This window comes from Tamandua tetradactyla, chromosome 16 (genome assembly GCF_023851605.1).
Source record: "Tamandua tetradactyla isolate mTamTet1 chromosome 16, mTamTet1.pri, whole genome shotgun sequence".
NCBI classification, from domain to species: Eukaryota; Metazoa; Chordata; class Mammalia; order Pilosa; family Myrmecophagidae; genus Tamandua; species Tamandua tetradactyla.
The window spans coordinates 44,911,143-44,983,078 of NC_135342.1; the positions used below are offsets into that span (position 1 = coordinate 44,911,143).

The following is a 71,936-nucleotide window of genomic DNA, read 5'->3' on the forward strand; positions in this document are numbered from 1 at the left end:
TAGCTGCAAGTATCCCCTTTGTTCTGAAATGGAACAATTGGTATTTGGATCACCCGTGGGGATGTATCATAACAAATTGTCCCTACACCGATTGTCTCTGTTCAAAGGTCGGGTAAAGTCCCAAAGATCTAAATCTGTGATAAAAGGGATGTGCACATTTCTCAACAGAAGGAAAGGGGGATGGTTTCAATGACTTACTAAACGCTTACTAAATGTGCGAGCCCCCAACTAGTTCACATATTGCAGAAGTTGTAAATAAGTAAAACCTCCACTCAAAGAAAGGTTCAGGGAATAGGATCCCAAATACCTGAATTTATCTAAGTGCTTGCCCACCCCCTTTTTGAAATCGGAAACTCTATTTCTTTAATGCAAATTACTTCTCTGCCTTAGAAACTGTTCTCTCATGAGCCCAACTGACAGCCTAGATTTGAGTGCGCAGGCCATTTCTGGGACTGTCTTTATGTGAAAGTTTAGGCTCAAATGTGGACTAAGTCCCAAACCCCTCCTGTTACTTAATTGTTAAGTTATAATCTCTAGTTTCACTTTGTATTCTTGTTTACAAATTTCCAATAAAATAAAAATTATGAAAGTAAAATATCAGTTATTCCAGAGTCTAGTGACCAGAGTTCTAATTAACGGAGGTGGTATTCTAATGCAGAATTCTAGGGCAAAGTCCTATGCTTTAAGGATAGATTGCTAATTTGAATTTTAAGTGGATGTTGAATATTAACCCTGACACTGTCCTGGCTAGGAAGAAACCTCTAGAACAGATTTCCCAACTTCAGCATTATTGACATTTGGGCTGAATAATTCCTTGTCATGAGGGGTGCCCTGGGCACTGGAGGATTTTTAGCAGCATCCTTGGCTCTGCCTGCTGGATGCCAGTCCCACCTCCACAGAGTGTAACAACCACAAAAAAAAAAAACTCTAGACATTTCCAAATGCCTCCTGGGGACAAAATTGCCCTCGGTTGAGAACGACTACTTTCATCAAAGGGAAAACTTATTTATTAGACACCCCTATTATGCTTAAAAGAGAAATAGCATAAAGTTAGTGTGTTTTTCTGAACAATAGAATACAAGAAGCAAAGAAAATAAAACATGTATTTCCATCCATATAATGGAGTATTAAACAACCATTATAAACCATGTCCTGAAAGACACTTAATGGTAAGATGTGGTCTAATGGAAATAGGCTGGATCTGAATCCTATAAACTGGAATCCTTTATAAGCAGAGTGAAATTCAGAGAATGAGAGTAAGTCACAGAGGAAGCAGCCAGAAGCTGAAATCAATAGAACAAGAAGAGAAGAGAGAAGCCGGGAGAGGTCACCATGTGCCCTGCCATGTGACAAGCTAAGGACCAAGGGTCATCAGCCCCAGGAGGCCACAGTCTTTGGGAAGAAAGCATCACCTTGATGATGCCTTGATTTGGACTTTTCCTAGCCTCCAAGCTATCGGCCAATAAATTCACACTGGTAAGCCAAACGCATTGGGGGGTATTTGCTTTAGCAGCCAAGGAAGCTAAAAACAAGTTGTATATATATTACTAGAATAAAAATGTTAAAAATAACATAGGACTGCACAACATAAACAATGAACCTTGATATGTATTATGGACTATAGTGAATAGTACAATTATAATTACATTCTTTCATCAATTGCAATAAATGTACCATACAGATGCATAGTACTAATAATGGGGCTAGAGATATGGGAACTCTGTATTCTCACCTAATTTTTCTCTACCTACAACTCCTCTAATAAAAAATTTTTTAAAAAAGGCACTTAATAGGCATGAGAATATGTTCATCCTATAATGTTAAATGTAAAAAGAGCAAGATATGAAAGTATGTATATATATATATGTGTGTGTGTGTGTCATATATTTCTCCTGTAAGATATATGCATTTTTAAATATAAAAGGAAAAACACAACAATGAAAACCATAGTTATCTCTGAATGGTAGGATAATGCAGAATATATGTTTTTTTCTATTTTTCTGTTTTCCTAAATTATGCTATGTATCATTTTATTAGTCAACAAGCAGATATAGAAAAAGGACTAGGGATCTTGTATTATGTGGCACATGAACAGAAAAGCTACAAATGTACTGCCATCCTCTATTTCCAATTTGATTTTCTTCTGAACTTTGAAGGAAGCATAGTGATCCCTTTCCTACGCAACTTATCTTCTTGGTCACTAAACCTCACATCTGCTTCACTCTGGTCTTAAGTTTCTGAGGCCAGAATCCACAGGCATTGGTTACTTTATTTTATACCTTGCTTCTCAACCTGGGCATGTTCATATGTTCATTTGTTCATTCATTCATTTGTTCCATATCCTGGTACTGTGCTAGACACAGGGAGCAAGACAGGTGGAGTCTCTGCTCGCATGGAAGACAGAGGATAATATGAAGACAATACAATGCAGTGATGTCTAAAGGAGAATAGGGGAGAATATGCCACTTTAGCCAGGGTGGTGTTGGAAGGCCTCTCAGAGGAGGTGACATTTGAGCAGGGGAGGTGACATCTGAGCTGAGACCTAAAGGACAAAAGAGTCATTGGGGAAATTGGGAAGATCTGGAGGCAGAGTTTTCCAGGCATGAATTTGTTTTCCGGGGGGTGCATAGTCCAGGAATCAAACCCAGGTCTCCTGCAGGGAAGGCAAGCATTCTACCACTGAACCACCTGTGCACCAGAATTTTTAAGTCCAAATATACAGAGCAAGCTTGACACATCCCAAGAACAGAAAAAGGGCTGATGAAGGTGGAGCTTTGTGGACAAGGGGGCAGTAGCGAGAGGCCAGGTTGGAAAGCTGATAGAGCCCTGATTACAGGGGCCTGATAGCCCCACACTTAGGAATAGGTATGCAGCAGGTGGTGGAAACTTTAAGGCCAGGGCCCTGGAATCTGCATTTTAAAGCACACTTTCACGGTGATTCTGATGCAATGGAAATTTTGAGATCCATGGTTCCAAAGTAATCATTTTACTCAAACTTGTAAGTGTATCAGGCAGCGAGGTGAATCAACTACCCAGAGCCTGCTCCTCAGAGTGTCATATCTGCAGACCACCTGGGGCTTGTTAAATGCAGAATCTCAGGCCTGTCCCAGACCTAATGAATCAGAGTCTACATTTCTACAACATTCTCAATGAGTAAATACACATGAAAGTTTGAAAAGCACCGACTTCGACTTGTATATCAGATACCCTGAAAAGGCTAATACAGAGAAGAAAATGGGAACTGTGTGTTTTTAGAGATAAAAGATGAGCTAGTAATGAAATATCTGATTATACTGTCATTTATCTCTGGTATTAGGGAGCCAAGTAAAAAAAGCTCAGAATAACCCCATTCTTGGTTATACCTCTGTCAAGCCTTCTCCGGACGTATTGTAATGTCTGGACTGAAACCTTGACACTTGAACTTGGCTTTACAAAGGTCCACTTAATTGTGCAACAAACTCCAAAACTTACTTTACTATTTAGAACTTTTTAAAGAGGAAGAGAAGGAACATTCTTTATTAAAGCAACTAAGTGTAAACATTCACTGTGTTATGAAAGTGTTTCATATTTTTACAAAATGCATGGAGTACGATTCAAAGAAATGCAAACCCTAGTGAATCAACTTCTACATTAACCCTTAATGATTCTGACTCAACCACGTTCCCTCTTTTGCCTCATAATGCTTTATAAAGCTTTACACACCTTACTCACCTCAGTGTTCACATCTGTGCACTCTTCATTTACTCTGTAAAAACACTACAAAAACAAAACAAAACATGGGTTTAAAAATTCTGTACAGTAGCTTTGCTAATTCTAGGACAGCCCTTGCTTCTTTTCCTTCAAGTGGTCAGGAAAAGAACATGTTTATATGAATTTATATATATATATATATATATATATATATATGTTTGCTCAGTTGCTCTCTCTAATTAAGAAATACTTCTTTCAATCCCCCAGGGTCTCCTAGCTTTATCTCTTTGCCCTTTGAAGCCCGTAGCTATTATTTCTAGCAACCCTAATTCAAGAATAAATACTTTGTTTCCTCCAAAAGTGCTACATTTCCTGAAAGGGAGCTAGAATTAGAAAAAGCCCAGTTTTCTATCAACACTCTCTTTTATTAAGAGGATGTTTGCAGCAGATAAAACACAACCTGAGAACAGAAACAAGGAGAGGCTTCTCCAGGTTCTCCCACTGGCTCCTTTTCCCAAGACGGCAGCCTTGCGTCCCACCCCGTGGGCTGTTCCTGTCGCCTGCTTCAGCACATTGGTGTCCTCATATGTTTTCCATACTATGCCTGGGATTCATAGGTAAGAAGCCCAATTGCTCTTTTTCACTCTTCTTTATTTATTTTGGCAGCAGGGGCTGCTGCTGGTCCCTTTCTGCCTGCATCAGTCAGAAACAGTCTCTTGTGGATAAGACCTGATCTTTGCCCCTTTTCCTGATTGGGTACATCTGGAAGGAGACAAAGACACTTCTGGGTGAAGAGCACCGCTCACCTGGAACGATGGCGGGGGGGGGGCTGATTTCCTCGGGTTTCTGGGTGCAGCTCAGGTGCAGAGGATTGCTTTGGCATCTAGGACTTCTCCAGCAGGAGGGCTCTCCAGTTCTCTGAATTTCCAGAGGCAGAAGTGCTGGAAGTGGAATCCCCTGGCTCTGGACCTGGATGTGGCGGTTTGGTCTACTTCTCAGCTCTTGGCTGCTGCTTTGCTCTGTGCCCTAATCACATAGACTGGAAATACCTCCACAGCAGCCTGTATTGTTGTAAGGGCCTATTATTATCCCTGTAGAGTTGTGCAACAGCTTTTAGAGAATTATCCTCCCCAAGCCACAGGAGCCACTCTTTCTGTCATCTCACAAGAGTGCAAGGAACATGAGGGCAGATTTTGATTCTGCTTTGGCCACTGATGTGTCCCAACGCCTAGAACAGTGCCTGGTCCAGAGCAGGTGCTTACACAGTATTTGCTAAATGAATGCACAAACTCTAACCCACAAGCTGGACACATTCTCAATGATCTCTTTCTCCGAGGAGAAACAACTCCCTTTGTGGCTACATTTTACTATACCATGCATAGAATTCTAGAACATTTCATGGCATGCTGGTTCATATGCTGTTTTTTCTCCACCATTCTGCAAGCTCCATAGGCAAGTCTGTCTTCCTTGTCTTTGCAGCATTGATGTGTATCACTCTGGCAGGCACTGAGTTGGTGCTTAATAATTTCATAATTTTTCACGGCTGTTTTATGAAGGAAGGAAAGAGGTGAGGGCAGAGGGAGGTAGGAGGAAGAAGAGGAAGGGAAACTCTGGGTAAGTGGCTAATTAGAAATTGCTCTGTCTAGATAACTGGGTCTCCTTCTGGGGGAAGCTAACTTTCTTTTTAACAATCTTTACGGTAGCTGGAACTGAACTTCCAAATTTAGAAGTGGCAGAACTTTTTTTTGCCAGAGTGCAACTACAACTTCTAAAATAGTGAGGGGTTTGTTGGAAAGGGCCCTGGGCCAGAATAGAGAAATCTGTGTTTAAATCATGCCCTGCCTCTTACTTTAAAATCCTGGAAAATGTACATGAAATGGCCTAACCCTCACTTCCCCCATCTGGGAGATAGGAATGGTGTTCATATCTGTCCTGCCTTATAGGGTTAAAGAAAAATAGTGAACGTGAAAGCGTAAAGCCTCAGGCGTACAAAGAATGACCAGCCAAACTTGCTTTGCCTGTGTTCTTTCTCTCCCATTCTCTAACCAGCATTTTTAGCAAGGACTTCTAAAGGAAATCCAGGGTCCCCTCTAACCCCAAACATTGGTTTCCTGATGGAGCCCTTCTCCTGAAATGTCCGTGCTGTGAACGACCTTCTTTATCATCTTCTTTTTACCCCAGAGTGTCTGATGTCATTCCACCCCCAACCTTGCCTTGCCTGATTAATCTGTAGTTAAGTTCATCACTAAGGTGAGGTTCCTCTGTCTTGTGGCCTTCATTTCCTCTCTTGCAAAATTAACTGATTGGACTTGGTCTGGGGCTAAAAATCACACAGTTACTGGTGACTGCTGCAGCAGTTGATGACCCTGGTTTGGTGGGAACTGAGGAAAAGTGGAGAGTGGGTCTGTTGCAAAGAAAGGGCACAGTCATGCCTTCATGTGAGCCAATTGCTGAAATTTGGGAAGGTGAGAAGACTAGGTCATCTCACATTTGAAGAAAATCTGGAAAGTTGAAATTTTACACAAGATCTCCTGACTTTTAAATGTTGGTGACACTTTCAAATTTGTTAAATATGTCTCTGAGCCTAAAAAAAAAAAAAAAAATCACATAGGTAGGCTGAACTCTGCCTGTGAGTCTCCAAGTTGTGACCTCAGGGCTCGAGGCACCCTTTTAGTTCTGAACGCCCTGATTTTTTTGGCTGTGAAATCTGCTCAAAAAAATACTTCCAGACTCCTTCTACCCCTCCTTTTCTCATAGGTCCTCATTGTGTCTCACCTGAGCCACTGCGACAGGCCCTTAGCTGTTCTCCCACTTCACTTTGAGTGACACTGACCTCCTGTTAAACAGCAGAAATCTCCAGAGTGACCTTGTCATTCCTTTAATCAAAACAAAGCACAACTGAGCTTAAAGAACTCCTACAAATCAACAACAAAAAGACAAATACCCCAATTAAAAAAATGAGCAAAGGACTTGAACAGACATTTCTCCAAAGAAGATACAAGAATAAGTAAATGCATGAAAAGATGCCGACATCGCTAGCGCTTAGGGAAATGCAAATCAAAACGCAGTGAGATACCACTTCACAACCACTCGGGATGGTTATTATTTAAAAAAAATGGAAAAATAACAAGTGTTGATGAGACTATGAAGAAATCGGAGCCCTCAAACCTCATTGGTAAGAATGTAAAATGGCGCAGCTACTATGGAAAACAGTTTGGTGGTTCCTGAAAGAAGTTAAAAAAAGAATTACTATATGATCAACAATTCCCCTCCTAGATATATACCACCCCAAAATTGAAAACAGGTGCTCAGATATTTGTACACAAATGTTCATAGCATTATTCATAATAGCCAAAGGGTAGAAACTACTCAACTGTTCATTAACAAATGAATGGATAAACAAAATGTGGTTTACACAAACAAGGGAATATTATTTAGCCATAAAAAGGAATGAAGTTGTGATAGGTACTTTAATGGAGATGAAACTTGAATGCATTATGTTACGTGAAATAAGCCAGACTCAGAAAGACAAATATTGTGTAATTCCACTTATACGAAATAGCAAGAATATACAAATTTTTGAGACAGATATTAGAGCACAGGTAGTTTACCAGGGCCTAGAGGGAGGGAGAGCGGTAGGACGTTATTTCTTAATGGGTATAATGTTTCTGTTCGGGGTGATGGAAAATTTTGGTAATGGATGGTGGTGATGATAGCACAGTATTATAACTGATGCCCTTGAGCTGAACCCTTAAAAATGGTTACAATGGCAAATTGTACATTATGTGTATGTTGCCACAATAAAAACAAAATGAAATGAAATCCAACCATAACCGAACTGTCCAATACCAACTCTCACCAATTGCAGAGTGATTTCCAGTGCCAGCTTTGTCTCTGACCTCACACTACCTACTCCTAAAAGGCAGGCAGTGCTTTGCAATGCAGTACCTGGCAGAATAAATGTTTGGTGATTAGTGGAGTGACCAAGGTCACACTTGATCAAATTGGGGATGGACACATAAAGAAGAAAGGAAAAACCATTCCTCAGCCTTCCCAACTCTGCTTACCTCTTCCATATGGATTGGTGGCACTGCACCTTTCGGGACCTATTAGGACTTAACCCTCCTCAGCTTTCCTAAATGTTAGCCACTTCTCTAAACATTTCCTTGATGTTCCAGGAATTTTCAGATCTAGGTTTACGCAAGTAAGAAAATGTGAATTTCATTGATCCTCTTCACAGGGAGATAAAGATATACCACCAGCTGCTCTTGCCTGCAAACTACTTCTTCACTGTGAGAATTCAGATACAACTTTTTCCCTTCAGTGAAAAATGGCACCATTAGCAGTATGAGAAAAAGCAAAAGGAATCCTAGTTGATTTGTTTTCCCATGAGAGAGGGCCAGAGGAGAGGGGGAAAGAAAGTCTGTCCATTGCTAGGTGAACATCACAGGACACTGCTTTTCTTCTATGGAGAAGATACAAAAGTAATTTGACCTCTGAGCAATTGGCACGGCTTTTGTAGGGTAGATAAGTGATTGTCACCTGCAGTAGGCACCGGAGGCTCACTGAAGCGAGATGCTAGAATGATCCACAGACAATGTGGATCCTGCTATTTCTAGCTGCCATGTCTCAGAGCATGAAGGAGTCTCCTGGTAGAAGGTGTTTAAGAAAGCAGAAGTCTTGCCTGTGGATCCCCAAGCATGCTTCTTCTCTGGCGACCTTTAGAAAGAGTAGGGAAACAGGGAAAGAGAAAACATCAGAATGGGGAAGCTGCATCATTCTGGGACCTGGGCTTTAGTTAGGGAGGGAGAGGTAGGTGGTGGTTAAGTTCATGAGTCAACTTGGCCAAATTATGGTGTACTGTAGTTTAGTCAAGCAAGCACTGACCTGGTTATTACTGTGAGGTTATATTTTGTGCATTTAAATGATCAGGAAGTTGATTGAATCAGTGGTGATTACATCTATGATCAACTAAGGAGATTGTCTTCAACAATGAGAGAAATCTCATCCAACCAGTTGGAGGTCTTAAAGAAAGAATGATGATTTCAATGGTCAGAAGGAAAAATTTTCATCTCTCCTTCAGTCAGCCAGTTTCTCCTGGTGAGTTCATGGAAAACCTTCATCAGAGTTGCCAGCTGCAAACAGAATTTAGACTTGCCCGTCCCCACAGTTGCATGAACCAATTGCTATAATAAACCTCATAATATTGATATATATCTCCTATTGGTGTTACTTCCCTGGAGAACCCTGACTAATACAGATTTAGTACTGGGAGTGGTTAGTGAGAAATAGAACCTTAAGGATGAGATTTCTGAGTTGGTTCTAGAATTTTGGGAATTAGTTCTCTAATCTGATTAGATTAAAAGGCACTAATGACTCTCTTTCCAATGATCAAGCCCATGGCATTAAGTGTCAATAGACATACACTCAATATTACCATGGGGTACTGCTACTCAAATGCTTATAACAGGCTTAACAGAATTTTGTGGTGTTAAAAAGTATAATGATGTTGGCTGCCTATTCCTCAATACATTGGATACAGTTGTCAAAGAAAAGGCTAATCATAGGCTTCAATTTCCTAGCATAAGTGCTGCAATGAAAGTTTCTATGTGTGTCCTGAAGAAACTCATTTCATTAGCCACAGATTTGAGATTATAGAAAACCAGATCCAGAGTCTCCACCATACAAGTGGTTGAATTACAACGTAAATTGAATTCCCAAACTTGCAACCTTCCCCTCTGTTGTTAAAGTGAGGGCATGGGTTGGTAAGGAATGGGTATCTGAAAATTGAAATGGTGACATATGGACTGACATATGACAGTGAGGATATTGAAACCATAGATTCTGCTGAGTCTTCTTTGCCAGATTTAACCTATAATACTCTGCTCTAAGGAAACAGTCACCCAAGGTCCAATCAACTCTGAAAAATCAGCCATCCAATATTCACCTGAAAAGATTAAGCCTGCTGTGTTTGATAAACCTATGACTACTTTCCCTGAGTAAACAGCCCTCACACCTCTGCCTGAAGAGATTAATCCCAGTTTATCAGATGAAAGTGCAATGGAATATCCCAAGCTATTTGGTTTGTAAGACATTGCTAATTTCTCTTATGACCCATCCCCACCACCCCTCTTTTCTTCCTGACCCATAACTAGACTGAAGTCCCAACAGGTCCTGAAAGATGCAAGTATGTTATTCTTTAAAAGAAATACACGGTTTTTGCAATGTATATTAACAAAAATCAAGGGTATATGTGTGGAAATGGATATTGAGGGTATGGGGGAAGTGGTGGAAAGAGCATAAAGTTGGATCAGGCTGAATTTATTTATATAGATCCACTAAGCAGAGATTCCAGATTCAATACTGTAGCTGGAGATGTTAGAAAGGGTTCTAACTGCATGTGTGTGTGTGTGTGTGGTTGGCTAAAACATGGACCAAAAGGTGGCCTACATTGCCTGAGTTGAAATATACCTTCATTTTTGCACTTTAGGGGCATATCAACTCTCTAGCCCTACTTCATAATGTAGTCCACAGGGACCTTGATCATCTCTCCCTTCCACATCATACTGGTCCTTTAAATTAATTAAATCATGGTGATTGAACCTAGTGAGCAAGAAGTAGCAACTGCTTCATACTCATTGATAAGTCATAAATCATTTGCATGTCAGGGGGTGGGAGATAAATCCAACAAAAATTCAGGGGTTTTCCACCTCAGTGAAATTTCTAGGCATTCAGTGGTGTGGGGCATGTGGAGATATCCCTTATAAGGTGAAGCATAAGCTGTGGCATCTGGCCCTTCCTACAACTGAAAAAAGGAACACTAGTGCCTAGTTGACCTCTTTGGATTTTGGAGACAACATATTCCTCATTTGGATATTCTACTCTGGCTTATCTACTGAGTGACACAAAAAGCTTCTAGTTTTGAGTAGGGACTGAAACAAGAGGAGGTTCTGCAATAGATCCAGACCGGTAGGCAGAATCTCAAGACTGGTTGTTCATTTTGCCTAGAAGGAGAAATGACTGGAAGTGCATTTGTATAATGATCCATGGGCTGTGGCCAGTGGTTTAGCTGGATAGTCAGGGAGTTGGGAGAAACATGATTGGAAAAGTAGTGACATAGAGGTGGGGGAAAGAGGTATATGGATGGATCTTTCTAAGTGGGTAAGAAACATGAAGATCTTTGTGTCCCATATGACTAGTCACCAAAGGGTGACTTTGGCAGAGGATAATTTTAATAATCAAATGGGTACGAGCCCAGTTAGGCTCCTTCCCTAGCGATTTCTGTCACAGCCCAATGGGCTTATGACAAAGTGGTCATAATGATAAAGATGGGGGTTATTCATGGGCTCAGCAACATGGACTTGCACTTACCAAGGCAAACCTAGCTATAGCCACTGCTGGGTGTTCAGTCTGCCAGCAGCAGAGACCAACATTCAGTCCCCGATATGTCACCATTCCCTGAGGTGATCAACCTATTGCATGGTGGCAGATTGATTACATTGGACCACTTCCATCGTGGGAGGGGCAGTACTTTGTTCTAACTGGAATAGGCACATACTCCAAATATAGGTTTACCTTCCTTGGATGCAGTGCTTCTGCCAAAACAATTTATGGACTTACAGAATACCTTATCCACCATCATGGTATTCCATGTAGCATTGTTTCTGATCAAGGAGCCCACTTCATGGCAAATGAAATATGGGAATGGGCAGATGCTCATGAAATTCACTGGTCTTACCATGTTCCCCATCTTTCTGAAGCAGCTGAATTGATAGAATGGTGGAATGGGCTTTTGAAGACTCAATTATGACACCAATTGGATGGCACTACCTTGCAAGGTTGGAGCAATGCTCTTCAGGTGACTGTGTATACTCTAAGTCAGTGTCCATGCTATGGTGCTGTTTTTCCCATTGCCAGGATATGCAGGTCCAGGAATCAAGGGATGGAAATGCGAGTGGCTCTACTCACTATTACCCCTAGTGATCCACTAGGAAAATGTTTGCTTCTTTTCTCCACACTCTTGAGTTTGCTAGTCTACAGGTCATAGTTCCAAAAGAAGGAGTGTTTAAGTCAGGAGATACAACATTGATTCCATTGAATTGGAGGTTAAGACTGCCATCCAGCCACTTTGAGTTCCTCATGCCTCTGAATCAACAGGCAAAGAAGGGAATTACTTTACTAGCTGGGGTGAATGATTTGACTCCCAAGGAGATACAAGACGGATACTATACAATGGAGGTAAGGAAGAGTTTGCCTGGAATATAGGAGATCCCCTTCGGCATCTTTTAGTACTACCATGCCCTGTGATTAAAGTTAGTGGCAAACTGTAACTACCCAATCCAGGCAGAACTACCAATGGCCCAGGCAGGACCTCAGGAGTAAAGGTTTGGCTCACTTCAGCAGACAAAGAACCAGATCAGCTGAGTTCCTTGCTGTGGGTAAAGGGAATATGAAGGGGTAGTGGAAGAAGGTAGTTATAAATATAAAGAAGTTTGTTATAAATATGAACCACAATTGTTGTGAATATATTTGTGTATATAAATAAAGCAAGTTCTTTTTTTTTATCCCTGGCTTATCCCTTTATCGTGTAAGTTGTACTAACTCTATGTCATAAAATTTAAATTTTAGGATATCAAGTTCAAGAGTGAATATTACCCAAGAACTTGCACCCTCTTTTGGGGAAAGAGTTCATGCATTTCTGGTTGTACACTAGGCAGTTGCATATTGTTAGATGAACACAAGACTGCTATTGTTCTTATTTAAAGATTAAGTATGATTTAAGGAGGTGTATGAGGGCCAAGTTGACAAGGGGTGGATGGTGATAATTACTTCCATGTGTCATCCTAGCTAGGTTATAGTGTCCATTTGTTGGTCAAGCATTGTTCCTTTGATGATATTTTGTGGATTTAAATCATTAGTCAGTTGATTGTATTTATGGCTGATTGCATCTACAATCAACTAAGGAGATTGCTTTCAGTAACCAGAGAAGTCTCATCCAATCAGTTGAAGGCCATAAAATGAGAACTGATCATTTCAGCAGTCAGAAGAGAGAATTTCTAGCTCTACTTCAACCAACCAGCTTCTTCTGGAGAATTCACTGAAAATCTATATCGGAGTTCCCAGCTTCCGGCCTGCCCTGTGGAATTCAGACTTGCCCATCCCCATAGTTGCATAGGCCATTTCCTATCATAAATCTTATTATATATTGATTCTTTTTCCCTGGAGAATACTGACTAATACCATGGGCTTCTTGAGAAGATCTACAACAGGACAAAATAACTCAGTATTCATGCTCACGTTGTCTGCATTTAAATTCTTGTTGCTTACCTGTTGTGTGACTTTGGACACTTAACTAAGTGTCCATATCCTTATCCATATCCATAAAAGGGTTATAACGATAGTACTTATATCATATGGTTGCTATAGGGATTAAATGTATTAATTCAAGTAAAATATCCAGAACAATGTCTGACACTTAGAAATAGCTAAATATATCTTACTGAAATGATGAACTGTGGCCCCAAAGATGCTAAGTAGTAGAACACCCTGTATTAGATTGCCACAAATCAACTAGCTTAAACCACAGAAGTTTATTGTGTCATAGTTTTATAAGCTTGAATTCCAAAATCAAGGTATCAGCAGAAGTCTGTATTCTGGTTGTGGCTTGCCAGCAATCTGAGACAGAATTCAATATCTGCCTCTGTCACATGGCCATCTTCTCTTTGTCTGTCTCCTACTGACAGTGACCAAATTTCCTCTCCTTATAAGGATACCAGTGATTTTGGATTAGGACCCACCTTAATCTAGATTGGTTCCATCTTAATTAATAGCATCTTCAAAGATTCCATTTCCACATAATTTTACATTCACAGGACTAGAGAGTTGGACTTGAACATGCATTTTGGGGGGGATGCAGTTCAACACATAACACACTTCCAAGCTCAGTGGCTTAAAACAAGAAGCATTCATTCTCACAGATCCGTGAATAGGCTCTGCAAAGGGGGCTCACTGAGGTGTCTGTGACTGGCTGGGGACTGGCTGATCTAGCTTGGGCTTTTCTGGTGCTCTGCTCCATGCAGGTCTCATTCTCTGTCTGAAACCAGCAAGCATGCTGCCATGGAGATGGCAGAGGCACAACAGCATAGACAGAGACTTGCAGACCTCTTGGGACCTAAGTTTGGAATTGGCACACCATTGCATCTGCCTCATTCTATTGGCCAAAATAAGTCACATGGCCAAACTCAAAGAGGTGGGGAATATACCCTGCCCGTTGTGGGGAGCCATTGCAAGTCACGTGGCAAGGGTCTGTTCAGAGAGAGGGCTGAAGAATTGATGCCTACAACGTAAACCACCACAGCTACTCTTTTGATTGCAATTATGTCGTGGTCTTCAACTGAGTAAGTCACTTCTACACCCTGATTGAGAGTGATAAATCTAAAGAACTCAGGCCCTGGCTCTCCATCCAAAGAAATTCCTTCCTAGCCACTCCTAGCTTTGGAGTTGTTAGCAAATGTGTGTGCTTGTGTGTGTGTATGTGTGCGCATGTGTGTGTGTTCGAATCAGATCTTTAAGTACTCAGATAAGCTCCCTATATGAGCAGTGTTTCTAAAGGGACACTTCTAGGAATGATTGTTTAAGACTTCATACTATTAGGCTCCATAGTTACAGAGTGACTAGGGATGCTTAGATATAACAGGATTTGGGAGAGATGTGTTAGTTACCTAAGAGCTGGGCCCAATTACCAAGAGGGGAGGGATCTTAGAGGAATAATGCAGCTTGTTGCAATAATTAAGCTTTCCTAGTCACAGTTTTGTTTTCCTCTTTTGCATGCATGTGTGTGTTTAAGGAGACATCCCCTTGACGACAGAATGTTATTAAAATCCTCCATGTGGAAGCAGCCTGGGAGAGGAGATCATGCACAAGCCGGGAGAGGAGAACATGCACAAGCTGGTGCCATGAGCCCAGCTGCCAGGCTCTTTTTCCTTGCAGAAACAGCAGGTAGAAAACTCTGTATAATGGTTGAGTGACTGCAGAGAACCTTGGGAACCTGGGGTATCTACCCGTGTCAACAATCTTCCTATCCCCAAACATGATTGCAACCCCTTCTCCATGCCCCTAACTCTGTGAATTCAGGTGAAGAACAGAAGAAGAACTGTATTTTTCAGAGGCTTTTCAGACCTGTTTGAAGGCAACTCGTGGTGGCCTAGTACAAACACACTGCACACATACAAACTGAAATGAGTTTCATGAAACACTCCTAACCTTTACTGTGTGTGGTTTACTCTGTTATTTCCTATTCTATTACATTAAAAAAAATAATGCTAGCAATGGTCTACATACTGATTTCATAATGCACTAATGAGTCACAAGGGCACCTTGTAAAACTCTGGCTCTTTTCAAAGGTGTATGTTGACAGGTAAAGGGAAGGAGATGGGGACCAGGAAATAAAGCTCTTTCAGATCCATAGACCTCATGGTTAGAAGAGAACAAAGAAAGGATGTAGCTATGTGAAGCACGAGGATAGCGCCCATATTTTTTTGACGTTAGACACATCACGGATTACATGTGAAATGGTTCTGCACGGCAAGGATTTCCCCCACAAAGGATGGGAAAGACTATTAGAGAAAATCTAATCCGGTGTTTCCCATTCCTTCCAAAATAAATAGACCTTAAGTTTTAAAAAGGAAGTCAACTTAAATTAGAATATTAGGTAATAGCAGAGGGGTGCTTAGATAAGGAGAAATCTTGAAGGTGGTAAGAGTGTGATGGAAACCACTGGGAAATATTATAGAGGGACTTCTCACTTCCATTGTAAAGTGGGAAATGGTACCACAGATCGGGGAAATTATTACTACTCTCCAGCCTTCTCCATCAGGGCAGTGACAGCTCCAGGTTTCTGTCTTGTCCATGTGTTCCTTCTCCGGTCCTCAGTTTTGTCATCTGTTAAATGACAGTGGCCTTGCCTGTTTGTTAGGAATCACAAACAAGATGAGTCATTTGGAGTTAATAGGAACTTTATGAACTGTTGGCTGATAAGTATTCCTCTTTCCATTCCTTATGCGAGAAATGGAGCTGCTGTCACACCTGCGCTTACAGGTGCCTGTCTGGGTCATACACTGAACGTGGTTGTGATTACAGGATGATGTGATCTAAACCCACGTCCCAACAGATGTGCGGTGTCAGGATCTAACTGTGCTTGGCGTGGCTGGACCAAGTCCCATCTACCTGATTTGTGGGGCCTCCAACCCTGTGCCACTTGTCTTCAAAGCCCTCTACAGAATGTAAGTCATGCGCTGATCCTGGAATTACCCTCGGGGTGGTGAGTGGCCAAGGCCCCCCCATAGAAGATGGCCTGTTCCTGGTAGTGTTTATAGAGGCCCGACATATCCCCCAACCTGTCCCTGGCTTTAGAGAGGGCCAGAGCCACAGTGACAACCGTGCATGAGTCTTCATTAAACGTGAACTCAGATGGATGTAGAAACACATGGGGAGCCAAATCATATGTTTAAACAGTTAAGAGGAAACCAGGCTCAGCAAGCAACTCCAACCCTAGATTTAGCCTGGGTGAATTTTCCTTCTCTGGGATTTCCTGTCCCTTTCTGGATGTTTCTATGTATTGAATGTTCCCTGGCAGTTGGTGTAACGCCATCAACTCTGCGGTGAAAGGAAGCCTCACACAATTCTTGGGCTTAGCTGCTAAAATATCAACACAGCCAGGTTTAGATGACACCAGCTCCAGGCCTCTGTCCATCTGTGGTTACAATGGAAAGAGAGACCAAACTTTCAGATGGGGCTTAAGGAACCATCCACTATAAAGGCCTGGCCACTGCCCCAACAACTCCCTGGGGGGTGGGCGACAGTGGGATCTGTGGGGGACAAAAGAGGGGGTAGATCTTTAAGGAATGTAAATTAAGTGAACCCAAAAGTCTTCCTCCTACAAAGTTCTTAGACTGCAGTTAAAATTTAACAATTTTTTTTTTAATGTAATCTTCTGGCAGACTCAATTGCATGAGGGTGGGCAGTGGTGGTGGGGGGGGAGGGGGCAGGAGGGGACAATGGGCTGGGATTAGATATTTTACTTAGTGCTAAAATTCCGGGAAGTTTGTGTTGATCTGGGCCTGGATCTTGTTACTTTTTAGCTCAAATCTAAATCTTTATCTTCCAATTGTAGTCGAGAGGGCATCCTTATTTTTACTTAGTCATTTTTACAATTGCAGTTTTTACCCCCTTTCATCAAATTCAGCTGGTTAGATTAGCAGCCCTTAGCATGGAGATGAAAATATTGGTAAGGCCCAATGGTCCCGTTTTGTTTATTCTAACAGAGCAGGCTTTGATCTAAACATATTTCCTGGGGTCTGGATGGGATGACCTAATTCCTGTCTTATCCGGCTCCACTTTCCGTGAATCTCAGATTGCGCTTTACTGTGGAGCCCTTTGAAATTCACTTTACATTTTTTTCCCACTTTGTTACCCCTTCTGACATTTGTTTCATCTGGGGTGGAGTACGTAACTGCTAGTAAAGACCCCACTGCTTTATTTTTCTAACAGGATCGCTAAGTTTTAACAGAGTGGGAGCAATATATATATACATATTTAAAAAGTTCTCTCATTCTTGACATGCACTACATGCCAAAAACAATAAGCAGATAATCTATTACTAGAAATTTATGTCAACTGCAAGTCATTTAGGATTTTTCTGTTTTAACACTTGTTTTTCTAATTTGGAAAAAAAGTGACTGCTTCACCCCAAAGCCATTTGAATAAACCTAGCCTGTGAGGACTGAGATCTGAAAACCTGAGGTCCACCGCTAGCTTCAGGTGTCCCCAAGATTTATAAGCACTGTTTCTCCCATACTCTCCAACCCCCCAACTCTACCCCCACTTCTACCCAGCCCAGGACTTTGGATGTGTGTGTGGGGGGGTGCTCTCTTGTGCACCTTGGGCTGGTTATTAGTTCTTTTTTCCTTCCCCAGGTCCTCGGTCACCAAACCGCTCTTCCAACTATATTTTCCAAGAAGAAAGAAGGGGGTGGCTGGAAGGAGGGGGAAGAAAGAAAAAAAACACCATCAAGGAAGATAGGAAAGGAAAACCACAGGAAAAAGATGGAAAGAAGATGACAGCGACACAGTGAGACAGAAAAGAACAGAAAGTATATGTCTAGAAACAAAACCAAAAATGGGGAAAACAACAAGTTGCTCACATTTGTTAATTTTGAATGATGGGCACAAGGTGGGTTGTTGGATTATTCCTTATACTTCTCTGTATTTTTTTTTTTTTTTGCAACAATGCACATTTAAAAAAATGAACTGGGGGAAATGTCACCAAAATGAATCTTCTTAGCTAGAAAATTTTGTGAAGTTTTGCTGTCACCTTTCCAGAGGCAGCAACGGCCCTTCTTCCTTCAGTACTTTGGGGTCACCACGATTTCAAAACTGCACCTCAAGTTTCAGGAGGGGCAAAGAAAGGCGAAGGAACGTGGGCTGGGGGTGGGGTGCACTTAAGGTGGGGATATTTTCTTAGCACCAACTGCCTTTAAAATAAATCCTGTTGCTTTTATAAATATGAATCCATTTCTCTTTTGCTGGACTGAGCCGAAAGGTTGGAGTATTTATCACACCGAGGGGAAGCCCGACCGAGGGCGACTTCTTGTTTTGGAAACTGATGGCAAAAGGGATGGGCAGGTAGTGATCAACAGATCAGAACGAGAGTTGATCGATAGATGGACAGGCAGACAAAGGGCAGAGGGAGCGGCGGGAGAGAGGCAGACAGAGACTGCGACGCCGAGGCTCTTATCTTTTCTCAGGACTTCGGCTGTCTCAGAAATTCTGTCTAAACGAAAAGCTACTACTGCCCCTCCGCAACTTAACTCGCTTTTAGAAAACGCTAGAAGGAAGGAGGCTGATGAAGGAGGGCGCAGGAAAACAAACAAACAAACAAACAAAGCCTTCTTGCCCCCGCTGCCCGCCTTGCTGAAAAAGGGAGGCGCAGCCCGGGGTGCGCAGGGCCGGGACCCCCGCGCCGCTCGGCTCGAAATCGGGGGCGTGTCGGAGGTGATGGGGACGCAGCGGCTGGAAGGGGGTCCTTGGGAATCGGCGGCTGGGTTCGGCCCACCCAGCGCCTTTGGGGCGGGAGGCGAGGCTGGGGCGCGCGGGAGCCGGGGTGCGGGCGGGAGATGGGCGCCGTCTAAGCAAGCCGCGCTCGGGGCCCGCCGCCCGCAGGTTCCCCCCCGGGACCGCCGTAGGCTTCGCTCCCGGGCGTAGGCGCCGCCTCCAGGAGCTCCGGCCCCCCAAACCCCGGCAGCGCCGGGGCACCCCTCTCCTCGCCACGCCCCGCGGTCGCCTCTTCGCGGCACGATTTGCCGGCTCTGCGCGCCTTCTCTCCTGGCCCCCACTTTTGGTTGGAGGGGACTCTCCTGGGGTGGTGTGGACGGGACGTGAGACGCACCCGAAAAACAGCGCCCTCTAAATTTTCGGGTGCTGAAACGTCGGGATGGTTCTCTGCACCGACGCCGCGCACACCCGGACCCATACCCTCTCCCTGGTCTGGGGTGGGGGGGCGACCCCCTTGATGCCGCCATGCCCAGGCGTAGGGCCGGCGCCCACCTTCCACCCTGCCGCCCTGGACCCCCGCGGCCGAGCCGGCGCTTCGGGAGTTTTCTCGGCGCCGCGACCTCCCGGCCGGGAGCTCCGATTCGCGGGTCCAGTGACACGGTTTGGGTCCCGCGCCGCTGAGGGCACTTCCCGGGGCAGGCGGCCCTTAACCTGGGCACAGGGCCCCGGGCTACCGGCCGTACACCGCGCCCCAAGAGGAGGAATTCGCCGAGCCGGTTAGATACAACTTCCACCCTGTCCCTTTGCTCACCCCCAAACAGTGCTCAGGAGGAAAACATGTTCCCTCTGAACAGAACGGACAGAGGGAGAATCCAATTGAATTTTGACGGTGAAATATTCAACTTGGCTCTAATATGCATTAGGGTTGAAATTTTTGTTCTTTAGAATATGCATGTGTGTTTAAATGCCTAAAAGGCTAATTAAATAAAAAAAAAACATGTTGACCTCTCTGGGTTGAGGCCCAGTTTTGGAGTCAGATTATATAACCCCCGCTGCAGCGGGAATTCTCCGGCACTGCTGCGGCAGCCGCCTGCAAAAACACGATGGAATCCAGTGAAGTGAAACTAGAAGAGTTGAAATAAAGCTGAAGCCTAAGTCTGCGCAAATGTCCGCTTAAGGAAAACTTACCTGTCTGGATGAAACATCCAATAACAGAGTTGCATTTCCTTTGTTTTTCTTTTAATCCCGGGGTGGAGGGGCAGTGTTGTGAGAAGAGAAGAAAGATGATAAAATAAACTCCCAAGCACGTAATAGGAAAATATCGATAGCCTCAAAATTAAAAAACAAACAAAATATGGAGGCCCATGTAATGTCTTTCTTGTTATGCCTCTTACTATCCTTATTTAGAGAGAGAGAGAGAGACCATCACATACTCAATTTACTGGCACTTGGGGGAAATGCTAAAATATGTTTAGTGGTCTGGCTAAATAGAAATGCACTTTCAAAACACAGACACAGTAGTTTCTTTTCTCTGTTGCAAAAAAAAATGTATTTGATTACTTGAGTAAAATTACAGTATCTCTGTTGTTAGTAAGTATTAAATGTTAAAGAAATTGGACCCCCCCTTCCTTTCAACTTTCCAAGAAAGTGCATGTAACAGTCCTTTTTTGTTTTTTCTTCCATACCTAATACAAAATAAACAAACACTATACCTGTTCTCTTGATCAAGAAGAAGCATTTGCTCTTGTAAGGAACATATGTACATTTTAATGAAAGTGATATTTCTTATTGTATATACAAGAGCATCTACATTTTCTCCACTGAAGGTTGTTCAAGATGCTTACTTAGCAGCATTGTGAAATTCCAGCACACATTTTCTATTGTGAATATACCTACAAGGCAAAATGTTACGTCTCAGTTTCAACTACCAAAACAACACTTGTATTTTCTCTAAAGAATTCTGCGTGCTTATTACTGTACAGAAACTTATTAACATTGAGGACGACTCAAGTAAAAAGCACAGTACAAATAGCAGTTCAAAACGGAAATGGTTAAACTACCAAAAAAAAAAAAAAACACAAGTTGAATTTTAGAATAAAAATTAAAAAAAAAAAAAAATAGAAAACAAACCTTTCAGAGACCCACACTATTCAGGCTACTTTCAGTCCTTTCCTTAAATCTGTTTTGTAAGATTAGACAATGTGTTTGCTGATAAAATTTTCCAGCAGGATCAAAGTGTACATTTATATACAGACTTTATTAGAGATCTAATGCATCACTGAGGCATTGCATCAACACCAGATTCATATTAAACTGGATATAGAAAATAAGTTAATGCCAGATTAAGACCGCCTAGCAGGGCAACTTGCAATTGCCATAAATGTTACAGCAAGCTTACAGCACTCTAGTCAATTAGTATTTAGTCCAAAATACAGAAGACCAAAGTTAACGCTTGCATTCTGTTTGCAAAGCAAGGTTATAGCACTAATAAATAAGCTTTCTTAGAACTCTAGAAGTTGAACAAGGTACAAAAGACCGTCTTCATAAAGTTGCAGTTCATAGATCTGGGGAACCAGAGGGCAGGGGAAAGGGGCCAGGAGTAGGAGGGGGTCCGGAGGTCGCCTTCGGGACAGGAATGTTATTTCTCGAGCCCAAGTTCCTTTAACTGGTGACAATCTCTTTGCTGTCCTCCACGAAGCGGGTGAAGCGGAAGTTGGTTCCGTTCTCACTGCTTGCCATTTTCTCCAGGCCGGCCAGAGGGGCGCTGGGCTCGGCGTTCTGGAGCTTCTCCAGATTTCCCGTCAGCCCACTAATAGGTGAGCTGCTCCCGCTGCCAAGGCTTCCAGGAATTGGAGGGACGCCACCGTTCTGAATGACGGAGATCTCGTTGGCCTTCATCGCCAGCCCGTTGGAGAGCGCTGCTGCATACTGATTCCAGAAACTGGAAGGGTCCCCGCTTCCTGACCTTGCCACCAAATCCTTCTGGAACATTTCTGGGAACTTGACGGGATTGCCTCCTAGAAAGGTCATGGGGCCATCCACGGAGAGCCGCCGGCCCCGGCGTGCGGGGGTGCTATTCCACATGTGAGTGCCCATGTGCACCTGAGATTCAGGGGGAGAGACAGAGAAGGGGGGTGGGGAGAGAGAGGGAGAAGCTTAATAGTTGAATCTGTCTCAACTCATATCCCAACACTCCAAAGCAAGTGGCCTAAACGTCTACTCTTATTACGTGAAGGACAGTGGAGAAGGTAACGGGAACCATCCACTCCCGTCGACTAGTAATAACATGCATGCTCTCTGCAGCCCTGGGCCTCCTTTTCTCTTCCTGGGCAAAAGAAGATGCCTTACTTACTCTTTTTTTATTGTACGTATTTAGTTTATAATGGCCTCAAGCAAGCCAGCCAGTCACAGCTAGCTCCTTTCAGGGTTAGAATTGTTATGTCCACTCTCATTGCAACGGTAAGGATTGTATCTGACACCCTTTACCCTATAAATGTCCTTTTCAGATGGGAAGAAAGTACCCCTCACTGATTGCCCCTCGGAGGGCCCGTGTCCGCAGAGAAAAGCCAGAAAGTAATTATTCATCTCACATTACTGGCAGCAATCTCTAGAGAAATACTCTGTCAACAGAAAAATGTACACAGCGAGAGCATTCAACTGTTGCTCTAGAACTTAAGCATATTTGCTTTATTTCCAACACATATCAGTAGGAAATGTTGTATAATCAATTATCATAATAACCATTAGCAGAGCAGTGACGTTATTGTTTTTAGCAAAACAAGCTGTGCTGGACTGCACAGTTATGACAAATAGGTGCAGGAGCTGAGGAGAGCCGTAATTATTAAGTGATACAGGCAGCACGCAGGCCACACGGAGGTCTTCAATCAATACCCCCTGGCAATGCCGGGCTGTCTTATTTGGTAGGTAAAGCAATTCATTTGATGCACTTAGCGAGACATCGGATATAGGCCGCTGCCTCGCTTAGGTGCCAAATTATTCAGTGCCCTCTGACATTTCAGCAAGCTGCAACCTGCTCTCGTCCCCGTCACCCTCCTGAGGTTGGGTAGCCAGCCCCAGGCAGCAGGCTCCCTTGCGGGTGGGTGTGTGTATGTGGGGGGGGGGTCTCTCTCCCTGAGGGCCTGGGCTGGTGGCACGGGGAGCAGGCATTACGAAGAATCGGTGGCACCCAGAGAGCGGGGTGATGGGGTGGGTGAGGTGTGCACGGAGCGGGGTACCTTAAGATTGCCTTTTGTCGTGAAAGCTCTTCCACAAATAGTGCAAGCAAAGGGTTTCTCTCCAGTGTGAGTTCTCTCGTGAATCTGCAGGGCACTCGAGGAAGAGAAGGTTTTGCCACACGCGTTGCAGTAATGCTGCTTGGGAGTTCTCCTGGGCAGCGCCGGGAGCAGAACTGGGGATGTAGCAGAGGTTGTCAGGGGCCCGGAGGGGATGTGACTGGTGGGAGTATCCTTGCTGTCCTGAGGAGAAACGTGCACGAAGCCGTTGACCTCTGTTTTGATGAGCGATGACAAGGAGTTGGTGGGAATCACTGCCGAGTTCTGACTGGGGCCGAGGTTGGAACTGGGCTCAAAGAGCTGTGATGGTAGATCTCGCATCTGATGTGTCAACATGTGCTGCTTCAAATTACCCTTTGTGGAAAAGCCACGATTGCAAACTGTGCAAATAAATGGTCTCTCTTTGGTATGACTTCTGTAGTGAATATCCAAGGCACTCTGACAAGCAAATGTTTTGCTGCAAATGTCACAAGCAGTATTTTTAAATTTACCCCGATCTCTGAAAGGGAAGAGGATTCCCAAAGAATCTTCTTTGAGGATTTTCTCTGTATGAGTAGATGTCAAATCCAAAGCCCCACCATTCACTGGGGTAGGAGACAGACCATTGGCAAAGTCACTTGCTAACCCTCTGGGTGGCTTCTCCTCGAGGCTGGGTGACTTGTGGAACTCCTGGGTGCTGTTGGATGGGGACAGAGCCTGCATGGAAGAGGTAGACTCTGAAACGGCCGGGCTCCCAGCACTCTGGCTCTCCACGTCCCCACCCACCGAAGAAGAATCGTTGGTCAGGACGTCCCCTTCTACTGATCCGTTCTCCACCGACTTCAGGCTGGCCTGCAGCTGCTCTGCCAGGCCGGCGTTGATCATCTTCATCTGATTTTCCAAAGCCGCGATGCTCGACATCTCTAGGGGCAAAGGTGAAGACGACAGGCTGTCCTGGGATGCATCCGCAGACTTGGGCGTGTCTGGGATGCTACCCTCGGGACAGTCTTCCATGTTTTCATCGGAGAAGTTGTCCAGGTCATCAAAATTTTTCTCATCAAAGGAGCCCGTGTCCGACTCCATGGACTCGGGGTAGCTATCGGTGACCGGGGTATTGGGGATCTGGCCTCCCATATGCATCCGAATGTGCTGCTGCAGGACAACAGCATTCGTGAACTTCTTCTGGCAGATGGGGCAGGAATGCTGGACTCTGAGAGGCGGCATAGCGCGATGGACACTATAGTGAGTCTTGAGATTCCCTTTTGTGGTGAAAGCCCGGCCACAGATCTTACACTTAAAGGGCCTCTCCCCAGTGTGTGTCCGGTAGTGCATTTTCAAGGCGCTCTGACAACTGAGGACTCGGTGGCAGATGATGCACTCGTTGGGGTCGGTCGCCTTCTTGTCAATGTTCTCTACCAGTTGCTGGAGCTTGGACGTCTCCGATGCCTGGGCTGAGTCCAGCAGTCCCCCAAAGGGAAACTTAGCCTTGAACTGCTCTGACATGAGTGGCAGCAAAGGGTTGGTGAAGGTGGTGGCGTTGCCTGGGCCTGAGTCCACTGCCGGGGAGCTCAGGGAGCTCTTGCTCGCTGTAGGGACAGAGTTGGTGACCCCACCGTTCTCTTCGGTTTGGCCACTGGAAGGTGGCAGCGTGGACCGTTCGGCTTCCTCCGGGAACCCACCTGGGTTTCTTGTGGCCGGCTCAGGGGCCCCAGAGTCGCTTTTGACTGAGCCCGGGGGGCTGGCAGCAGAATGGCTGATGGGGATGGGGGCTGGCTCTTCCGTCTTGATGAAGGGTGTGAGGCTTGGGAGGGTCGGGGGCAATGGCAGGCCAACCGAAGTGGTCAGAGTGGACAGGACTGGTTTGGTGTCTAGCCAGCTGGTGACTGGCTTCTCTGGGGGGATGGACATGCCATATGGGATGCCAGTACTTGTGGGAATATTGTCCAAATGCTCAGGCACGGGATATGGGTTCATCTGGATATGAGGGTATTTCTCTTTGTGACGCTGAAAGTGGACTTTGAGGTTCCCCTTCGTGGAGAACCTGTTCCCACAGATGTTGCACTTGAACGGCCTCTCTCCGGTATGTGAACGCAAGTGGATCTGCAAAGCACTGTCACTCCCAAAGACCTTGGCGCAGAACCTGCACTTGTGTTTGAAGAACGCCTCGTCCGACGTGCTTTTCGCTTCGAAGGCAGTGACATTTGGTGGCTTGTTTTTTCTTTGCTGGGCCAAGGCAGACAAGGAGTTTAAATCCTCTGCAGTTGTTCCGATGTTGGGCAAAGGGCTGGGGAAAACCGAGTTAGCAGGGGCTGGCTGAGGTAGAAGTGGATTAGATGCAGGACTTAATAAACTGCTTATTGCAAAAGCTGGTGAGGATGACGCTGAGACTGCTGGGTTACTGATATGGGAGGCACCAGCACTCGAAGCCACTTTTTCCGAGGATGGGGTGGTCACTGCCGCCGCCAATATGTTGATATTGGGGGAAGAGCCGCTGTTGGGTGGAATGATGGTATTGCCAGAACTGCTCTGAGGTAGCTGGATTTGGGGTAGCTGCTTCACACCACTGATGCTGGCAGATTGGCTGGCGAGGCTCTGTGCTAATCCAGCTGCTGCCGCCAGCTGCTGAGATAAATGGGAACTTAGCGTGGACAAGGGGTTGGCAGATGTTCGTAAAGTACCTTGAGAAGGACTAGAAGACGTTGGCAAGTCTGCATTCTGAGAAGCCAACAGCAATATTTGGTGACGAATCTGTTCAATCAGTTGCAGCTGGTGGATCTGCTGCTGCTGCAGAGCTAAGAGCTGCTCCATGAGAGCTGGGACGGCCAGCTTGCCCCCGGAGCCCCCGCTGCACCTCGCTTCCTGGGAGAACTGGGCCACTGCCACCTTGGTGCTCTGGAGGTTCTCGATTATGACGTTGCTATTGATGACGGAGAAGTTGCCCAGTGATGTCAGGTCCCCAAGTTGAGGTAGAGAGGTTGTGATGGCTGAGGTACCTGGGGGGGAGCTGCCATTGCAGCTGGGGGTGGCGCTGCTGTTGCCGCCGCTGGAAGTACTGCTGCTGCTTTTGCTAGTGACTGGGGGCTCCACCTCCATGGACTCTTCCCTGTTGAGTCCGTTGGGCTCCGAAAGGTCGCTGCAGTCTACTCGGTCTGTTTTGTTAACCATGTTGTTCATTTGTTCATCAGGATTATCAGAAGGGGGGCTGGGGGAGAAGGTTTCAGGAGGGGAAGGTGGATTTTCATTGACGATTAAAACCAATTGATTTTTAGTGCAGTTCTTCTTGTGGAGCAGAAGGTCTGATAATTCAAAGAACTCGGCACAGCACCTGCCACAGACATGGGCATCCTTGTTCTTAGTGGTTCGATTCGGTTGACCCTTCTCTGTGTCTCCTACAAATATCAAAAGGCACAGGGTTAGAGAGGAGCCAGAACATGCAGAGTCAACTATGACTTAAAAAAAAAAACTTAAAAAGTTAAGCCATTATTTCCCACCTGCAAAGTTCTAACCTGTAGCCCCTGAGAACCAATCAGTATTGCCTAAGAACGTTCATAATTACTTTTTTTAAGAGTACAGGAGGAATTCCTATCAATCTGATATCTCAAAGAGTCATGGCCTTCCTGTTATCCACCAAAATATAAACTACTATGAACTGAAGACTTTAGTGCTTAAGCAAAATACTGATTTCCAACATTTTATGCACTTTATTGTCTAGTTGTCTGAAGAGTGGAAGAGTGACCCACAACCATTCTGAAGACTCATTAGACTCTTGAATTTCTGTCAACCTTATTCATTTTCAGCTGATTCAAAGATATCTCATGACAGTTTGCTCTGTCACTAAACTAATTTGTAGTCATTCAGGTTCCAATCGGTTGTTGACAAGGAAAAAACAAATGCACATCACCAAGCGTAGACTGACAACCTGAAAATCACCTCCAGCCCCTGCCTAGAACCTGAGCTAAGTCTGATCCATGACAAACACACTTTAGTTAACATCAGTAACAAACCCGGCTCAAGACTCAGATGAACGACAAAAAGGAAAGCAACACACACACAATGAAGAGAGACACCATGAACGTAATCCATTAGCAGCCCTGCCTGGCACCTAAACATCACCCCATGGTATGTTTGTTTTTAACATTAAAGAATGCGACTTGGGTTACTACTCCACTAATCAAGGAATATACGGCCAGTAAGCTCCAAATGGCAACATCACGTCTCTAAATATTTCATCAAAAGTGCTCTTTATTATCTATAAAAACTGGCAAAGATTTATAGTTCTGATTAGACATCAACTTAAAAGAAGGATGCGCAATTAAGAGAAAGGGCTGCCATCACGTATGAAACTAGTCTTGGTTTGGAGTTCGGAAATGCTTTGCAATTCTCCTTGTCTGAATGCCTTTAAAAACAGTTTGCTCTTAACTGTTATCAATTGTTCAACAGATTGTCCTGAACCTTTCATTATAAAATCCCTTTATTTCATGTTTGTTTCCACTGGTTGCTCAGATTTCTTCTCACTAAGATCCATTTGTAAATTAAACATAAAAATCTCCAACTCCAAGCTAACATCCTATTCAAAGACAGGATGGCGTCCCATTGTTTGCCCAGCATGGGGAACACCAACTTCTGTTGTACAAATGGTGTGTGGTCATCTCGGAAGGCTGTGGAAAAAAAAAAACTGTTTAATTCAAGGATTACCTCCCTGCATGCTTTTCTGAGAACTGAATCAGATAATAGGTAGTTTCCATGACTTCCAAATTGAATCTCCAAGAAAACTTGCAGGAAAAGAATGTAATTGCAGATATGAATAAATGCAAAATCAAAATGCTGCTTTTCGGTAAACTTACGAGTCAATTCAAAAGAGCCAGCCACTTGCCTTTTATAGTAAGCATTAAAAAAAGAAATAAAAAAGCGTGAGCAGTTTTGCATTCCAGAAAACAGAATTAATACCAAAATACTAACTTCTGAAAATTCCTTAACTCTGTTTGCCTTGAGTGGTGTTGAAGCTGACTAGAATCCCCTGGCAAAGTATGTCAAATGTATGCACACTTTACTCACTGGATGTTGTTTGAGCAGCTAAGTTATACTTAACAAGCTAGCTTTCCTAATATCCATCTTTTAATCTCCACAAGGGTATGGTGCAAAATGCATTACCACCACCAAACAAATCTTCGTCGTAGCAGAAAATACCAATAAGGATTCAGTTTTAATTTAATGTTTAATCATCCTAATTGGTGCCCGTTTCCTATGCACATTCAAGGTGTCGTCTTAAGCACTTTCTGTCTCTCTCCCTGCCTTAAAACAATATAAACAAAATATCAGGTGAAATTCACTAAAGTTATGTTGCTTAACTTGGGACAAAAATAATGTGACAAAAATTCTGTTTAAAGCTTCTTATTTTGACAACCAATTTTAAATGATGCATCCATTTCAGATGCTTATTTTAAACTAGGAAATGCAATTCCTAATATATTCAACAGAAATGTTATTTCTTTCTTTGCACATTTCCATATGTAATGGTTATGTTTCCATCTACTTTTACAGCCAATTATGAAGGAACAAAAGCTATTCTGTTTGTTCACACATTTTCAACAAAATGCATTAAAACTATTATGTCAGCATGTTCTATTAAGCTCTGCATTCAGTGGAAAATACTCTTCAACCAGCTCACATTTATCAAAACATAAAGCCACTTTAAAACACAGTTTTGCTTGGTCAGCTGGGCTTAGACAAATAATGACAGATTCAGAACTAAATAACTAGCAAGGGAAATCAGAAAACTGACTTCATCAATTGCACACATTACAATGTAGTCGCTTCAAATATTTAGCACATCTGTGCTCACGATTAAAGGGCATTTTAATTCTTTCTAACTTGCAAACATCTGATATTCTCATAATTTAGAGAGAAAATAAAAGGAAGGTTATGTTACAGGACTTAGCTGATTATTACTTTCCTGTGCTCGAATTCTGCATTTGTGCTGCCTCAAGACTCACTTGAGATTTTAAGTTTTTTGAACTGAATGTTTTTATATTTAGGATTGTGCTAACTGAACAGAAAAATATATAAACCCTTAACAAAAATGCCTACTCACTTCTAAGAAAGAGACTGTGCTGACAAACTGCCCATATTTTAGCTTTGATTTTCACAACTTTTTAAGAAGCTGACATTTGATCTCACTCTAGAATCAACTAATTTAGTTTCCTGATGTTTATGCACACCACACACACAAAAATCCTGGTATCTATTTTGACTTATTTTAAAAGCAGGTGTTGCTACACTGTGCTAGTTAGTTCTTAACTTTAAACCTCTCTACCTTCTGAACAAAATTCCAAAGAAACAACTTTAAAAAAAAAAAAAAAGACAAAATGTGAGGACTAGTTTGAAGTTCTTAACTACCACAGGGAATATTCTAAGTTGTAGTAACGTGCCAAAACAAAAACAGAACATCCCAAGCTAACATATTTCAATTTATTTTTCCAGAATCTCTGCTATTTTGTATCTCGCTCAATCATCTGTTACACAGGATTGCAACTGGTGACCCCATTATAGTAAATACAGTTGCTTTGATCCTTATACTAGTGTGAAAATAACATTTCAGTTCCTTTTGAGTGAATTTTGCATATAAATTGAAGCAGTTTTGTAATCCTGGTCAGATAAGAATTTTAAGAAGTGGCAGTTTTTCTAGTATGCACACACCAAAGAATTTGTGAATTTTCTGTGCTTTTTTTTTTGCATATCTGGTTATTGGTGATCTTATAGTTCCACCCAATTTATACTAAAATCCTAGATGTTTGGGTTCTTATTGCACTATTTGGGTGCTTGATGCCCAATTCAAAATTTTCAGTTTTTCATCCTCTAAACCAAGCACTACAGAATAGGAAACAGAAAATTGAAGTGTTCCAGCCTATCTGTCTACTGAGAAAATAAAAACAAAAGTATGCCCCACACTGAAGGGTTTAGCCAGCCAGGAAAGAAAAACAAAACCTATTTTACCGCATTTAATTTTCATTTTTGGAGTTTCTCAGTAAGATACTTGAGCATACTTCGCAATATTTAGGACAGCATTAGCAATTTTTAATAGAATCTCTCACGATGGTGATTTTGGAGTTCAGTATTTCAGCAAGCTGTTAGTTTCCATAGATCTATTTGGAAAGACTGTCACATACATTTTTGATCAATTGACCTTTTATCTTTTTTTCTGCACCGACCTGGCAAATGTCTGCATCTAAATGTCCAGCCTAAGGTTACAAAGAAAATTCAAACACAACATATGCCATGCATTACTTTCTAGAATGCCTAACGTTTCCTCTACTCAATATGTAACCAAACGACAAATTTATTGGCACCCTTCAAGTTTGTTCAGTGCTCTGACCAAGATTAGTATATTCTCAAGTGGAAGAATACAAGCGAAATCTCTGAAAAAACAAAACAAAACAAAATACAAAAAACCACCACCACCACCACCCAGCAACACGGACAAGACACTCCTTTAAAAATAGTAATCCAAACCCACCTAATGTACACAATAAATGAAAGGGGGAAAATGTCTTTTCCATGGATGAATCAAACTGAACACTAGATGGGGTTCCAGTTGCAAGGGTTTGTTCAAAAACTTCTTTGTGGCTTTCCTATTCCAGTGACGCGTAAAAGAGAGACTCCTTAAGGCAAGATCTAAACTTTGACTACATAAACATTGGCAAAAGCACAAGAAACTAAATCCCTGTTGTTTGAGGGTAAAACTGAGCTATGGGAACTACCTGTCAATCTTCCCCTTTGGGGGTCTGGCATCTGAGGGTGACAGGGGAATAAGGTTAGGAAAAGAAGCCAAGCTGATAAGGTGAAACTAAAATAAACTACGAACTTCCTGCTAAGTGACTAGCAAGACTCAATTTGGGGGTCACTGGGAAGATACTGAAGGGCATATTATGATCTGGACCTTGTCACCTCGGCATGGAAGGAGGCTAGCAAAGGTTAAAACAGCCCGACACATCTAGGTTTTCTAAAGCCTGGCCCACAAAGTTTTTTCTCCTCTGTGTGGGGGGAGGGGTGTGGGTTCCTAGGCTAATTTACCATCTCCTTTAGCAAATTACTTCAGTTTGGATATTCTAAGGCTGTTGGTGGAAGATATGGCTAGCTGCACCAGGATATATGTCTTAGAAAAAATCTAGCAAGGACTTTAAAAGGAATTTGTTCTGTTGACAGTATAGGGGCTTGACTTTTCACAATCTCAAAAAGCTTCACTGCTCCTCTACCAATTTCTCCCTCTGTTTCCCAGTTCGATCCCCATGTTAAAAATGTGGGTTTCTGACTTCTAAAGGACTTCCGTTAGCAAAAATGACTTGCTACCTCCAGAAGTCTAAAGAAATGAAATAAGGCCTCCCAAGAATACCCTATAAATTGACATTGTATTCTATAAATCATAGGAGAAATCTGATGGAAAATAAACCACAAAACATTCGGTATCACAAATTCACTTTCATACCACAAATTTACTTTCATACATCCTACCTTTTGCCCAACTAGACTTTGCTTGTTTGTATGTTTGTTTTTAACAGTTTCAGAAGTATGTGCAGCCCCAAGCAAATCCCAAGAAACCTTTTGCATTTTCTCATCGAGAATCTGCCATTATGCCACAAACTTAAAATAGTTCTGATTAAGCATGAATTCTTTCCAACTGCCTTATCTTGCAGGTGTCCGTTTTTTTAAAAAAAAAAAAAATCCAATTAATTATAGTTCTCTCTAACCTTTTGGGCCCAGAAATCAATGTTGCCATTAAACTGCTCACAGTGAGTAAATTACTGTGGTAAATAATAGAATTTCATTATTAATATAAACAAGGAATTTTTACGATTCCCTATAAGAAAGTCAATGTTTTATCAGCAATTCATGATGCTCTTATTTCCTTTCCAATATCATCTTCTCCTTGAAAAAGTTGAGCTCCAAAATACTTTAATAAAAGAGTGAAGTCTGGACAGGTCATCCATGTAGTTACAGGAATCTTCAAAACACCACTAAAGAAAGCAAAACCCAACACTCACACACACACACACACACACACAACTGAAATCCAAATCTTTAGTTAGGAACACACATATAACACCAGTAGATTCACCCAGTACTCCTTTGCCTCAAAAAGATTAGTCTGGGTAAATGATCTTACCAGTGGCAGTTACTTTTCTACGAGTAATTCAAGACTTGTTGAATATCAATTAAAAGACAAGTTATATTTGTCCTAATTTTGGTTTCACTAGAAATATTTTTAAATTTCTCCTTTTAATTTAGGGCATTTCTGACATAACAGCTACACTGATTTCAATAGAATTAAAATATCAACATCCTAAGATTGACCAAACAATCTTGTTTTCTTGACCTTATTCCAATGAAGTTATCGGAGTGGCTGTTTAGCATGGCTTGGGTTTTCTTTGTAAGCACACACACACTCACTCAAACCACACATGCACAACACAAACAGCACATCAGCCCTGGGAACTCCTTAGGCTTGAGCTGCTCCTGGAGTGCTTGGGAAACAGCCACCTAACAAACTTTTCTAGGTCCCACTCTGAGTAAAAGTCTTAAAATGTGAGGACATAGCACATGAGAGGAGTACAAACTAGATTCAATTTGGTATGTTCGATATTACATTTACCATAATTTAAGACCCATCTCAAGACAGAAGAAAACATAATCACATGATTTGAATAGGGGTTTGTCTTCTAAAATTGAACCACTTTTATACATGCTATATTAAACAAAAAAAGGCTCTTGAGATGTGTGTGTTTGCTGGGGGAGAAGAGTGGACATGGCTGAATTCAATGCAGAAAGGTGACTTTTTAAAGGCACATCCCGAAGTCTCAATTTCATTTATCCCACAAATATTCCAAAATAAAAAGATCTGTACATGTAAGGCCCTTCTGTAAGTTGGGCATCGGGGAGGATTAGTTGTGTACTAATATTATTACAACACACTAAATCCTGTAACCCTATTACAAAACCTACCCTCTAGGCAACTTCTCCCAAACTTATTGTTCAACCATGTAAAAACAGTCATAACCTAAAACCATTACTACTGAAGAAAATGAGGAGGGGGTGGGGTGGAGAGAGGTGAAGGAAGGGGGCTGGAGGGGGGTGTTTCTTATGGTGCCCCTAATAGTTGACTGCCTGTTAGGACAATGAGCTAGCTTTTGGAGATAAAAAAGAAAGAGAAAGAATGAAATTAAAGGAAAGAAAAAAGGAGAAGGAAATAACTCAGTCACTTAATTAACTTACCTCAAAGCTCAAATAAACCAAAAAAAAAAAAAAAGCACTAATAAATGATAATGGTAAGGGGCAGTGAACTCCTTTTATGCTATCGCTTTATGAGAAGCCTTAACTATTAAAAATTCCTGATTCGGAAGGCGACAGGAGAAAGGCAAAGACCTAGCAAGCATCATTTCTCCACGAAACTCGAATCTTTTTTTCCTAATTTTTAAATGTATAAAGTCAGTACAAATTCACATACACGCAAAAATAGAATAATAAACCTCTCCCTTCTTTCCCGTTTCGATTTTCGTATATGGACTGTTAACTTAGTATTTTGGTATGGAAGGTTTTCCTAGAAACTTTAGGAAAGAGAACTGCGAGGGCGAGAAGTAGAAGACACCAGCTGAGAATATCCAGAAAAAAATGCCCGCTGGAGTTAGCTGCGGCCTTGATTCATTTTACCTCAATTTACCCCGCGCACCCTGTCTCGTCTGTGGTGGAAAGCGGGGTTCATGGGGTCTTCTCAGCGCACTAAGAAATCTAGGTAAGGTTCGAAGCTTGAGGACGTACATGGGGGGCAAATATTATGGACAATTAAGCGAGTTCAGGGTCCCCATTTTACAGAAGTCCTCGTTCCCAACAGCCAGGGCGAAGTGAGTGGGGGTCCCTTGGCTTCCCTGCCTGGGGTTTCCTCGAGCCCCTGCGCCCGGCTCCATTGCGAGGCAGGCCTCGGGGGAAGGTTCCCCCGGACCGTGGGGCCCGGCCGGCCGCAGAGTTTGGTGGACAGAGATGACGATAGAAGGGCGCGCTTCCGAGCCCGGTTGCCTCCTAATTTCCCCCAAATGCCGTCGGGGATCGGACCATCCCAGGAGGCATAGGAACCGCGGAAACCCTGCGGGGGTCGCCCCCAGTCCTCGCGGCAGCCGGGAGGCGAACACGGAGTCTGCATGACCCGGGAACCGAGCTCGGGCGCAGCTCCCTCGCCTCCGGGGCTGGGCCTGGGAGCTCGAAGGTCCCTAAAATGAAACTCTTCAGGGACCAGGAAGGAGGGATTCAAGGTATCCTCCCTTCGGGCCCCAAATGCCCGACCGGATCTCTCCTAAGCTCGGCCGTAAGGTCTAGGGCACAAACTTTGTTCCGGACTTGCTCATTCCCTTCGGGACCCCTCGGTTGTGCCTCCATTCCAGAAAGCGAGTGCTTCTGTTTCATGGGGTTCTCCTCTGGTTATAGAGCCTCCTAACCCTAGAAAATTAGCCTTACGACTCTTTCCCCGACCCATCTGGAAGTATGGGGTCCCGCGGTCCTCAGCGAGCGGATACCGACTCTTCAGATTTCTTGGGGGCGGGTGTGCGTGTGTTGGGGGGAAAGATGCCAGGATAAACTTGGGAAGCCGGACCCCGACACCTTCCTCTGTCCCCCTTCACTCTGTCGCGGAAACAACCAGCAGCAAAAAGGGCTCCCGGCCCCAACCGCGACTCCAGCGTGTCACGCGGGGCGCCCAGACCCAGGTCCCCACCTTCTCGCAGCTCTGAACCCCCAAAGCTGCTCCACTGCGCCGCGCGGGTCGAGGTGGAATTTCAGCGTGTAGTAGAGGGCGCGGAGCTGGGCGCATCGCCCCACACTCGGAGCTCAGCCCCGACCTCAAAGTAAACTTCCTTCCCGCTTGCACAAGGGCCGGGGACGGTGAGGCCGGGCCAGGGGCCCCGGCCACCGCGCGGGGAGAGCGGGGGACCCTGGACAGGCAGGCGCCGACTGCCTCTGCCAGGTCCCGGGCCGCAGTCGCGCGTCCCGGGCTCCTTTACCCCGGAAAAGCTCCCGGGAAAAGCAGGGACGGAGGCGAAAGGCAGGCATGCTTTCCCTCCTCCCAACAGGAGATCCCAACAACTCCGGAAAGATCCTGCAGGGAGATGTGTTTGCTTTCCCTGGGGTAGGGGGGAAGCAAAGGCAAATTGAAAATTAAAAAGAAAAGAAGAATGCAGCCGAGTCTACAAGGCGAGCCGCGAGGCGGCGGCGGGGCAGGGGGCGCGGAGGCCAGCTCGCGGGTGCGTGGGTCCGGGTGTGCGTGAGTGTGAGTGCGAGTGTGTGTGTCCGCGGCGCGGGCCGGAGCACTCACCATCTCGCCGGGGGAGCGAGGCCACTTCGGGGTCGGATTGGAAATGTTGAGGCTTCGCTTGCTTCCTCCGCGACATGCTGGCTCAAACATCAGCTGGGGCAGAATAAAAAATTACTAAAAAAAAATCTTCTCAAAATTACGGAAATCGAGCGGCGGCGGCGGCGGCGGCTCCCCCCGCCCGCCGGCCCGCCCGCCCCCTCCCCGGCTCCCCGGCCCCGGGCGCAGCGCGCATGTGTCCTGCTATAATTATGATTATCAATAATGCATTGCGATTAATCATAGAGGGGCTCTTTGAAAGGCGATTGGCACCGGGCCAGCGCTATTCAAACCCGCTCGCCTTAATCAATTAGTTCGTGATTTGCTGCAGACCCCTGTCTCTCCGCGCGCTGGCCCAATAAGCCGGCCGCGGGGCTGGCTCTGCGCGCCGCGCCGCCCGGCACTAGGTTAACCCTCTTCGCGACCGCCCGGGACTCCGCGGCCGGGCCGCCGGGGGCCTGCCTCCTAGCCACTGCGCACCCGGCGCCCCGGCCGGGCGCCCCCTCCCACCCTGCCACCCTCCCTCGCTCGCCGCCACCCCCACCCCCGCCCAAGCCGGGCTGGGCCGACCCAAATTAGCATGCCCTCCTCCGCACCCAGCCGCTCCGGTGGGGGGGGGTGGGGCCGGGAGGCGGGGGTTGGGGACCCGGGTTACAGGCGCGCGGCGAACTTCCCAACTCGGTCGCCCCGCGCGCTGGCCCGCGGGGGGAGGGAGCCCGTGGCGGGATTTGGGGGTGGAGGTGGAGGGCGTCCCGTTTCCTGAGTGTTTCTTCGTTTCTTTACGAGCTACCAGAAAGCAGCCCACCCCCACCCCCATAAAAAAAAAAATAAGCGAGTGGGGAAGAGCCAGCCCCACGCCGGTCCGCCTCCCGCCCGCGGCCCGGCCTCCCTCCCTCCCTCCCTCCCGCCGCCAGACTCGGCGCTCCTTCGCCCCGAGTTCTCCATCCCCTGGATCCGGGCTCGCGGGGGCGCGGAGAAGAGGATCGTGGAAAGGTTTGGGGCTTCTTTTTTGGGGGAGGTGGGGGAGCTCTCCCACCACCCCCCTCAACCCCCGCCGCCCGAAAGCCCGCGATACTCCAGCTTCTCTCTTGCTCCCTAGCTCCCTTTCTCTACCTCGGGCATTCCCAGGACAATTAGGGCTGAAGTTTTCGGGAGAAGCGCCCCCCGGACCCGTGGGATAAGGGGGCGGCCCGGCTCCGCCCAGGACCCCTCCCGGGCCTCCCCCCCGGCCGCCCGGGTTGGCTGCAGGGTGCGTCATTCCGCCGGGAGGCGGCGGCGGCGGTGGCGCCGCCAAGCCCGGGGCGGGCGGAGAGAGAGGACCGGCCTCGGCTCCGAGTTCAGCTTCGGCCGGAGTGGGAGGGTGGGGGTGGGGGGTGGGGGGTGGGGGCGAGGGGAGGGGCCGTCGCCTACCCTGCTTGCTGCAGCCCGCCCCCGGCCTCGGAAGGCGCGGCTGGGCCCCTCCGGGCTCTGGGCAAAGCTGTCCCCGAGACCTCTGGACTCCCGGCCCGGGGGCTGGGGTGGGGGTGGGGGAGAGGGCGCTGCGCTCCAGCCTTTGGGCGACGATATGCCGACGCCGAGTCGGGAGTGAGTAGGAATCCCTGTCCTCGGCTGCCCGACCGCTCAAGAGCTCGCCTTCACTTGCCAAGCGCGACGCTCAAACTTTTCGCCCTCTCGCCATTCCCCGGGCTAGGATACAGCTCCCTCCCCGCGCCCCGGAGCCCGGAGCTGGGATCCCGCATTCCCTTCGCCAGGCTCCGGTGCTCGCGAACCTGAACTCGGTCCTCGGCTCAGCTTCAGGGTCTCTTCGCTCCAAGGTTCCCGAAGGACAAACTAAACTTCGGCCGAGGAATCGGGGAAGCTGGGGGTGCAGACACACAATCCCTGCCCTATCTCGCGATCGGGAAAGGAGGGGCTCATAAGGACGCCCCGATTCCAGAGCGCCCTCGAGTGCGCGTAGTGCCACGGTCGGTTCGCGCGAAGTGGGCACCAGTCTCCCGAGCGCCGCTTCGGGTGCTCTGGAGCCTTCGTCAACCGCGCTCTCCCAAACGACCCTTTTCCCTTACCCTTTGCTTCTTCCGTCTTTTTAAATCTAATTTTGTGTGTGTGTGGTGGTGGTGGTGGTGGTGAATGTTTGTTTTCTTCTGCGACTTTATCTTTTTCTTGGTATAACTTCTCCCTTCTTTTTCTCTATTCGTCCTTCCTTCACCTTTCTTCCTCCCCCTCTGTCCTCTCTTGGTCCCTAACACACCTACACACTCTCTCTCTGTCTCCGCCTTTCTCCCCAGGTCTTTTTGGGTACAGTAGATTTTGATAAAAAGACAAACGAAGCTATCAGTGGGGCTGATGTTGAAGAATGAAGATAATAATGTTTCCATAGGTGGTGCTTCGCATGCCATTATTTCTCACTGAATATTTAAAGAGCTCCCTGGGCAAAGATGGATCTGCGCGCTCCTGGGGTGCGAGCCGCTCGTTTCCCCCAGACTCTCGAGAACGTGTTACAGGAGCACTGGTAAACCCTGCACCCCATCCCACCCCCCAAATAGGCGTCCTCGCAAACACACCGACTTACACTCAGGTACACAGACGCGCCCGCGTGCACACTTGTTTCCCTGAATATGCCCGCGTTTGGAGACCCCGCAACCATCTCTAACAATCTTGGCTTCTTGAAAGTCCGGGCCTCTTGAGCAACGCGTGTTGCGGGGAACCAAGCCGAGCTCCCGATCACGCAAACTCTTTCCGTACCCGCCGCTTGCGCCGTGGGAAGCTCCGGGGAATGGCTTCACACGTGTTCGTTACTTGCTCTATGTGTGAGAAATTTTTTTAAAAAAGTTTCCCCTCCCCCCGCAAAAAACAAGCCACCAAAACAGCCAAACGAAATGCATACACAAAAGCAGCTTCGAGGTATTTAATTAAAAATGAGCGAGCAGAGACGAATTAATTGGGGGAACCCAAACTTTAATAACTTTTTTCGTTCTTTTGCGTCCTGGACCGCGTAGAGGAGGGAGTCTCTCTCTGCGCGCTGAGTCCCCGACTAATTTCTTGTTTGTTTTCTTTCCTTCTGTGGCCCGGGAAGAGTAGAGAGGAGGTGGGGGGGGGGGGGGGGGGGGATGGGAGGAGAGGGATAGTCGGAATGGCGGGGAGAGGAGAATTGGTCTTTATTGTTGATGGCAACACATCAATTACCGGCCATTGTCTCGGGCCCAAGTTCCGCGGTTCGCTGACGCGGGCGCCGCCGTGTCAGGGCGCGGGGGAGGCTCCGCGTGCCACGATGCAAATAAATAATTATATAAATGAAAACTGAGAGGGAGTGCGGGGGGGTTAATTTTTATTTTTGAGCGGTTCGAAAAACGGCAGCGAGTGCGAGTGAAATGCCACGACCGGGGCCGGACCCCATGCCCTGCTCACCCTAGACCTGCCCGCGCGCTCGACAGGGCGCAGTACCATCCCAGGCCTGGGTGGGGACAGGTGCTGGGGGAATTGGGGTGACGCGGCTCGGGCTTTCCGTTTTCTCGTGAGGGCCTGGCATTTAAGGGCTAATCCACGATTGGGGAATGGGGGTCAGGCGAAAGGAGGCAGCGGCTGCGCCGGGGTCATGACCTCGCGGGTCAAGAAGCACACCCAGGAAAGGCTTTTGGCGAGTTTTGCAAACTCCCACCTTGGGAGCTCGATGCCTGTGCTTCCACGAACACTCCCCCTCGGTTTTCCCAAGGCCTAGAGCGTCTTCGGTGGGCTGATGGGGCCAAAGGGCTGTCCCGAAGGCACACATTCGCTGGGAATGGAGCGGGCCACAGCTCCATTCCCAACGAAGGAGGTTACAGGCCTCTTGGCTCTACCTACGACCCCAGAATGGGCAGGGGTTGTTGAACTTCCCATTGCGGGGCCTCGTTCTTCTTCCGGCAAAAGTACCTTATTTCGGGCCCAATCTGAGCCTGGGACAGGGACCGGGCCTGGCGTGAGGCCTTGCCTGAGCCCGGGACCCTCATTCGGGTTCCGCGAGCATAAGCTGGGCAACTTCCCCGGTGCTCTGCCCTCGCCCTGGATTCCTCAGCCCTCAGCCCCCAGGCCCCGCTGGCCCCCGGCCGAGGCTAGGAGGGCAGTAGAGGAGGTTTCGTTTTCTTACACCAAGCAAAAAGCGGCGAAAAGGCGGCAGCGGCGCCCGGGGGGCGGGGGAGGAGGCACATCGATGGTATCAACATTATTGATGGGGAAACGTTCGGGCCGGAGCCCGGAGATCAGGTTCCCAGTCCCTCCCCTCCGCGGAGGTGGGTGGGAGGGAGCTGGTGGTGAGATGTGTGTGTGTGTGTGTATGTGTGTGTGTGTGTGTATGTGTGTGTATATGTGTGTGTGCGCGCGCGCGTGAGCGTGCGTGTGTTGGGGTGGGGGCGACTGAATGCATCTGCATTAGCCACCCGGATTTTTGTTTTGTGTTGTTTTTGTTTGTTTTTCATTTTCCTTGTCCGAAAGTTGGCGGGGGAAGGGTTGAGGAGGCGCGTACCCTAGCCCTTAGGGCTTGCTCCTGAGGTTGGGGCTAGAGTGAATGGGAGGAGGGGGCCAAGAAAAATGACACAGAGCAAAGACGAAGTTTGTAAAGCCCTTCGTAGGTTCGGTCATTCTCCCAGCTTCGAGACTTGGCTTTCCCGAGAGTTAAGGCAACACCTTCCCTAACCCAACAGCGGTCGCCCCAATCCCAATCTCACTTCAGCTACCGGCGCGGCTTCGAACCGAGGCCTGGGGGGGAAGGTTTAGGTGGGTGCCCCCCGCGGGAGGGTTCCGGCCGAGTCTCCGCGGTGCGCGCTCGGCGCGGTCCCTCCGCAGCAGCTTAGACCCAGCTGTGAAAGGCGCACTTTCTGGGGGACTCCCGCCGCCCACGCCGAGGGCTATTTCCAGACGGGCGCCCCGGCGCCGACACCGGCGGGAAATCCGGCGGTGGTAACCCCCCGCACGCCCCGCCGCCGAGGGTCCTACGCTGCCTGCCCGCGGCGAACTTCGTCTTGCTTTCTTTGTAGGGTCATCCATTCCCGCGCCGGCATTGAGAAAATGACTTCTCTGGGCGACTGCGACGGCCCGAGATTTTTACTTTCCGTCCACGTTGGGCTCCTTGCACTTAAATTCACTGCGACCCGCGTGCAACAGTGCCTCGCCAAGAGGTCTCTGGGAATAAAATTCCTCCCAAAGAAAATGTCCAGAAGTGGAGAAAGTGGAAAAGATTAATCGAATTTATAAAAAGAAAACCTTTGTTTCCTTTTGGTTAAAATGACTTTGCGGTTTTCTGAGCATGAAAAAATATATATAAAGGAAAGAAAATACGCCCCTCCCCCTATGCAATTGTAACTTATTCCTGGAACGGAGGAGTAAGCTGGCCAGAAAGCCCAGCTGGGGTCACAGAGTCTCATCTACGAGCCCACACAGGACCTTAGGGTCCCGTGGATAGTCCTTAGTTCTTGTGTGTCTAATGTTGGGAATAGGCATAAGGTTTGCAGATCCCTGTCTTCTGAGTATGTGCATTTGGGGGTGACCCAGGGCTGATGGAAACTCGGTATTGGTACTGATGACCCCCTCAAAGTCTCCACCCTGTGCACCTGGGATGAACTAACTCAGCAAATCTCTTGCAACAAACTTTTTTTTTTTTTTTAAATTGTACTCTATCACTTGTCTTTTATAAAGAACAGATGAAAAAGAAATGCCTCCAGAGTTGTGCGTCTTAGGTCTTTAAAAGCTGTGTGTAGTGAAACCTTCCCCTGGTGATGGCTTCCCCGGTAAGTTTTCAGGGAGGAAAGCACCATTTGATTTCTGTTTGGTAGACATCAAATGGCAAGATGGGTTCAGGACTGGTGCTGGAATCTCGCACTTGACTGCCTGGCCCAGCCTGGGAGCACGGCCTGCCTATCGCTCACAATGTTGGTAATTTATGAGAGCATATGAAGATTTGGGGGGCAATCCTACAAGCCTCAGATGAGCTATGCCTTTTGTAGGGAATGTTTTTCTGGTTTTCTCTCTCCCCCGCTCTTGAACACAGTTTATTTTTCTGACGCAGAGAGGCATTTCTTCTTGGAGCTACAGTTTGAGTCAAAGAAATTGTTGCTTTACCTCATCCCCACAGTAAACTTCAATTCATCAACTCTGTGCAACTATTTCAGTTCAAATCTGCATCCTTGTCTTTTCAGCTCCATCTGTGCAGTAAGACGGTGCAAAACAACAAAAAAGGGGCACCCACACACACACACACACACACACACACACTCTCCCCTCCTTGCCCTTCCCCAGCCTGACTAAAGTATCTGGATTATTGCACTATACTTTCTTCCTCTCAATTCTCATCTTAATTTCTCCAGCCACAGTAACAACACTGCTCTCTCCAACTTTTAATGTGGGGCTTTAAATTTTAGTGCATTATTGAAATTTCCCAGTTTCAACGGGTGTCTCTGGCTGTCTTCTGCCTTCTCAAAACAGAAGCAATTATTTTTTAAAGTCATAATCCGAAAAACATCAATCATTTCCCCCTTCCAGCCTTTCCCCCGACCCCATTTCCCATCAACAGTTAGGAAGCAACTCCAATGTTTTTTCCTCTTTCCGTTTTTAAATTCTCATTCTTGGCCTCCATTTTTCCATCTTGAGTCCCCCTCCCCTCCCAGGTTCTTTGACATATCTTGTAGTAAAATCCAACCCTTAGAAGGATTTACTCGGAACTTGGCTGTGGCCTTTGCCAACTACAGTGGAACCTGGGAACAGAAACCAGGGAGATGCTGGCAAGTCACCTCTCCAACCCCAACAAAAATCGTATTGGGAGAGTTGGGGTACTGCCCGCTTTTTCCAGGGATTTTTTTTTTTGCTTTATTTCTTGGACTCCACAGCACCTCCAGTTTGGGAGAATGGTGCTGAGAAAACCAGCGCCTATTATCTCAGCCCCTTTGACACTACAGTCTCTCTTCTACTGATCCCAAATATTTGCAATGGATCAGCTTTATTCTGTACCTCCTGCTTGGGGATTGAGAGCCTGGGCACTGGGTTAGGCTATCTGGGTTCACATCCTGGCTCTGTCACTTAGAGTGTCCTGGAAACACAGCCCTAGGTTTGCCCCATGTGGTTGGTGGCCTTGCTCAAATTAATATCATTACCCTCAGGTTCCTGGTTCACAAAATATAACTAATGGAGAGGAAACATAGGGCTTCAGAGCATCTAGCAAAAAAATCAGCTTGGCTTTGCCTCCCATCAGCAGTGTGACCTCCATATGCCTCTAACAGTTTCTTCATATACTAAATGGAGATACTACTTCTTACTTCATAAAGTTCTTGATAGTTAAAAGGGTTAACATAGATGAAGAATTTAGAATAATAACCAGCATATGATTAGCACAATGTTAGTGTTAACAAGTATTGTTATTACTTGTGGAGGTATTGTGAGGGTGAAGTTCTATAATATGGATAAAATATTGTTCTCCATCCATCCATCCATCCATCCATCCATCCATCCATCCATCATCCACTTATTCATTCACTCTATAGGGTAATGTTGTTGGGATAGGGGATGCAATTGTGAAACTAACATTATGGCTCCTGTCTTATAGGAAATTAATCAATCAAACAGATTATTTCCTGGGAGAGTGTTATTATCACCTGGCTCAGTGTTAGGGATAGAAGGAATGGTATAGAAGCAAGGGTGAAAGTAGAGCTCGATCTTCGGGAATTTGTAATATTCTAACAGGGTAGTTCAAATTAATAAGGACATTTGAGCCTAGAATAGATTGTGTATGAGCTAAAGCCCAATTGTTCATGGGATGATTTGGACCAGGGCAGAGCATCTTCACGCTTCTGGAAAATTCGAGAATAGTGGTGGACATGAAGGTGGCCTGCTCAGGTGCCAGCTTGTGCTCAACAACTGATTTCATTTGGCTCACATATTTGCTTTTTTGATTGTACGGACAGAGTTGTGCACCAAACCAAACAAAACAAGCATGTGCTGCTTTCCTTAGGGTCCCTCACTTTTCTGGATTTTTTGCTTCCCACTTTTCAGATCTTAAAAATTAATTGCAGTCATGCCAGTGGAGGATTTTGTAGTGAAATTTAGTGGTTCAAATGGAAAATCCTGTAATCAGCCTGTCCAGTCCTCAGAGGTATGTGTCCATGAGTCAGGATTTTGACCCTCTACAGGTTGCTGCATCGAACCACTCATTATTAGTGTTATAACTAGGTTGTGATCAAATATAATTTAACATTTACTGGCAGAATGCAAAGCGCTCTTCTGAAAACCCCTCACCAGAGCTTTGAGATGAAAATGCTTTTTTTATGGTAAGAATCTGGAAAATGAATGAAAGTCTGATCAAAAATACCTGTTAGCAACAGAGTTGTATAAACTGGGAGCGGCCAGAGCACATGTGTACTGTTTTCAGTGTAATAACTGCTTCTCGGGGAAGCATCTGACAGCAAATGTAGTTTAAGACATTTCACAGATGTCAGTGAGTGGAGGGTGAGGTTTCCTTTTCCCTGGTGTTGGGGGAGCAGACTTGAGTTAATCTGTCACTTGATGTCCTTCTCCTCCAAAACAGTGCCCGGGGGGCCTCGGGGGCTTTATTTAGAGGCTCTTAGGAGCTTGGCAGTATGTAAATTATGCGTGAGTGTCCTTCATAGTTCCCTGTGGTCACAATCAGAGGGATTTAAACATGATTTAGCATTTCAGATGATTTGTAGGAGCGCTGGAGCCAGCCCGGGCGGTGGGGAAAGCCGAGGCTGGCTTCCTCACCACGGCATTAAAAAGGCTTCCAAGTCGCTGCTGCTCCGTCCAGCCTGTTCTGACCGGCTTCCCTCCTGGTCTCTGGTTTGATCTATAGAGCAGTCCCCAGTGGGTAGGGGTGGCCTTCTGAATGGATCTACTATATCTAGGAGTACTAAGGTTTTTCAAAACCGAAGGCATTGCAGTTTTTTAAAAAACAGTTCAATCTATAGCACCCCTTCACTTTCTCATCCATTCATTCATTCATTCATTCACTCATTCACTCCTATAGACATTCATTTAACCAATATTTATTGGGCACCTACTGTATGCCAGGCAGTAAATTAGGCATGGAACATATAAGGTGGACAGGACAAAGCTCCTGCTCTTCTGGGTCCCAGATTCTAGTGCATGGGTAGACATAAAAAAGTTATCAGGTGTCATGATCTGATGGCAAGTGCCTTGGCTGGGTGCACGGGGAGGAAAATGAAGGGGCTCAGGGGAACTTCTGAAGAAGTGACCTGTGAGTTGGATGTAAATGATGATAAAGTGTCAGCTTCGTTAAGATCTGGGGAGAAGAACATTCCAGACCAAGGAAATGACAAGGGCAAAATGGCATTTTGGAGGTGGGAATCAGCTTGGAGATGCTTCCTTCTTTTTCTTTTTTCTTTTTTTTTCTCTTCCTTTCTGTTTTATACTTTCAGGAGGAGTAGATAAATGAAGTTTCCTTTATAAAAATTAGTTTTCCTAGTTGAATGGATAAGTAGTGGGATTTCTATATAATGGAATACTACTCAGCGATAAAATTGAATGAACTCCATATACTTGCAACGACATGGATGATTTCAAAAGTGTTATGCTCAGTGAAAGAAGCCACAACTGTACACACAGCATAGTTCCATTTGCATACAACTCTAGAAAATGCAAACTAACTTACAGTCACAGAAAAGAAATCAGTGTTTGCCTGAGGACAGAGAAGGAGAAAGGGACATAGGAAGCTTTGGGGGGTGATGGAAATGTTTGTTACCTTGGTTGTGCTGTTAGTTTCACAGATATATATGCATTTCAAGGCCAGTCGAATCATATACCTTAAACAGGGACAGTTTAGCCTACTGCAGTTCTACCACAGTGAAGTTGAGAAATTAGGCTTCTCAGTTTAAAAATGTTGGGAATGGGTGTTATACATAAAGAATTTTGAGGGAAGATGGGAAGAACTGCCCTTCGATTTAAGCAGTCGGACCCTAAGCCGTCCTCTGAGGCTGGGTCATATCTGGCCTCGGGACAGTTACTGACCAAGGTGGGGATGGACTGAGGTTGGCACTAAGCCACCCATATCAACCCTGAAAAAACATGAAGTGTCCCTGTGTTTCTGAGTAGTAGTGACCCTTTCTGTCATTCTGCCTGGAGGAAAAAAAAAAGCCTAGAAAAACAAAGACCTTTGGACATCAGGTACTCATCTCAGTCTCAGAATTAGAATCCCTGCTCCTGACAGGAAGGAAACCACAGCTTTCACCCACAGGCACATCCCTAGGGGTGCAGGGCCCCCAAACTGAAGTGTGCCTTTACTGCCTGGATTTGGTAGCCGTAGACCACTACTTCCCAGAACATCTATGGTGAAGGGCCAGTTGGCTTTTCTGGTTTTGTTTTCTCTTTCCCTCATCAGCCATGGACGAAAACTTTGGTAAAATACAATAAAAATAGATTATTAGAAAAAAGAGAGAAATAAAAAACAGGGTTATCTGATCTTCAGTAGGTATAAAATTATTCTGGCAAACTGTAGAGAAGCTTCTAAATGCCTCTGTCAATTTCTGTAGTATGGTGCCATAGCCCACACTGGTCTGCGGACCACACTTTGAGTAGCTCTGGAATAAATAGTTGAGACCCTCACAGCCCCTGTGCCTGAAGAGAGGTTTAGGTGTGTGAAATATTAGTTTCCTTTAAGACTCAGGCCAGCAGGGTTGGACCTGGAGCAGCTGGAGCCCCAAAACCAACTGTCTCTGGCCATAAGGAGCTTCCTCCTTTTGTCCCGTGGAACTACACAGATGCTATAATTGTCTATGTGGAAAAGGCTAGGAAGTGCCATAGACAGTGGTTCTCACTCTTCAGTGAGCATAATAATTAAGGGAGGGAAAGCTTGCTGAAAACAAATATTTCTGAACTTCAGCCCCAAAGACTGTAATTCGGTATCTGCAGAGTGAGGCCCAGGGGTCTGCATTTTTAGCAATAACCTAGTTCCATGCTGATGCGTTGGCTGGGACACCTGTGGTATGAGGGCCTCATTTTGAGAAGCCCTTGTATGGACATAGTGGAGATGGTCAGTGGTGGGATTTTCCTATCAGTTTGCATGCACTTCTTTCCACAATTTAAGTTGATGTTCAGAAATTAAACTGAGGGAAGTTTCCAGCAGGGCTCTTAGCTTCAGCAACAGAAACTGTTTAAATGGAGAAATAACTTATCAATGACTTGGGAAACTCACAGATTCTTTGGGATAGCCAGAGAATCAAGCTCGGCCTGTCCAGCTTCACTCCCCAGAAGAGCTTCCCAAGAGACATCCTTATTACCACCCAAAACTGTCAACCGCTGACTCCATGGGAGCTGTGCATCTCAGCTCTGGGCACAGCAAGGTGGATTCTTCAGAGGCCTTGGCTCCTGAGTCAAAATCTTGGTCAAATGCATTTGGCAGGTGGGTGGGTGGGTGCTCCATAGCTGCAATGGAGGGCTGGAAAAATGTATGTGTGGTGTTTTCAGCTTCTATTATGGGGATGATCTAAGGCTCATGCTGTGAGGGGTTCGCTTAGAGTGAACCAGAAAGATATCAGGGATCCCTAAGGCTTTCGCAGACCCATCCCCTACTGGAGAGCCCCAGAGCTGTATTCTGAGCATCATAGAAAGCCTGTTTCCAAGTCACATGTCCAAGATGGCAGCAAGCTTACTCTCAGGCAACTATTAGGTCCCATCCTGTGGATTTGCATGGGCTCTCCCCACTTCATGCTCCCAGATCAACAAAACCTGATATGTTGGAGAATCCCTAGAAAAACTCATCAGATCTCGGACCCCTGGAATGTTCTCAGAAGAAAATGGAGAGAGAAGCAGCTGCCATTTGTTGCATACTTGCCAGAAGTTAAGTAGGGCAGGACTCATTGAATTCCCCTGGAACTCTATGGAGTAGTTTCTATTTTTCCCATTGTATAGAAGAGAAAATTGGGGCTCTCAAGAAATTTCCCTGGAATCTGAGTTTTAGAGAAGCTAGATGGCTGACACCAAGTTTTATCTACATCTTTGTGGGGAAACATAACAAAATGAAATGAAACTGAATGTCAATAAAAAAGTTTTCAAGTTTTAGAAGCCCAGGTGAGGAAGGGATTGGGGCAGGGCTTTGGAGTTCATGGTGGGGATGTGATTTGGATTTCCATTTTGATTTCAGAAGATGGAGAGATATGGTGTGAGGGTATAGACTCATTAAAGTCTCAGGAGCTGTGATTGCTTTGTATTTTTTATGGGTGGTCTTTAAATGGCTTTGATTTGGAACTGATGGAGGGTTTGAGCAAACTAACCCCACTCCAGTGAATTAAACGGTTTGTCTTTGAACCTCTGATGCTGGATGAGTTCATAACTGCTGCCAGCAATCAGTCTGAGCAGCTCTGAGCCCCCCATTCTGCTTGTCACCATCATTTGGTAGTTAAGACAGGCAGAAATCTCTGTTGGCTGACTTGTTTCTTCTTTTTGACCCAGTGATTGCAGTTGAAAGCCAGTATGGGAGTGGCAAAAACCACCAGGATTTGGGAATAATTTGCCTCAGTTACAGCCCTCCTCTGTTTATCAGCACAGGAGTTTGGCCCGAGTCGTTCACCTGGTGGAGCCTCATTTTCCTCCGTTGTAAACCGAGTGCCCACATCTGTATTCTACGCAGTCTCCTGGGGTGGGGGTGGAGGGGCGACTCACAGATTGTCAGCTCCACAAGGGCAGGGCATTTAGTCTGTTTTGTTCTGTACTGTATCCCAGCACTTGGAACCTGCCTGGCACATGGCAGGCATTCCATAATTATCTGCTGAGTGAATGAAATCAGCAAGAGCAGGGGTGCTGTGTGGCATGGGTGCACACCCTGACGTGCTGCTGACGCATGCTAGCACCCTTGCCATGTTATTCTAGAGCAGTGCCTCCAACTTCAAGGCACTTACAGATCACCTGGGGGCCTTGTTTGAGTGATGATTTTAGACGGGAAGGCCAGGAGCAGGGCCTGAGATTCCCAATTTCTAACAAGTTCCCAGGGGATGTTGGCACTGCTTGCTCACGGTCCACTCTGTGCAAAGAGGTTGTAGATAAGTGGTCAGTAAATGCACAAGTCACGCAGGATGGTAGAGAATATTCTCCAGGGCCAGCCCTCTTCTCATGGGACCCAGGCCGGGAGCACCTCTCAGTTCTTCATTTCATCCTGCGTGAAAAACATCTCATGTTTGCCACATTTGATGAAAACGATGGCCCTGTTACCCTGAGTCACCAGTCTTAACGACCCCTGATACTTGTTAGAGACGTGTGTTAAGTATCCAGCAAATGCTTAGCTTGAGACTAGCACCCAGGAAAAGGTTGTTGTTATTATTATTGTCATTGTTATTATTAATATTTTTTGTCGAGTCTGTTCACACTTCATTTAGTTCTCTTAGCCACCTAGTGGAGTGGGTATCCATTCTGCAGCCTTTGGAATTTTCACCTGTAGACCTTAGACACACCTGGCACATTCACACCTCCACGTTTTCCATGGCAGCCAGCGCTTTCCAGCCCGGGAGGCGCCCTCCTCTGCAGGGACATTTCCCATGTCTGGAGACACTTTGGCTGGCATGACTGGGGAGAGCAGCTGGCAGGTAGTGGGCAGTGGCCTGAGACACAGCTAGCCATCCTCAATGCACAGGGTAGCCCCCCCAGGGAAGAATCATAGCACCCCAAAAGTCAGTAGGGTCGCTGTTGAGAAGTCCTGTACTAGGTGTCCCCTCTGGTAGAGAAAAATGATCCCTAATTCTCCCTGCAAATGTTCTACAAGTTCTCAGAGCTGACTTTGAAGTGCAAACTGTGATTTTCCTGACTTTTACATCCTAGAGCCTCTTAGTTGTGTAAGTTCAAGCCAAAGGCCAGCGGGGGTTTCCCCACAGGCCCTGCCCATTCCACCCGGACCCTCTCCCCACTGCCCTCCGCCTTTCTCAGTAAGGTGAGGGGATTTCATTTTCCCATTCAGAAGCAAGAGGAAGGGAGAAGAGGGCCCCGGGGTAGTGTGTGGGTGCTGCAGTTGTGTAAGAATGAGACTTTGTGGTTCTGGGGCCACTCCCTGCCCTGCCCTGGCTGAGATCAGCACGGGGCAGGGCGGGGGCGGGGAAGGCTTGCCCAGGAGGAGTAGGCAGAATGCTCAGCCTACCTTGGCCAGTTTCTTCATTTTTTCAAAAACAGAAGACAAGACAAAACAAAACAAACACAAAGACTAGTCGCACTGTAGGCAACTGGTTTGGCAGAATAATGATTTTTCCTCTCCAAAAATGAGGCAGGACCGACGAGGTTTGGCTTCTGTCAAGTAATTTAATTTGGAATGGATCTCGACAGGCTGTGGGTCTCTGCAACACCTCCCTGGGCCCCGGGAGCCGCCGCAAACCCTCCAGCAGCGCTCTTTCTGAGATCCACCCCCTCTGTGCACACAACACACGGGAAAGAATGGGACTGATCCCTGAACAGCACAAGGAAATGTCGACTGGGGAGTGGGAGGGTGGGGGGTGAGTTGCCCTTTTGAAATTGTTTCTTTTGCTGCAAGCTTATGCAGGCGATGTTTATCAGAGTGGGGTGGACAGGCCCTCAAGGGGCAGCCCCATCCTCCACCCAGTCTCTGGCAGCCTTTTATTGCCAGTATTAGGTGCCATCATGTCTAGCCGGAGAAATGGCCATGCTGCGGGCACCTTCATCAACACATCTTATTGATCTGTGCTCTCACCTCCCTGCGGTGAGGAGAAGGAGTAGAAAAGTCAGGGGCTGCTGCTGAGGCCCTGAGCTATGATGGGCGGCACGCAGGGTCCTCATGGGCCCTGCTGGCTGAGCTGTTGATCACCATGGTTTTGTGTCCTGCCAGAGGGAAACCACCCAGGCCCGATGGTGCGATGACCTGTCAGAAATATGTGGGCCTCTTCACACTTTGTTTTCTCCTTGGAGTGGTGTGGCTGGGATTCATACTGCAGCCATTGATGCATTGGACCTCTGTTAAATAGGGTTGAGAACAATCTGTGGCAGAACGCTTAAGAATCCCATTCAAAAATAATCCTTCTTCTTGCCTCCCCACCTCAGAATGATGTGTGCAGGGAGATTTAAAAGATTTTAAAATCACAAAGCCTGCGGGCAAAACTCAGCGGAAAGGAGAATGTGCTCAACCCTCTGACTTGGCAGGGGAAGCTAAATGGCTGCGATCAGTGATCAAAATATTGCATGAACACCGAGGGGACATTTTTATGGCATGTACAAGAGAGTTTATAATATGGAAAGACAGGATCTGCCACCAGCCCCAGCTAGGGCATAAAACCCATCTTCCAAATGAAAGCACAAAGGTGCTTTGGCAGAAGTTCTGTTCTGTGGCTGTTAAGGCTGCAAAGACAGGTCAATTGAGAATAGGGCAGGTTGAAATTAGAGGCTGGATGTGTGAGCATGTGTCCAGGGGAGCTGGGGCATTCTTGCAAACTAGAGCAGCACTATAGCTGAGTGGTTAAGAGCCTGGGTAGTCCCAGGGGGCAAACCAGGCTCCATCACTTACTAGCTATATGGCTGTGGGCTCAAGTTCTCTAGCATCCTCTAGCATCAGGTTATAAATTGAAATAATAGTAACTGTCCACATAAAGTTGTTTTAAGAAATAGGTGTATGTAAAATACACCTGCCAGTCCCTGGAACATAATAATAGCTCAATAAGTGTCAGGAAGAAGAAAAAAGATGCTGTTGATGAGGATGATGTTGTTGACAATGGTCTCTTGTCTGGAATATACCAAATTGTAAAGTGTAGTCACGTGCCTTACTCATTTGACTCTTATTCCTGCCAGGTGAGAAGGAGATTCAGCTACTTCAAAGCTTGGTGGAGGAGAGCTCCAGCAGAACAGTTAGGGAACATTTTCCAGGGATGGTTCTTTGAACTCCGGAGCTGGCCTTGGACTCTGCCCTTGAGCTTCTGTTCCTTCAGCCCACCCTGACTTCCCTGTTCTGCCCATTGGTGTTGTGTCCTGGGACTATAAAGGGATTTTAACAGCAGGGAAAGCAAACCATAGTTAACAAGGAGAACTGTCCAAATAATCACTTGATGACATTCTTGTTTGTGCGATGTTGGTCTATTTTTTGGATGCTCTATGCCTTTATTCCATTCTGTTCATCAAGTGTTGCCAATTCATGGTGAATATGGCAAGCAGGAGACCCCAAGCAGCCAAAGTCTAAGTGTAGTGGGGAATGTTGCCAATTGGGCAACTAGGATTCTGTGTACCCTTTTTGGTCAATCAAAACCTTGTGTTAACTGAGATCAACACTTCATCGGGGCCATAATAATCTCAATAGCTAACATGTATTGAGCCTGACTATGTGCCAGGCATTCAGTGAAAGGCTTTACAAGTGTGATTTCATTTAAGCCTCACACCAGCCTTACAAAGAAGGCCCTTTTATCTGCAAGCAACAGAAGCTGACTTGCTATACCAAAAGGAAGGAGTTTATTGGAAGGACATTGGAAGCGTCCAGGGTTGTCAGAAGGCTGGAACACAAGGGTGTGAAACAGAGGAGGGACCTGGTGCATCTGAGAGGCCAAGACAGCAGGGGAGGCAATCAATGTGATATCTCTCCTGCTACAATCAATATAACTTCCAATCATCTCATACCCTAGAGTCACTCAATAGGATTTTCTGAGCTTACATCATAGACCTGCCATTTGACTGAGTGAGGCGGAGAAAATGATCCTGTCTGAAAAGCATCAGTAGTGCCAGGCAAGCTGTATCTCCCACTAAGACTGCATACCATTGGGGGTCAAGGATTAGGAAGGTGAGAGGTTGGATTTTGGATAGCCCAAACTAGCAAATATCCACAATAGTAATATTAGTGCCCCATTTTATAAATTAATAAACTGAAGCCCTGATGGCTCAAGTTGCCCCGTTTCACACAGGCAAGAAGTGGCAGAGTTGGGATTTATACTTGGAATTCTTATACTACAGAGACGAAGCTCCTAACCACTGAACCACACTTCCTTTAATAAAGGAATACATTAGTTAGGGTGAGTTCAGATGACAGTACAGGATACTCTATACAAACTGATCTGACAGTAAGAGAATTTATTAGCTCCCATATTCATTTTGCCTAATCCAGGGGGCCTCAGCCATGCCTTTGGGAGCCTGTGCCAGCTTTATGCTAAGGCTAGGTACCCTCTCAGTTTCAGAATGGCAGCCGAAGGCATTAGGGCACCTTGCTTCCCTGTTCATGTCCATTGAGGAAAATGGGAGTAGATTTTCATACTTTCTCTAAATGCATGAAAGAACTTTCCCAGAAGCTTCTCCCAAATCTGTCCTTGAGTCTTATTGGTCCAAATTGCATCATATGACCATGTCGAAAACAAATCTTGGATGTGATTAATATCAGACCTACCAATGAAGCTGGAACCAAACTCTAAATTGCATGACATTACAAGATGGCAGAGAGGTGGAATGGATATTGGCCATGTTTCACTATAGGGAATAATGGTGTGTTTGAATATCCTTAAATATGTATAAGTTTAACTCATTTTTTATTTAGAACAAGGAGACAGGCCAGTCATTATATTCGCCATACTGATGATACCTGTGATCAAATTTACCTCTAACTTCATTGAAAAAATGCCACCTACCAGCAGTTGAAACAGAGTGAAGATGCATCAATTTGTTAGTTGCTCTTCGCACCCTGGACTTTAGCATCTGACTAACCTACAGCCAGAACACATCTAATACAGATGCCCTGCTCTGGAGCTTTGCTTACCAACTTCCATCACCAACAGAGGGCTCATCTTATTTTTCAGTGTTGTTTTTAACATAAATTACTGGCAGCATCCAGAGGTGACTTTCTATCTGGGGTAAGGGTAAGGATAAGGCAAAGAAGAAACTCCACCGAAGGCATGGTCTTTTCCCAGTGAAGAGATTTCTTAGGGCATTCCTGCACCAATAGTCAGAAGGCCATCGGTTGCAAGCCGGAGAAACTTATGGAGGGGAGGGACTAAATGGACAATGGAGTGAATCACAGAAAAGATGCAACAGGATCTCAGGAATCAATGCAATGAGGGGCTTAAATGGCATCAGAACCTCCCAGCTCATTCTGCTTCTCACCAAGCATCTTCTCCATCCTCTCCACAAGCAAATCAGCTTCTTCTACTTCTCAGACCCTCAATGGAAGGAAACGGGGCTGCTCTCAGACCCTCAATGGAAGGAAACGGGGCTGCCTAGCACAGTCAATGCCTCAATCGGAGACACTGGAGGCTCTTTGTCAGTTTTAAATTCAGTGATTCCTGGCGAATGGTGGTGCATACTTATGAACGAAGGTTGTGCTGCTACATAAAGGAACAAAGTCGTGAGGCATACAAAGATGTAAATGAACATGAGGGACATTTGGTGAGACAAAATAAGCCAGAAACAAAAGAACAACAATGGTATGGTCACCTTTACAAAATGCTTATAAGAAAACAAGGACCTAGATTGTAAGCTTTTAGAGCAGACACATTAAGTCCAGAGTGGTGATTATTATTTCTGGATTTTGAGAGGCTGTTTTATATATTTATATAACCTGATATTTAGAGATAAGAATGAAGCTGAACAGGTTGGGGTTAAAGTAATTCAAAACAGAGGGGTAAAGGAAGACAGTGTCTATACTTTAGAACCACAATACTCTTTGATACCAATGGAAGAAAGGTTTTTTTTGGTCTGGAACTGAAATTTTCTGTAGTGCATAATCTAATTCAATTTATCTGCATAGCTCATTTGAACAATTGAAACACAGGGAGCACAGAGTAAGAAAGAGGTCCTTTAATCTTGTATAGATTATTGTAATGCCTGGATACATCGTAGATTATATTAAACAGATAATCAAAAAGTATTGGCAAAGTCCCCTGAGGGATGGGAGGAAGAATATGGAACTCTTAAACCTTACCATCAGGGAATCCCCTGATACTGTGTCAAACTTTAGGGACACCCACATCATGAGGCTTACTCTTGTGAAGCTTGTGTAGGTAGTGGAGAAGCTTAGACTACCTATTGGCATGCCTAAGAGTTACTCCTGGAGGACCTCTTTTGTTGCTCAGATGTGGCCTCAGTCTCTCTAAGCCCAACTCTGCAAGTGAAATCATTGCCCTCCCCCCTACGTGGGACGTGACATTCAGGGGTGAAAGTCTCCCTGGTGACATGGGAGACGACTCCCAGGGATGAATCCAGACGTGGCACCATGGGATCAACAATTCCATCCTGACTAAAAGGGGTAAAAGAAGTGTAATTAATAAAGTATCAGAGGCAGAGAGAGTTCAAATAGAGCCGAAAGGCTACTCTGGAGGTTGCTCTTACACAAGCTTTAGTTAGACCTTGCTATGGTAGTTAGACCTATCATAACTTGTCAACCCCCAACCAGGACCATTCCAGCCAATCCTAAAGAACACCTAGGGCAATTTATAAGATTCCACAAGGGTTCCAGGCACTAGAGTAACTTTCCAGAAACCTACAACCTCCAGATGGGTCCCTAGTCCAGATAAGTCCTGAAACCTAGCCCAGCCTCTCCAGAACATCAGATAGTTCCACCTCCCTACCCCATATTAGTGACAGACCCTTCCAATATGAGAAATTTAGAATTGCCATAGCCCAAATACCCCTAAGGAGAGGGATGGAAAGATCAAAGGTGATGGTGGAGTTATACAGAGAAGAGAGGATTTAACAAATGAATATGAATGCTGAATCATTAAATTGATATCTCTTTTAGTCTCCAGTAGAGAAGTAAAAACCTAAAATTGTGAAATTGTGACCTGTGTCAAATTCTGAAATATGTTCTACAACTAATTGTGGTGCTGTGCTTTGAAATTTATAGCTTTCTTTTTTTTTTACATGGGCAGGCACCGGGAATTGAACCCAGGTCCTCGGGCATGGCAGGCAAGCACTCTTACCTGCTGAGCCACTGTGGCCCGCCCTATAGCTTTTTTTGTATATATGTTATTTTTCACCAAAAAAGGAAAAAAAGTTTATTGTGATGATAAAAAAAATATTTAAGCCCTCTAGCCTCCTATATTCTGGAACAGCTAGAAGGAAATATATGAGAGGATCGTATGGTAGCCCATGACAAACTCTGGGATCTGCCCTGTAACTACTTGTTGAAGAGTTCTTTGAAAACTATTGCTTTTTTTTACTTCTTTGCTTTGCATATATGTTACACTATATAATAAAAAAAGTTAAAAAAAAAATTCAGTGATTCCTGAAAGGCCTCTAATTGGCTTAATGTGGCTCAGGTACTAACCTTTGGGCCAAGCACTTGCGGTCAGGAATCCCCTCGGACTTACAAAGTGGCTCCCTCAGTGACCATGTAAGAGAGGGGAGGGAAAGCAGGACACTTTCTAGTTAGGAAGTTCTGGGGGCTCAGCCTCATAGACTCCATTAAAACCATCCAGTGCCACTGGGGAAGGGGTGGAGGAGAAGAGGGAGGAGGAGTTCCTGTGTGATTCCCTGGACTTGGCTCCACGTCTCTGTGCTCCTACCTTTTCCTCCTGAGGACGCTCCACAGAAGATGCTGGATCTTTCAGGGGGTGGTGGGGCATAGCCCTGTCCCAGCCCTCAGGATGGCCATGGAATCAGAGAGGAAATCCTCCTCTGTGTGGTGGGGGACTCAGGACCTTTGCGAGTTTCGGAGGACCTGTGTGCAACCCTTGCTGTGCATCAGGGCAGTTATTTACACAGGAGCCTCTCAAGGACATGGCTGGGTCTGAATCGCCTCCATGCTCCAGGCCCTAGTTCTTCTCTTGATACCCCATAGGGGCATCAGGCAAGTGATGGACAGAAGGCAGCATGAGAGAAGTGCTAAAGGGGAACACACACTGGTTGCTTTGAGAGGGGGGAGGAAGGAACAGCTCTTTCAAACTGGTGGACAGGGGAAGGCAGCATGGTTATGGCACCCACTGAGCAGGGCCAAGAGGGGTCAGTGGCAATGCAGCAGGTGGTGGTTGTGTGAAGGGGTGGGGGTCAGCTCCCCCTGGATGAGCTCTGAAGCGCCTCACTGCTGTAGCCCTGCTCTGGGCTCTGACGACCTGACATCCTCCCTGGAGCACCACCTGAGTCATGGTTTAAACCTGCCTCTTTCTAGGAAGTTAGCAACTGTCTGATGCTCATCACATCTTCCAGCCACTCCATGTATCCAACAGACAGCCCTGTTCATCTTCCCTGTTGTCTGGGGGGATTGGGAGGGAAGGTTAGGATTGGGAGATCCTTGCGTGAGCACAAGGAGGCCAGGTGGGAGGCAGCCTCCGAGGTTTCAGCTGCAATTCTGCCAGCAGTGAACCCGGGCAAGTCCCTTCCCCTCACTGTCACCCAAATTCCCAGTTAGAAGACAGGGCAGTTAGATTTAGTTATCCTTGAGGTTCCTTCCAGTTCTAGCACTCCCCACTCCCTACTGTGTGCATGGTGGCGCCAAGCTTCTGAGAAAGCACTGCAGAAAAACATGTTCTTAAATATAATCCATTTCTGTGGGTGTGAACCCACGGTAAGTGGGACCTTTGGATAGGTTATATCAGTTAGGGTGAGGCCCACACCAGTCAGGATAGGGTTTAATCCTATTACTGAAGTCCTTTATATGGAAAATGAAATTCAGAGAGAGAGAAAAACACAGAGCAGCCAAAAGCTGAAAGACAACAGAACCTGGAAGAGAAGGAAGAAAGCCAGGAGAGGCTGCCATGTGCATTGCCATATGACAAAAGCCAAGGACCAAGGAGCGCTGGCAGCCAGCCCCAGAAGGCCGGTCTTCAGGCAGAAAGCACCACATGGATGATATCGATTTAGATTTCTCCTAGCCTCAAAACAATGAGCCAATTCTTCTCCATTGTTTAAGCCAATCCATTGCAATCTATTTGCTTTAGTAACAGGGAAACTAAAACAGGTGATGGCTGGCCCAAGCCATCCGGCGAGTGGGGGAAGAAGCGGGAAAATGAACCCACTGTGATCAGCTAGAGGGCAAGGCTAGGTTCTGTTGTTCGCCACTGTGATATCCAGAGCACCTAGCTCAGAGCCTTGCACACAGTAGGTGCTCAGTAAAAACTTGATGAATGAATAAATGCAAGTCTCCGATTCCAGAGGCTCATGCCTGTCTACTAGGCCCTCTGGAAATGCCCCTGACATGCCCACCGGAAAAGTCTTATTCTTGAATTTGGATCAGATGTTCATAATTGATGTCGGAATTGGCCAGGGAAAGGGAAGTTGGAACTTACTCCCAACTCCCCATGGGGATTTGAAACCAGAGCAGCTACAGGAGGAGGGCTAACCTGCACAGGTCAACAGGCCTCTACCCTCCTGGTCCCCCACTGGATGTGCCCTGCGGTGGACACTTTGAGCCCTTAATAAACACATGATGCTGCCTCCAAAATTTTTTTTTCAAAGATCTGCCATATTGGAAAATCATTTGAGCCAGAGGGCACCTCAGGAGCTTTCCTTCCAAAGAATGACAGTGCCATAGAGATGCAACCAGGGCTTGGAGGCATGGCCACAGAGGCCAGAGAGCGCCTGTGCTCTGAAGTCAGCCACAGGTGGCTCAGATACAGCATGATCCAGAGCTCTATGCCAAAGACCGACACAATGTTCTAGAAGGCTAAGGAGGACACCATAAGGCCAAGTTGAAGCCATGAAGAGAAGTACCCTATTTCCTATTCCAGCTAGAGTTCCTTTATTTTTATTTCTCATTCCTATTTTCATTTGCTTACACAAGATTTTGAGCAACATCATTGGAAAGGATTGAAAAATTCGAGTTTATCTTCTGGAAGAAGGGGACTTAGTCTCTAAGATCAGGAGCGCTCAGCTTTTTTGATTGTGATCCATTCTTAAAAGCACATTCTACATCAAGATCCGTGAACATATGTATTACTGAACAAGAGCTTCACAAAGCAAAACATGCCCATAGCACTCTCCAGGTCCTGGAAGTGTGGTCTTGCCACAGCAGTTGCAGCACCACTCTGGCTTGTTAGAAAGGCCATTTCTACTCAGATATACTATGTGAGAAGCCTGGGGAGTTTTAGCCTTTCAAGTGATTCTAAGACATGCTAAGGGTTGAGAACTACTGCATAATGAATATTATTCTAATCTGTTTAATAAAAAAAGAAGTTTTAAGCCACTGGGTTTGGGATGATTTAAAGGCTATCTTAAAAAAAAAATCCTTTGAGGCCCATCCTGCACGGTCTCTTTCTTGCTTCCCTTCCAAACTCATTTCACACCATTTTGCCTGGCACAGCCTTGCTCTGTGCAGACTCAGCCAGGCCAGCCTCCTTTCTGGTTCTCAAACTCTCAGTCCTCTCTGCCAGTGAGCCTCTGCATGTGTGCCCACCCCACCCCACCTGCCCGGAAGGCCCTCCCGCTCCTCTTGGGGGTCTTGGCACAGATGCCCTTCTTCACAGGGACTGCCCTGAGTTGGTCTCAGCCAACTACAGGCTGTTTTCTTTTCGTCATAGCTCTCAGCACAATCAGTGATTGTCTGCCTCCAATAGATTGTGAGCTGCATAGAACAATGCCTGGCATATAGTAGGTCCCCAATAAATATTTGTTGAAGGAAATAATAAGTAATTCTCAACCAGGGTACACCTGGGAACATACCACAATCACCTGTTGAGCGTTTTTCACTCTACAAAGTCCAGCTCCCCCCCGCAGTATTTTCCTTCCTCCAGTGAGAGACCCAAGTGATATTTTAAAAGGGGAAACTAAGAAAAATCAAAGCATGAGAATCCTCTCTCCTGGGGGTTTCATACCTCTCCAGGCTTCCACCATTCTCTGTGTGTAATATTTTTAATCAGGGAAATGTAGAATAAATCGCACCAGACTCAAAGTTGGGGCACCTGGGTTCTAGGTAGGGTTCAACCCAAGTTGCTTAATGCCTTGTAGGCCCAGGGCAAAAGGTTCCTAAAACCTGTTTGAGCTCCCTTATCCAGTGGTGAAGAGTCAAATAGGCTAGAATTTATGAAAAGGTCATGCAATTTACAAAGACTTTCATAAATGTAACACCTAAGGTTTTGGCTTATAAACCACATTTGTAATACAGGTGTACTGCCCACCCAAGGAATATAGAGAGCTGGGGCATGTGCGTCTACTGTGGGAGTGTGCAAACATGAAAATACCCACAGGTCTTCTGAAAGGAGACCCCAAGCCACATGGTCTAAAATAGGGATTGCAGTAATCTGCATAACCATTTGCATGTTGTTTGCAAGTCATTTGAGGCAGGTGGGAATGCACCCAAATCGGTAATACTCTGGGCTCTCCCTCCTCCAACCATCCTCGGCCTCTTTACCTTCCCAGCGGCCCTGCTGGAGCCCAGCCTGGAAAAACGGTGGGTTGGGCTCCACCTGGGGGCTCCCATTGCCATCCCCTCTTTCCAGAAGCATGCATGGTGGCAAAACTAGGCCTGAAGGGAGCCCGAGTGCCACGCTGTCATGATGGATGGCAGGCCTTAAGCGTGACTGAGCTTTCACAGTTGAAACCATTAAAGGTTATTCTCCTTTTAATTCTTTGTGGTCGTTCTCACTCCTTCCTTAGAGAAACCTCTGATTTTCACTTGCGAGACGCTCGGCTGCGCTTGTCATACCCTTAAAGGTGATTTCAGTTCTCTGATGCCAAAGAACCTTTTCTGCTAATCAAAACACAGCTGCAGAAGCCCGTGTGATCTGCTAATGGGCACCCCAACTCTGGGGTATGTCTGTCTGTACCTGGGAAAATAGATATAATTAGCATTACAGATATCATATGCATATGCAAATGCAGCAGGTAAAAATGACTAGATTTGAGACAGGGCTCGAGTTTGCCAAATCCCATCAGACCAGCTGCGCAGCTGAACCAGACATGCCACCACTGCCACGCCTTCCCCGGAACCAGCGCTGGTGCCGTCTCATCGTCAACTTTGCCCCCATATGCTAGAATTGACATGCAAGTTATTTTTCTTTTTTTGAAATATAAAAATAGATCCTCACTGTTTTTCTGGACAGGCTCTTTCAGGAGGCCCAGATCTTACGAAGCTGCAGGAATCCCAGCGCCTTAGAAGTAGGTTGAGGGAAAGAAGGGACATGAGAGAGAGATTCTTCAATAGGTGTCTGTCCCCACAGCACTAGCATCATGACCAGAGAGGACCTGGTGAGTCATTTCTAAGGCCAAATTGTCTGCTTGACAAAGACCACCCAGTAAAGAGGATCTGGAGGGTTGGTGGCAGCAGTCACCAACTTAAACCCAAGGGGTTTGGGCTTAAGTTCCTGGGCATGGATGCTTGGGTCAGTGACTTATCCCTGCATGCCTTGACTTCCTCACTCTAAATGCACCTGCCTCAAAGATGCTCTCAGATGACATCAGCCTTCGTAATGGGGTGTGGGAGGGTGAGGAGAGGCAAGATTGGGCCCAGGGGCCTCCCCCCACAACTTGCCATCTGTATGTCCTTGGATGAATCACTTCACCTCTCTGAACCTCAGCTTCCTCATCTGTAAAATGGGGCTAATAACGCCTACTTTCTCAGACTGTTATGAGGGCCACGTTAGACAATGGGTTGATGCCGTGGTGCTGTGTAACTGTAAACAGTCTTGCAGTGTTAAACTGGAGCTGGGTACATACATTGGGTAACACCGTCTGCATCTTTTGGGAGCGCCAAGCTTGATGTGGTAGGGGAAAGACTTATTTGTGAAGCTCTGCAAATGATAAGGGGAGAAGAAGTCCTTGTTCCTGTCTGGTCTATTGAAAAGGCTGCAAGAATTTACAGGAATACAGCGTGGACACCGACTTCTTCCAAAGCATGAAGGCATGCAGTGTGGGCATCCAAGTTTGGGGCTGGGGTTGGGGGGTGTGTCTTTTCCATTTCTGTATGCACAGGGCTTAGTACATTGTAGATGCTCAATAAATATTCATCAGGTAATTAACGACTGAGTGAATCAATGAATGAATTAATGCTGAATTACACCATAAGCTTCTTTCCCTTTCCTGTGGGTGGAATGAAGAAAGCTGTCAGAGTCCTGGTTCCTCTAGAAATACTGGGTGAAGGTAACATTTGAAGAGTGTTGTAGACTTTGGAATCAGAACTATATTCAAATCTTGATTCTGCCATATCCTTGCAGTGGTTTATTTGAAACTTAGTTCAGGAAAACTTGCCGATTGTCAGTTTCCTCATCTGTAAAATGGGAATAAAAATATTCCCTTCCTTATAAGCTTACTGTTCATGTACATTTTATGTGCATGGGATCTGGTACATGCAAAGCTGTACATGTCACTTGTATATGTAGGGCGCTTAGGGCAGGGCCTGGCAGGTTCCTAGTTGGAAGGTGATGGTATTGAAACAAAAGGTCTCCCTCCCTCTTCACTCTTGTCCACCCTGCTTCCCCTCCTCCCAGTATAGATTCCAGGGACACTTTCCATACCCAGCCCTGTCCTGAGCCCAGAATTGAATCTGGTCCTTTATCTAACCATCCCATTGATGTTTTTTATTCTGTTGAATGCATCAATAATTGTTCAATAGTATAAGTCTTAAATAAGCATCTAACTGACATATTACAGATGATGAAAGCCATTTCCGCGGAGAAGATTATCTTACATGATCATGTTTCCCATCGTTATCTGGGGCCTCTGTAGTTGGCAAATCTCAGCTACTTAAACGATAACATTAGTCCTAATACCATGTAAAATGACTAGTTCCTCGGGGTAGGTTTATTTTTAATAGTGTATGTCAGCAGCAAATAGCTTAGAAGACCCCAGAGGAAAAAGCACAGCTCATGCTCTCATTGAAGCAAAGATATGGATATATTTAATATCTATATTAAAAACCTTTTAGGTGCCATGGTGATATTGAACTGGTGGTGAGACCTGTGCAAGCATGAACCTCTGCTGTTTATAATGCAGTGTGCATTGGAGAAATCTGTTGAGGTTGTTCAAAGTCAAATTTGGGCTTCAAACTCTTTGATGGACATTTGACCTCCATAATAAAACACTCTGAAACACAAGCTGGGAGGATAAAATCACTTCCTTTTTTTTTTTTTTTTTTGGTAAGTGTTGATATGTTTTCTATGCTATTAAAATGTTTAATCACTTGCCTGCAGCAAAAGGTACCCTGCATCTGAAGTTGTAAATTTATTAGAGTACCCAGAACCTGCTTGCTGTTTACCCAAAAGATGACTGGGGGATTCTCTGAGGGAAAACGTACCACCATTTGAAATCAAGCAAAGTTAGAATGGTAGGTGAACAGATAGAAACAAATTTATTTGGAGTTAATGGGAGAGATCATTCAAAACGTGGCGCCAATTTCCTCTCCCAGGTGCAGAGGTTTAAATCATAGTGTGGCCAAGGGGGGCGCTAAGCTAGGTCCCTGGAACAGTTGCTGGAAAGGATGCCAGGAACCAAGGAGGGTATGAGGGCATCAGGGGAAGGGGCTGCCTGCTAGAGCCCTACACCTTCCAACAGACCCTTCCAGGGCGCTCCTCTTCTGCTTCAGTGTAAGAAACAGCTCAGCCTGTGGGGCACTGAACGGATGCTCTGTATCAGCGGACTCCTACACACACACAAAGACCCTTCCTTTGGCCCTCCTAGGTGTGGACTGGCTCGGACCTTTCAGACATAACTATGGGCCAACTGGGTTCTGGGGTGGGAGATGGCCCTGAGGCAGTCAGGAAACTTCAGGACCCTGGAAACTGCAGCTCCCTTGGGTTGCATTAAATGACACAGCAGGTTAAACCACGGGGCCTCGCCCTAGGGGGAAGCAGAGCCCTGTGCCTGTTGGAATGACCACAGATAATTAACTCTTTCTGGTAACTGGTCATCAGGACTGCGCTTTGGAGGGTAGCAGAGATAATTAGCCAACTGAGAACTATCAGATCACAATTGTCTAAAAACTGACATATACAGAGATAAGAAATTTCTTACATCCTCCTGGGTCTTTGGCTACACAGATAGCTAAAAGTCCTTTTAAAAATATGATAATGGTATCTCAAACTGGATTAAAAGAAATGGCGAGCACTCTGGCAGAAAAGGGACTACAGTACAATACATTTGGGAAATGTTGTGTATCTTGAATATTCACAGAGCACAATGGCATAGTAATTTATTCTGAAATGAAAAACAAGAAAAAAAAAACTAGTTGCACTCTGTTTAACTGAGCATTTCCCAAAATTATTGGCTATTAATTCTTATTCTTCACAGACTGTCTATTCAAACTTACCTCTCTGGAACACAGTTTGAGAATCACTATGCTGTGTGGTGGGCAGAATTCTAAAAATGCCCCACCTTTTCCCAGGATCCTTGCACTCTGATCAAGCACTAATCTAGGTACTGCTGGGAACAGATTTGGCAGATGTAATTCACGATCTGAGGAAATTGACCTAAGATGTGAAGATTATTTGGGTGGGCCTGACCCAATCAGGTGATTGGTCATCCTTGATTGGAGGAGTGAGACACACCTGACGCTCTGTTGCTGGCTTTGGAGATGGAGGGGACCACATGAGAAGGGGTTGGGCAGCCTCAAGAAACAGAAAGTGATGCTCCCTGACTGCCAGCAAAGAAACGGAAACACAGGACCTACAACCATAAGAAACTGGATTCTGCCAACAGCTTGAGACTGGAGCAGATTCTTCTCCAGAGACCCTAGATAAGAGTCCCTTTTGGCAGGCACATTAATTTTGGCCTCGTAAGACCTTAGATGACTCAGTTGAGCCCACCCAGCCTTCTGTCCTCCAGATTGGCGAGACAATAAATGGGTGTTGTTTTCAGCTGCCAAGTTTGTAGTTATGTGTTATGCAGTGATAGAAAATTAACACATGATGATTCAGGTAACTCTAAACAAAAGGAATAACAGTTTCCCCTTCCCCACCCTGTTACATTTATGAGGTGTTTTAAAAGTAGCAAAAGCCTTCCGTGGATGAGGTCCCCCCGGCAGGGCTTTGAATACAGGGAAGGGTCTGCAGTTACAGGTGAGGAAATAGAGTCGGAGGGGCTGAGAGACTTGCCCAAGACACTAAGCCAGTAAATAGAGACAAGAGGACTGGATCGGGACTTTCTTTTTTTGCAATTTGGGGTGGGGAGTTTCCCAAACACTTTTTGCTTTAGAGTAGGAAAGACGCAGGCATTTGGAGAGATGGCAATTGGGAGCTTGCAAAAGAGAATGTGAAAAAATTTAGGGAAGGACACATTGGGCAAAGGTTTAGTCTGCTTTATCATCCTTGGTCTCTGGCCAGACAAGATTGATAGAAAAAGGGCCCACAGCTGTAAGCCTGGGACAACTGTGTGGGGGCAGGGCCCAAGAGGCCGCGGGAGTGGGCCACGGGGATGCTTTATTTGGATGACTGAAGGGCGGAGGTACGTGGCCTGGGAGGCTGAGGACCGCGGACTGCAGGCCGACCTCCCAGATGGGTGGTGCGCAGAGGGGGGGTGCTGCCTGCACAGCGACCCAGCACTCGGCTTACTTTCTGCCACTCACTTTCCTGCCTGTGCTGCCTGCAGCCTGGAGGGATGCCCTGGAGTGTTGTGGAGTAGATGATGCATCTGGGACCACCTCTCATGGACAGAAGTGGAGACTGAGGCACAGAAAAGGGACAGAAACTGCCTCAAGGTCACAGGTGCCCCCGGACTTTCCAACCACACATACATACAGATGCATGTACAGACACAGACACACTCAGGGACACACACAGACACAGAGAACTGACACAGACACAGAGACACATAGAAACACACATACACACAGACGCTCACAGAGTCACAGACATAGAGACACACACACGAAGACACACAGAGATACACAAAGACATACATACATAAACACATAGACACAGACACATGTATAGAGAGATACACACAAACACAGAGAGATACACACAGAGGTACACACAGGCACACAGACACACACACGGTCACACACACAGGTTACACTTAGCTGTATCTTCCTGGCAATTTCCCAGGTTGGGAAACGGTGATGCCTGCAGCCCCCAACTCCTCTCTGGGCGCGTCCCCGACTCCTCGCCGGGCGCAGCTAGCTGCTGCTGACTTTGCAGCTAGCAGCTGCTGACTTTGCAGCTAGCAGCGTAAGGGTTCCCTCGCCTGATAATGATAGAGTCCCATGCTGAGGGGTGCGGACCTGGTGCTGACCACCGTTCTGGATGTGTTGTGGGTCAACTCACTCCCTTCTTGCAGCAAGCCCACGAGAGAAGGCGTGCTCATGAGGTTTTTTTTAACAAATGTCTAGCCAGAGGCAGGTTCAGGTTCTGTAGGTTCTAAAGCTTGTCCGATTCAGGGGGCCTTCTTAAGGAAAAGGAATACAAAATCACGACTGAAAAATTGGGTGCAGGGGGAAGGGCCCATGGAAGTGAAGGGATCTGAAGCCTTACAGTAAGGCTGCCTCTTATTTCGACATCTTTCCTTGGTGCAGACTGGGGAGGCGTGTCCCTGCCCTGCGGAATTAGGCATGGTCCCGTGGCTTGCTTTGACCCATGCAGTGTGCATGAAGGTAACTCACCCTGGACTGACAATTGGAGCATGTGCTGACATGGAAACTCCTCTGCCCTGGGACTCTATTGGAGGCTCTATTCCCTGTCCCCCCTGCCACCAGCACCTGTGCCCACCTGCACTGGAAATGATGTGTGGGTGTGAAATAAACTTGGTGTATCAATTCACTGAGATTTGGGAATTGTCGTTTTCTAAACCACATCTAGCATCACATAAGTGATATTGGTAGGGTGCTATTATCGCTCCCATTTTCCAGATGTGAAAACCGAGGCACAAAGTGTTTTAGTAATTTGGGCAAGCATGCAGCTAGTTAGTGGTGAAACAGGGATAGATGGCTCAGTGTCCTGGTTTCCCAGTGACGTTAGGGAATGATGAGGACTTTAGCAAACTGAAAATACTTGCTGAATCTAAAGCCAATAAGGGACACTTAGCACCAGTTGATGTTAGTAAAAGAGGAATGTGGGTTTATTGTTGCCAGATCTGATTTAAAAAAAAAAAATACAGAGGACAAAATCCAGAATTTTAAGGTGAAATCCCCTGGTTATTGTACATAAGCAATCAATCGAAGTCTTTTTTTTTCTTTCTTTCTTTTTTAAATACTGAAAGGCTGAGACATCATTCAGTAAGCTAGATTTGCTTCATCAGTTTGAATTCTCACAATATGGAACTTCTCATTAAAAAAAAAAAAAAACATTGAAAACTCAAGCCCGTTTTTTGTATGTGCTAGGAGAGATGGTCCAGGCTATAAAAAGGGGCAGGAGAGCTGGGAGCTGGGAGCCTCCCGAGAGGCTTCGAGGGGGCAGTAGGACCTGACAGGAGGGATGGCATTCCAGTACCCAGTGCCAGAGAGGTTTCGTACAGTAAGATGAGGGTGATTGGAGCTTTCTGGGGATGGGGTGGTGGGGAGAGACTCACAAAACTTTTCAAGGATTCGATCACAACAAAAATGTTTTTTGGGGGTGACTTGGATTTTGTCTATGAAGCTGTCACCCTCACATATCAGCACTCTTTGAGGAGATGCTACTGGTGCCGAGTGACCGGAGTTGTGGTTTATGTAATTGAAGGGGACATGGCTGAATGTCCTTCAGCCAAAGAGGTGGGGGGGGGGGGCAATGGAAATCTCCCCAGATCCAAAGGAAACAGTTGCTTAATAAAGCCCTGATGTGTCCAATATATTGGATGACCCACCTCTTCTCCAGCCGCTTACCTTGTGGGGCTCTGCTTGTTCTTGGGGAGCAAGACCATGTGATGGAAAGAAGGTCATGTCCTTGTGACCCCTAGAACACGAAGGCTCTGGCAAGGAAAGTGCCCGTGTGACACAGCAGGAGGGGACTAGACAGCCCCCAGAGCACCCAACCTCATGCACCAGCCCACAGTCCTCAAAGCAAAGAGGGGAATTTTAATAACATCATAAGAACAAAGGGGCTGTCTGTGGAGATAGAATCTGCAGGTGAAGACTTGGAAAAATTGGATTATATGATGAAAGAAGGCCCTTTGCTGCAGGACTTCTCAGAACCTTTACTAGGCCACAGATATCTCCAGGAAGAGGTGGCACCCTTACTCAGCTGTGGAAGTATCCTCCCCAATACCCCCGTTTCTTTGCAGAATCTCTAGGGAAAGAATGTGATGGAAAAGTTCTTACTAAATTTTCATTTGGGACTTCTTTGCTCATCTCTCAATATCTTCTCCTTCTTTCCAGGATTCATTAAGAATTACAGTTTTCTCTTTTCAGGAAATGGGCCATTTCCACCTATCCATTCCTTTAAACCACTAGGTGACTCAGCAGAGATTGGGTCACAGGTCCTGGACGCCTGGGTGACTCAGGGCTCCCTGGGATGGGTTCCCTTGTTCTCCAACTCAAGAATGACTCTAATAGTTGGGATTTCCAGCCCAGGGGAGGCCCTTTAAGGCAAAGGGGAAAAGGCACTTGGGAAGTAGCAACATTTTAAAGGAAAAACTCCCTCTGTCTGGGGACATGCTTTGGGGGAGGAGGGAAAGGGAGAGGAAGAGAGAGAAGCTTCTGAGTTGTGACCAAAAAGGGCTGCTTTTATAGCCTTCCTGTTTATGGCTGAGAGGTAAACAGCCCCGAGGCCAGGCTTCAGCTGCTGAGGATCTTCTCTTTCTGGGTGGCAATGGGTGGGGAATGGGCCAGACACTGTTTATTCACCAGCACGTGGGGGGCATTTTTCCATCACCCCATGCTATCTGCTTCACCTCCACTGGGGGACAGTTGGGGTTTTGTGTGCACGGGCAGCGATGACACTCAGGACGGGCTTGGCATGTGGTAGGTGTCACACCTGTCCATCCGTGGCTATGATCATTCCTTCAACTACCCTGTTGACTAAGCCTCCAGGGCCTCAGAGGGGGTGGGGGCTCCGGTGGAGTGTTAGACCCACTTCCTGGAGATGACCAAGTGTTCTAGTTTGTTAAGACACTGGAATGCGATATACCAGAAATGGAATGGCTTTTAAAATGGCAATTTAGTTCTAATGGCATGAAAATGTCCAAATTAAGGCAAGGTTATGAAAATGTCCAATCTAAGGCAAGGTTATGAAAATGTCCAATCTAAGGCATCCAGGGGAAGATACCTTGGTTCAAGAAGATGATGGTCAGGGTTTCTCTCTCAGCGGGAGAGGCACATGGTGACATCTGCTAGCTTTCTCTCCAGGAATCTTCAGCTACTTCCCTGGGACTCTGTCCTTTCTGTTGGCTCTGTTGGTTCTGGTGGCTCTTGTGGCTCTAAAGCTTTTTCCAAAATGGTTCCCTCTTAAGGGGCTCCAACAAGCAACTCTACCTTGAATGGCTGGAGACACAACTCCATGGAAACACTAATCAAAATTTTCCACCCCCAGTTGGGTGGGTCACACCACCATAGAAATAATAAAAAAGATTCCACCCAGCAATACTGAATGAGGATTAAAGGACATGGTTTTCCTGGGGTTCATAACAGCTTCCAACCAGCACACCAAGCTTGATCCAGGGAGCCACTGACTCTGAGTTGCAACTTGGAGCCCCTCTGCCTCGTGACAGATGCAGCCTTTGGTGGAGGAGAAGGCGCCCTGCCGGAGATGAAGAGTGCAGGGCCGGGGGCAGCAATCACCAGGAGAATCAATAAACTTTCATTATCAAGAACGGGGGCTGGGGGGTAGGGTAGGGAGTTGCGGACAGAAAGAGACAAGGGAGGAGGTGGGAAGATGCCAGCAAGAAGGGACAGAGAGCAAGACACATGCACACTGATAGATGCAGAAAAAAAGCCCTGCTGAGGAAGAGAAAGCAAGAAGGGAGAAGATGCGGGTGGCTGGTGTACCCCCCTGTCCTCGTGGCCCAGGCCTTCCTTTACAGGCAGACAGAGGGAGAACGGGAGTAGGCACCGCTGAGCATTTTGCACAGCAAGACATCCATGCGAGCCGTGTCTTGAGATCCTCTCCTCCTATGTCAGTTCTTTGAATTATTCATGAGAGTAGAAGAGCCTAAACATAATATCTACAAAGAATATTGCATGAACTCTTTGAGGCAAAGACGAAATTCTCTACTGTCCGGCTTACAATGTTTAATCAATTAGATTTAGTTATGCTTAGATATTCAAGTAATTAAGACTGTAATCTGTGAGGTTGACCTCACCGGCTTCCCCATTCATTACCCGTCTCCAGTAGGGTGGTTTGGACTCAGCAGCTTTGGAATCCACCTGTGATGCTCTCCCCAGGGATGACACGGCAACCTCAAGTTTCCACCACAATGTCACCACTTACTTTATTGCTGTTTAGGGCCATCTAAAGAAGCTGCCTTTTCCTGAGCCGCAACACTAGCGGGTCTCACGCGCGCTAAGGACTACCACATCTGTGCAAGTCCTCTTTGCCTTCCCCTCCTGGATTTGATCTGGTAACCTATAAACCCACCAGCTGGCCTGGACTGGGGCATTTGGGGTGGACGTTTCCACTGAGTGCCCTGGAGACTCTCATAGGGCAAATGCCTTTGCAACACTCAAAAATGCTGAGCCCTTTACCTTTGAAGGATAATTTCTTGAAAACAAATATGCAAACATTGGGCTGCCCTGTGTGCCTGGTCCTGGGCTACTTTTGCCTAATCCCAATCATCCAACCAGCGCTATTTCTCCCCGCATGTGCAGAGACGCTGGGGTGGAGGCCCCCTGCTTATGGTTACAGAGCTGGCAGGTGCCCTGTCCGTTGTGCCCAGTGTCCCATGCCTGGCAGGATCCTCACGGCCTCTCGCAGTGAGGAAACTGAGGCTCTGACTTGTTAACTCCCCACGGCAGTGACCAAGCAAGGTTGGATTGGGTCCCCAACTCCCAGTCTCTGCCCATCCTCCCTGGTGTTCCCGAGAGGAAATGATGGGAAGATGAAGGACTCACAGGGTAGCTCTTTGCAGTTCTCTGATTGACAGTCCCATGACAGAAGTCTCAGCTCCCATGCACCCCTCCTTCTCCACTCTTCCCCCAAGGATGCACATCTGGGGGACACATCTTGCCAGCGATGCAGCCTCCTGACCCTCAGCAGGTGAATCTGCCCAGGGTCCTGGGTGGCCGAGGGTGGGAGACCAGGCACAGGACCTGGCACTGGACCAGCTCAGCCTTCTCAATCTATGCCTGCTCCTGGTTCTCTCTGCTCTTCTCTCTGCGTGGTGCCAGCATTAAAGGTCCTTTCACTTGGAAGCTTCCAGGGTGCATCTTTGTGGCTGGGCCAGCTGGCTTAGCCAGTGAGAAAATTGTTCCTGGGTCTGGGTGGTTTGGGGGTCATTCTCTCTGCACATAGGTGGGTAGGTGCCCCCAAGTCTTTCTTCTAGCTAGGGAGAGCCCCAAAGGAGGCAGGAGGGCCCATTGCAGCAAAGAGGATTGGGTTTTCTCTCTAATCCTCACTGGGCATGGGACACCTCTTTTTGGAAGGAGAATTTGGTTTCTACTTTCTTTTTGCTTGTTTGCTATTTCAAATTGATATCTTGACTTGGGCAGAGTGCAGTAGGGAGTTTCCTTTTATCACCCTTTTTTTTCCCCTCCCCTTTAAACAGGATAAAACTACTGGAGAGTTTAATTTGGATACAATGAAGCCAGATATCAGAAACATAAATTACCTTCAAAACTCTGGGCTTTAAGAATTTGTAGAAAGGTCATTGTTTTCTTCCCCTTTCTAAATTCAATGAAAAGTTTTCATTTAGTCACTTTTTTTTCCTACCTTGATAAGATATCACTATAGAAAAGTTGGTTAAAAAAAACGTGGCACATGTGTTTTTCACTTTAATTAAAAGAAAAAGGAAAGCATGGAATGATAATTTGCTAAAAAGCAGGCTTCCTGCTTGGCAAATGCTACCCTAGAAGCTATTTGCAAATATCAGGGCTGGATTTTGTTGAGTTTCCCAGCTTCAAACCCAAATCATGCCTCACTCTCAAATGACATTCGGAAATACAAATGTGGGGCTTTATGAAAGGCTTAAATGTATTTTATTTGAAGTACTTTTTTCTTTAAATTATAGGAAACTTGAGTTGCATTGAGCGGAAAACTTTTTTTTCCTGCAAGTTCAGTCTGCTAGTTTCTGTTTTATATGGGGCTGGGGTGGGGCGTCAGAGAAGCTATCTGTGCAACCCCAAACCAGGGAATCATTTTCAGTAGACGTTTCCTAACTTATTCTAGATTAAGGGAGAGAAGTCTTGAAGCTCTAGAAGAATAAAAATGTAGGGGGAACGCAATGAAAGTAATTACTTCCGTCTACCTTCCGTGTCTCTGTTTTGGTCCAACCTAGACTTCCCTTTCTCCCCATGTAAGCCCCAGCCCCCCGGCATCTTGGACCTTTCTCCACTAGATAAAGCTGTAGCTCCCACAGGTGAAATGTGGGGCGAGATGTGGTGGGGGAAGTGGGAGACCGGGAGTGTAGGACTTGGGAGAGCAGAACAAATACCGAGAGCAAAATTTAGGGCTAAATTTAAGCCGGAGACTACCAGAAAGATTGGCCGGAAGTACCAGCTGCTTCTTTCTTTTTCTTATAATGAGTTCAACATCCAAAGGCCAAGTGAATTAATTCCCCCACTCAGCATATTTTGTGAAACGCTTATATAAATTATGTGCCCAGTGCTGTGAATTTTTTAAAAGTACTTAAAGCACTGGATTTTTTTTTTTTTTAATCTTAATTTCACAT

At 46.0% G+C, this 71,936-nt stretch overlaps 1 protein-coding gene across 1 annotated transcript; it reads right to left on the minus strand.

Moving 5' to 3' along the window:
* Nucleotides 1–20,277: 20,277 nt before the first annotated feature.
* Nucleotides 20,278–35,481, minus strand: SALL1 (spalt like transcription factor 1). Its single transcript, XM_077132428.1, has 3 exons — nt 35,364–35,481; nt 22,976–26,400; nt 20,278–21,842 (listed from the first exon to the last, which is right to left on the minus strand). The coding sequence occupies exons 1-3, from the start codon at nt 35,437–35,439 to the stop codon at nt 21,402–21,404; spliced, it is 3,942 nt and encodes a 1,313-aa protein (XP_076988543.1). The 5' UTR covers nt 35,440–35,481; the 3' UTR covers nt 20,278–21,401.
* Between the last annotated feature and the right edge of the window lie 36,455 nt (nt 35,482–71,936).

Coding starts and splice junctions, on each gene's coding strand:
- SALL1 (XM_077132428.1), bottom strand. CDS start 35,439: ATGTCGCGGAGGAAGCAAGCGAAGCCTCAACATTTCCAATCCGACCCC. Junction 26,401..35,363: donor CTCGCTCCCCCGGCGAGATG/GTGAGTGCTCCG, acceptor TGATATTTGTAG/GAGACACAGAGAAGGGTCAA. Junction 21,843..22,975: donor CGACAAAAGGCAATCTTAAG/GTACCCCGCTCC, acceptor CCTGAATCTCAG/GTGCACATGGGCACTCACAT.